Source organism: Nicotiana tomentosiformis, chromosome 4 (genome assembly GCF_000390325.3).
Source record: "Nicotiana tomentosiformis chromosome 4, ASM39032v3, whole genome shotgun sequence".
Classification (NCBI taxonomy): Eukaryota; Viridiplantae; Streptophyta; class Magnoliopsida; order Solanales; family Solanaceae; genus Nicotiana; species Nicotiana tomentosiformis.
In genome coordinates, this window is record NC_090815.1 from 56413332 (window position 1) to 56485420 (window position 72089).

The window sequence follows — 72089 nt, forward strand, 5'->3', positions numbered from 1 at the left end:
AGTATGCATATGATTTTTATCACTGCATTGCATTACAGTTGGCATGCATAATTGTCACGCCCCAAACCTAGGAGCGAGACAAGCACCCGGTGCCTCACCTAACCTGGCATACCAAATTGCGACTAAGGGACTCGGAATATATAATGTCATACTTTGGCCATGGGGCCACCTTGCAAGACAATTTGCGAAGCAAAATATAAAACTGAATGGAAACTAGCGCTAACTAAACATTAATATAAAGCTAGGCCGACAAGGCCGTCATAGCTACTACAGCTGACAAACCATCAAATATACATACCAGGCCTACAAACCCAACATACTGCACTAACCAACAGGATATGTCTACAAGCCTCTACTGATAGATATATTGTGATCGGAACAGGGCCCCGACCTACCCATATTATATATATAAATACATACATAAGATGCACACAAAAACTTAGACCCGATAACTCCGAAGGATGTGGAGCTTACCGATCAGGCTAAACTCTGGAAACACCTACTAAGGAGGTCTACTCGTCTGTCTATCTGAACCTGCATGCATGAAATGCAGCGTCCCCGGAAAAGGGACGTCAGTACGAAATAATGTACCGAGTATATAAGGCGATAACATAACTGAAAGTTGAAACTGAACTGATAATACAATAACTGAAAATAATTGGGAGTCAAAGATGATCTGGAGATATACTTACCTGTTGATACTGACTCAACTCCTTCAATATAGTAAGTAAAATAATTGTACGGCCTTATAAGGCTCGGTATATATAACTGCTCTGCCGTAGTAGGCTCGCTCATAGGCGCTCGGCCATACTAGGCTATGTATCTCGACCATGCTGGGCTCGCTCATAGGCGCTCGCCACAGTAGGCTCGGTATATAACTTTCCATCTGATCAGAGGTTGCCCAATAGGGGCCTGCCCATCGATTATAGCTCGATGGTAATGAAAATACTGTAATACTGTATATATAGGCTTGCTGCTCTCTTGACTGGAAGAAGACAATACTAAATTGAATATAGAATCTCGATAAGGAATAATATTGTAACTTATGAGACTAGAATAGTGTGAATAAATTCATGAATATGAACTTCTCTTTTTGTCTCATTACTAACACATGTAGCTACGAGATCATGCCAAAATGAAGGAAGGCTTAGCCTTAACATACCTTATCACAATCTTTCCAATCACCAAGTTGAACTCACCTCTTCGCACCTTAATCTACAAGAATGATAATAATACTATCGTTAAGTTACGAAAGTTACAACTATCGCACAACGAACGACAAACTTATTTTGTATTAAAACGGGCAGCATCTCCCCTATAATCCTTACTTCCTCCAAATTCAAGATAACACCAACAATACAAGAACAGAACAATGACAACATATATACATCATTTTCCAGCCCTATTTACACCATCAAATACTACAAAACAGCCCAACACACCCCAATCTCTTCATACACAAAACGACCACCGTAGTAGTGTCAAACGACCCGAAAATGTTATGATGAACGACCAGCCAACCACCCTACATTTATATGGTGTTTCTAAACTCCCTTCCTCCTCCAAAACTCCACAAAATAGTAGTAAAACATGCAGCCCAACAGCAACACAAAACAGTCCACAAAACAGTCCGCTACAAGTGAATAACTCGAACTCACGGCTTCCGATCACCGTCCCGTGAGTTCTTACAAGTATAGAACGACTTACCATGAATTTACAGAAGAAAAATTGGATGAAAGAGAGCAGTAAACTCACCTTATTTGTTGGATAACTCAGCTCTTATCTTGGTTCTTCAAACTCTAGGTTTTACCTCCAATTAGAACTTGAAAGGGAGAGAAAATCAATTAGGGTTTGTGGGAAATTTTTGGGAGGATTCTTTGCAGAGCTTATGTCTGGTTATTATGCTCTATTTTAAGTCTAATATATGAAGAAAATAGGCCTTTAAAAGGCCTCTTTGGACGACCCGAAATGGCCCATTTTTGGGCTTTCATTTAAGCAAGTAGGTGACACACCTACTTGTCACCTAGCAGCTTGCGCAGTATCGCAAACATGCCCATATCTCTCTACTCCGATGTCGTATTGACAAACGGTTTAATGCGTTGGAAAATAGACTCATAGATCTTTAATTTGATGTGTGGAACACCCCATAAATCTAAGTATATTGGGAGAAAATTGCAGTTACATTTGACCCAAAGTTTCAGTAAAACTTATGAGTGTAACTTGTGATGACTTTCATCGACTTTTGTTCCACAACTCGCTTGACATTAAAACATAACACACGGATGTCATACGACTAATATAAATCATAACATAATCTCCTTATCATGTTAATCACCCTAGTCTCACCCCAAAGGTACATGTTATAACATTCCCAACTTGTCGACTTTCGACGAAACATTGTTTTATTCAATTGCTTTAGCTTCTGAACTGTCCAACCCTCTTTGTACTTGTTGTTCATGATCTTCAATATTTGTAACCTCATAGGTAACATGATTAACTTACTTTATATACTTTTAAATATTATCTCATTTTTGGTCCTACATTAGTTTGCTTACGACGCATTTTTATGTACAAAAATATAGGGTGTAACAATAATTAATATGTAGATATAGAGATGTATCATTCCTCATTTTAGTCACACTTGGCATAATTTATCCATTTTGAGCTTAAACTGTTGACTTGAAAGCACATCTACATTCCTGTACTGTTAAATTTTGTATTTGAACTGTACCTATTGAGCTCGTCAATGCTTTTAGCCCACGCATAGGTATATTGTGTTATGAAATCCTATGAACGGTCTATGAAACGCATAGGTATAATGTGTTATGAAATCTTGTGAACGGTATGTGAAACGCATAGGTATATTGTGTTATGAAATCCAGTGAACGGTCTATGAAACTGTTACACCCTATATTTTCGTACGTAAAAATGCGTCGTAAGCAAACTAATGTAGGACCAAAAATGAGATAATATTTAAAAGTATATAAAGTAAGTTAATCATGTTACCTCTGAGGTTACAAATATTGAAGATCATGAACAACAAGTACAAAGAGGGTTGGACAGTTCAGAAGCTAAAGCAATTAAATAAAACAATGTTTCGTCGAAAGTCGACAAGTTGGGAATGTTATAACATGTACCTTTGGGGTGAGACTAGGGTGATTAACATGATAAGGAGATTATGTTATGATTTATATTAGTCGTATGACATCCGTGTGTTATGTTTTGAAGTCAAGCGAGTTGTGGAACAAAAGTCGATGAAAGTCATCACAAGTTACATTCATAAGTTTTATTGAAACTTTGGGTCAAATGTAACTGCAATTTTCTCCCAATATACTTAGAGTTATGGGGTGTTCCACCCATAAAATTAAAGATCTATGAGTCTATTTTCCAATGCATTAAACCGTTTGTCAATACGACATCGGAGTAGAGAGATATGGGCATTTTTGCGATACTGCACAAGCTGCTAGGTGACAAGTAGGTGTGTCACCTACTTGCTTAAATGAAAGCCCAAAAATGGGCCATTTCGGGTCGTCCAAAGAGGCCTTTTAAAGGCCTATTTTCTTCATATATTAGACTTAAAATAGAGCATAATAACCAGACATAAGCTCTGCAAAGAATCCTCCTAAATATTTCCCACAAACCCTAATTGATTTTCTCTCCCTTTCAAGTTCTAATTGGAGGTAAAACCTAGAGTTTGAAGAACCAAGATAGGAGCTGAGTTATCCAACAAATAAGGTGAGTTTACTGATCTCTTTCATCCATTTTTTCTGCTGTAAATTCATGGTAAGTCGTTCTATACTTGTAAGAACTCACGGGACGGTGATCGGAAGCCGTGAGTTCGAGTTATTTACTTGTAGCAGACTGTTTTGTGGACTGTTTTGTGTTGCTGTTGGGCTACATGTTTTACTACTGTTTTGTGGAGTTTAGGAGGAGGAAGTGGGTGTAGAAACACCATATAAATGTAGGGTGGTTGGCTGGTCGTTCGTCATAACATTTCCGGGTTGTTTGACACTACTACGGTTGTCGTTTTGTGTATGAAGAGATTGGGGTGTGTTGGGCTGTTTTGTAGTATTTGATGGTGTATATAGGGCTGAAAAATGGTGTATATATGTTGTTATTGTTCTGTTCTTGTATTGTTGGTATTATCTTGAATTTGGAGGAAGTAAGGATTATAGGGGAGATGCTGCCCGTTTTAATACAAAATAAGTTTGTCGTTCGTTGTGCGATAGTTGTACCTTTCGTAACTTAACGATAGTATTATTATCATTCTTGTAGATTAAGGTGCGAAGAGGTGAGTTCAACTTGGTGATTGGAAAGATTGTGATAAGGTATGTTAAGGCTAAGCCCTTCCTTCATTTTGGCATGATCTCGTAGCTACATGTGTTAATAATGAGACATAAAGAGAAGTTCGTATTCATGAATTTATTCACATTATTCTAGTCTCATAAGTTACAATATTATTCCTTATCGAGACTTCATATTCAGTTTAGTTTTGTCTTTATTCAGTCAAGAGAGCAGAGGGTCTATATATATATACAGTATTACACTATTTTCACCACCATCGAGCTATAATCGGTGGGCAGGCCCCTATTGGGCAACCTCTGATCAGATGGTAAGTTATATATACCGAGCCTACTGTGGCCGAGCGCCTATGAGCGAGCCCAGGATGGCCGAGGTACAGAGCCTAGTATGGCCGAGTGCCTATGAGCGAGCCTACTACGGCCGAGCAGTTACACGTACCGAGCCTTATAGGGCCGGACATTTATTTTACTTACTATATTGAAGGGGTTTAGTCAGTATCAGCATGTAAGTATATCTCCAGACCATCTTTGACTCCCAGTTAATTTCAGTTATCATATTATCAGTTCAGTTTTAGATTTCAGTTATTTTATTGCCTTACATACTCGGTACATTATTTTGTACTGACGTCCCTTTTCTGGGGGCGCTGCATTTCATGCGTGCAGGTTCAGACAGACGGGATAGACCTCCTCAGTAGGTGTTTCCCGAGTTCAGCCTGATCGGTAAGCTCCACGTCTTTCGGAGTTGCCAGGTCTAGAGTTTTGTGTACATCTTATGTATATCTGTATATATGTTATGGGTAGGTCGGGGCCCTGTTCCGATCACAATATATCTATCAGCAGAGGCTTGTAGACATATCCTGTTGGTTAGTGCAGTATGTTGGGTTTGTAGGCCTGGTATGTATATTTGATGGTTTGTCAGCTGTAGTAGCTATGACGGCCTTGTCAGCCTAGCTTTATATTGATGTTTAGTTAGCGCTAGTTTCTATTCAGTTTTATATTTTGCTTCACAAATTGTCTTGCAAGGTGGCCCCATGGCCAAAGTATGACATTATATGTTTAGAGTCCCTTAGTCGCAATTTGGTACGCTAGGTTAGGTGAGGCACCGGGTGCTGGTCTCGCTCCTAGGTTCGGGGCGTGACAAACTTGGTATCAGAGCAGTTCTGTCCTAGGGAGTCTACAAGCCGTGTCTAGTAGGGTCTTGTTTATAGATGTGTTGTGCACCACATTATATAAGCAGGGAACTACAGGGCATTTAGGAGTTGGTTACCCTTCTTTGAAATCTAAATCGTGCTATAGAACTGAGTTATAGGAAATTTGAATTAAACTTATGTGTTGGTGTTTGCATGCACAGATGACGGTGACTAGGAAGACTACGGCTAGCCAGAGGAGAGATACAGCAGTAGGTGAGGGGACCAGCAGGGTACCCCCAGTAGATGGGGCCCAGTCTGAGGCTCAAGGTGAGACCCCTACTCAGCCATTACCGGCTCCTCCACCAACTACGGAGATTCCTAGGGAAACCGCACATCCAGTTCCCCCTCCACTTCCATCAGATCAGGACTTGAGGAGTGCGGTGCATTTGTTGACACAGTTGGTAGCTACCCAGCAACAAGCTAGGGCATCAGCTAGTGCAGGAACTTCTGAGGGGTCTGGGAGTTCAAGGGTCCGAGAGTTTATTGCTTTGAGTCCCCCAGGGTTCACGGGGATAGATCAGAGGGAGGACCCACAGGATTTCATAGATCAACTTCACAGGATCTTTCGTGTTATACATGCCACGGAGAAAGAGGCACTTGAGCTAGCAGCTTTTCGACTCCGAGATATAGCCATCCTTTGGTACGAGGGATGGGAGAGGTCCAGGGGACGTGATGCACCTCCAGCTATTTGGGAGAATTTTTCAGATGCCTTCCTTGACCAGTACCTACCTCGGGAGATCCGACAGGCTCGAGTCGATCAGTTTCTAGCCCTCAAGCAGGGTAATATGAGTGTTCGAGAGTATAGTCTCCGTTTTGACTCATTAGCCATAAATGCACCATCCATAGTTGCTACTATGCGGGACAGGATTCACAGGTTTATAGCAGGGTTAGCCCCAGAGTTAACCGAGACATGTGCCACCGCTGCATTGCAGGATAGTATGGATATCTCCCGGATTCAGGCATTCGCCCAGAATATAGAAAGGGGTAGGCGTCGGCAGCAAGGTACAGAGAGGGCTGAGTAAGGGCAACGTAAGAGGATGAGATTTCCCAGGTCTCAGGAGCAATCTCAAGGTAGTTATAGGACCCAGTACTTCGGACGGCCACCTAGGCCTCCGCCACCTCAGTTACAGGGTTACAGGTATGACCGCTATACTCAGTCAGGACCAGGTGAGAGCTCACGGGCGTCGGGTTTGCAGTGACAGCGAGGTTCTGCGCAGACATGGTCATTTCCTCCACGGTGTGACATCTGTGGTAGAGGACACTTGGGCCAATGCCGAGCAGGTTCTGATGCTTGTTATACATGTGGGCGTCCGGGGCATATGATGCGAGATTGCCCAAATAGAGATTCTGGGGGAATGGCACAACCAGCGAGTTCAGCAACAGGATCATCTATGTCCGTGCATCCTTCAGGGCGCGAGTCTCAGTCTTCGGCTCGTAGAGGTCGAGGCAGAGGTAGAGGTTCCAGTTCAGGTGGTAATCAGAACCGAATCTATGCTTTAGCGGGTCGACAGGACCAGGAGTCTTCACCAGACGTTGTGACAGGTATATTAACCATTTTCTCTCATGATGCTTATGCTTTGATAGACCCAGGATCTACTTTATCGTATATTACCCCATTTGTCGCGAGGAAGTTTGGTATAGTGCCTGAAATACTAAGTGATCCTTTTGCGGTATCTATACCGGTCGGAGAATCGATTATTGCTAGACGGGTTTACCGAGGTTGTACGGTGACAAATTGTAGTCGTCAGACCTCAGCTGACCTAGTTGAGCTAGAGATGATGGATTTTGATGCTATCATGGGCATGGACTGGTTGGCAGCTTGCTATGCCACAGTTGATTGCTGAGCAAAGGCAGTCAGATTTCATTTTTCGGGTGAGCCAGTCCTTGAATGGGTAGGTAATATAGCAAAACCTAGAGGTAGGTTTATTTCCTATCTGAAGGCGAGGAAAATGATTGCAAAAGGGTGCATTTATCATATTGTGCGAGTTAGAGATGCAGATGCTGAGATACCTACACTTCAGTCTATTCCCGTAGTCAAAGAGTATGCAGATGTGTTTCCAGATGAGCTTTCAGGTATTCCTCCAGAGCGAGAGATTGATTTTAGCATCGATTTGCTTCCAGGAACTCAACCAATATCCGTCCCTCCGTATAGAATGGCACCTGCCGAATTGAAGGAGTTGAAGAAGCAGTTAAAAGATTTGCTGGAGAAAGGTTACATCAGGCCCAGTACCTCACCTTGGGGTGCACCGGTACTATTTGTGCGGAAGAAAGACGGCTCGCTGAGGATGTGTATCGATTATAGGCAGCTGAACAAGGTAACTATTAAGAATAAGTATCCACTTCCAAGGATCGATGACTTGTTTGATCAGTTGCAGGGGCTAGATGCTTTTCAAAGATAGATTTGAGGTCGGGGTACCACCAGGTCAGAGTTCGGGAAAAAGATATTCCAAAGACAGCCTTCAGGACCCGATATGGCCACTTCAAGTTCCTTGTCATGTCCTTCGGGTTGACTAATACACCCGCCATATTTATGGACTTGATGAATAGCCTATTCCGGCCATTTTTAGATCTGTTCGTGATAGTATTTATTGATGATATTCTGGTTTATTCCCGTTCAGAGGATAAGCATGCGGACCACCTGCGAGCGGTACTCCAAACCCTCCGTGATCGTAAGTTGTATGCTAAGTTTTCTAAATGTGAGTTCTGGTTGAAGTCTGTAGCATTCTTGGGGCATATTGTATCAGATGAAGGTATAAAGGTGGACACTCAGAAGATTGAGGCCGTGAAATCTTGGCCTAGACCTACCACTCCGACAGAGGTTCGTAGCTTTCTAGGCTTAGCAGGATACTATCGGAGGTTCGTAGAGGGTTTTTCTTCCCTTTCGGCACCATTGACGAAGTTGACACAGAAAGAAACTAAGTTTCAATGGACAGAGGCTTGTGAGCGGAGTTTCCAAGAGCTTAAGAACAGGTTGACCTCAGCTCCAGTTCTAACACTTCCAGAGGGTCTAGAGGGTTATGCCGTGTATTGTGATGCATCAGGTGTCGGGTTAGGATGTGTCCTGATGCAACATGGGAAGGTAATTGCGTATGCTTCAAGGCAGTTGAGGAAGCACGAGAGGAATTATCTGACCCACGACCTCGAGTTAGCTGCGGTTGTCCATGCACTTAAGATATGGCGGCATTATTTATATGGTGTTCATGTTGATGTATTTACTGATCATAAAAGCCTACAATATATCTTCAAGCAGAAAGAGTTGAATTTGCGACAGAGGCGATGGCTTGAGTTATTGAAAGATTACGATGTTAACATTCTCTACCATCCAGGGAAAGCTAATGTTGTAGCAGATGCCTTAAGTCGCCGATCTATGGGTAGCTTAGCACATGTAGAGCCCGAGAAAAGACAATTAGCTAGAGAGATTCATCAATTGGCTTCGTTGGGGGTTCGGTTAGTAGATTCTGAGGATGGTGGAGTTGTACTCCAAAACACTGCAAAATCATCCCTCATAGCTGAAGTCAAGGAAAGGCAGTACGAGGACCCAGAGTTGGTCGAGTTGAGAGAGCGAGTTCCGCAGCAGAAGAAGCCATTGTTAGAGCTCAAGGGAGATGGGGTTCTCAGATACAGGGGTCGTTTGTGTGTTCCAGATGTAGCAGGGCTACGAGACAAGATTATGTCAGAGGCACATTATTCATGGTATTCCATCCATCCTGGATCGACGAAGATGTATCATGACATTAAGGATATGTACTGGTGGAATGATATGAAGAAGAACATTGCTGAGTTTGTCGCCCAATGTACTAGTTGCCAGCAAGTGAAGGTAGAGCACCAGAAGCACGGAGGGCTAATGCAGACTATAGAGATCCCGACATGAAAATGGGAGGCAATAAACATGGACTTTATCACGGGTTTACCTCGTTCTAATCGTAAGTTTGATTCCATATGGGTGATAGTCGATAGGCTCACAAAATCAGCTCACTTCCTACCGGTCATATCTACATATACAGCAGAAGATTATGCAAAGTTATATATTAAGGAGATAGTACGGCTACACGGAGTACCGGTTTCTGTTATATCTGACCGTGGGGCTCAGTTTACAGCACATTTTTGGAGGTCATTTCAGAGAGGTCTAGGGACTCAGGTGAATCTCAGCACAGCTTTTCATCCACAGACTGATGGACAAGCCGAGCGCACAATTCAGACGCTCGAGGATATGTTACGAGTATGTGTGTTGGATTTTAAAAGAAGTTGGGATGAACATCTACCTCTTATCGAGTTTGCATATAATAACAGTTACCACTCCAGTATCCAGATGGCTCCGTACGAGGCTTTGTATGGGCGTAAGTGCAGATCTCCTATAGGGTGGTTTGATGTTGGAGAATCTGGGTTACATGGGCCAGACCTGGTTCAGCAGGCCATAGAGAAAGTAAAGCTTATCCGGGAGCGACTGTTGACAGCTCAGAGTCGTCAGAAGTCATATTCTGACGTGCGGCAACGAGACTTAGAGTTCAGGATTAATGACTGGGTATTCTTAAAGGTATCACCTATGAAGGGCGTGATGAGGTTTGGCAAGAAAGGCAAGCTTAGCCCACGGTATATTGGGCCTTATAGGATCATTCGGAGAGTGGGCCAAGTAGCTTATGAGTTAGAGTTGCCCTCAGAATTGGAGTCTGTCCATCCGGTTTTTCACGTATCTATGCTACGGAAGTGCATTGGCGATCCTACCCGAGTGGTGCCCACGGATGATGTACAGATTACAGAGGACTTGTCATACGAGGAAATTCCAGTTGCCATCCTAGACCGACAAATCCGCAATCTACGAAATAAGGAGGTAGCTTCCGTAAAGGTTTTATGGAGGAGCAAGAATGTAGAAGAGATGACGTGGGAATCGGAGGAAGAAATGAAGTCTAAATACCCCCACCTATTTCAAACTGAAGATATGGTTCGAGATGGGACGCTACAACATAGCTCTATGTAGGCTAGCAGGTCATCAGGTAAGCTTTTATTTTTCACTTTCAATATTTATGATTTACGGTCGGTGAGGCAAATTGCTGCTATTTATAAAGATTGGCCATGTGTAGCATGCATAGTATGTTTTCTGGCTGCGTGCAGGTTGGTTTTAACCTAGTGTACGAAGGATACTCTGGCAAAATTTTCCAGAGTCTCTAAGAGTAAACATTCGAGGACGAATGTTCCCAAGGGGGAGTGATGTTACACCCTATATTTTCGTACGTAAAAATGCGTCGTAAGCAAACTAATGTAGGACCAAAAATGAGATAATATTTAAAAGTATATAAAGTAAGTTAATCATGTTACCTCTGAGGTTACAAATATTGAAGATCATGAACAACAAGTATAAAGAGGGTTGGACAGTTCAGAAGCTAAAGCAATTAAATAAAACAATGTTTCATCGAAAGTCGACAAGTTGGGAATGTTATAACATGTACCTTTGGGGTGAGACTAGGGTGATTAACATGATAAGGAGATTATGTTATGATTTATATTAGTTGTATGACATCCGTGTGTTATGTTTTGCAGTCAAGCGAGTTGTGGAACAAAAGTCGATGAAAGTCATCACAAGTTACATTCATAAGTTTTACTGAAACTTTAGGTCATATGTAACTGCAATTTTCTCCCAATATACTTAGAGTTATGGGGTGTTCCACCCAAAAAATTAAAGATCTATGAGTCTATTTTCCAACGCATTAAACCGTTTGTCAATACGACATCGGAGTAGAGATATATGGGCATTTTTGCGATACTGCACAAGCTGCTAGGTGACAAGTAGGTGTGTCACCTACTTGCTTAAATGAAAGCCCAAAAATGGGCCATTTCGGGTCGTCCAAAGAGGCCTTTTAAAGGCCTATTTTCTTCATATATTAGACTTAAAATAGATCATAATAACCAGATATAAACTCTGCAAAGAATCCTCCCAAATATTTCCCACAAACCCTAATTAATTTTCTCTCCCTTTCAAGTTCTAATTGGAGGTAAAACCTAGAGTTTGAAGAACCAAGATAGGAGCTGAGTTATCCAACAAATAAGGTGAGTTTACTGATCTCTTTCATCCATTTTTTCTCCTGTAAATTCATGGTAAGTTGTTCTATACTTGTAAGAACTCGGGACGGTGATCGGAAGCCGTGAGTTCGAGTTATTCACTTGTAGCAGACTGTTTTGTAGACTGTTTTGTGTTGCTGTTGGGCTGCATGTTTTACTACTATTTTGTGGAGTTTTGGAGGAGGAAGGGGGTGTAGAAACACCATATAAATATAGGGTGGTTGGCTGGTCGTTCCATTTGACACTACTACGGTGGTCGTTTTGTGTACGAAGAGATTGGGGTGTGTTGGGCTGTTTTGTAGTATTTGATGGTGTATATAGGGCTGGAAAATGATGTATATATGTTGTTATTGTTCTGTTCTTGTATTGTTGGTGTTATCTTGAATTTGGAGGAAGTAAGGATTATAGGGGAGATGCTGCCCGTTTTAATACAAAATAAGTTTGTCGTTCGTTGTGCGATAGTTGTACCTTTCGTAACTTAACGATAGTATTATTATCGTTCTTGTAGATTAAGGTGCAAAGAGGTGAGTTCAACTTGGTGATTGGAAAGATTGTGATAAGGTATGTTAAGGCTAAGCCCTTCCTTCATTTTGGCATGATCTCGTAGCTACATGTGTTAATAATGAGACATAAAGAGAAGTTCGTATTCATGAATTTATTCACATTATTCTAGTCTCATAAGTTACAATATTATTCCTTATCGAGACTTCATATTCAGTTTAGTTTTGTCTTTATTCAGTCAAGAGAGCAGAGGGTCTATATATATATACAGTATTACACTATTTTCACCACCATCGAGCTATAATCGGTGGGCAGGCCCCTATTGGGCAACCTCTGATCAGATGGTAAGTTATATATACCGAGCCTACTGTGGCCGAGCGCCTATGAGCGAGCCCAGGATGGCCGAGGTACAAAGCCCAGTATGGCCGAGCGCCTATGAGCGAGCCTACTACGGCCAAGCAGTTACACGTACCGAGCCTTATAGGGCCGGACATTTATTTTACTTACTATATTGAAGGGGTTTAGTCACTATCAGTAGGTAAGTATATCTCCAGACCATCTTTGACTCCCAGTTAATTTCAGTTATCATATTATCAGTTCAGTTTTAGATTTTAGTTATTTTATTGCCTTACATACTCGGTACATTATTTCATACTGACGTCCCTTTTCTGGGGGTGCTGCATTTCATGCGTGCAGGTTCAGACAGACAGACAGACGGGTAGACCTCCTCAGTAGGTGTTTCCCGATTTCAGCCTGATCGGTAAGCTCTACGTCTTTCGGAGTTGCCAGGTCTAGAATTTTGTGTACATCTTATGTATATCTGTGTATATGTTATGGGTAGGTCGGGGCCCTGTTCCGATCACAATATATCTAATAGTAGAGGCTTGTAGACATATCCTATTGGTTAGTGCAGTATGTTGGGTTTGTAGGCCTGGTATGTATATTTGATGGTTTGTCAACTATAGTAGCTATGACGGCCTTGTCGGCCTAGCTTTATATTGATGTTTAGTTAGCGCTAGTTTCCATTCAGTTTTATATTTTGCTTCGCAAATTGTCTTGCAAGGTGGCCCCATAGCCAAAGTATGACATTATATGTTCAGAGTCCCTTAATCGCAATTTGGTATGCCAGGTTAGGTGAGGCACCGGGTGCTGGTCTCGCTCCTAGGTTCGGGGCGTGACAGAAACGCATAAGTATATTGTGTTATGAAATCCTATGAACGGTCTATGAAACGCATAGGTATATTGTGTTATGAAATCCTGTGGACGGTCTATGAAAGGCATAGGTATATTGTGTTATGAAATCCTGTGGATGGTCTATGAAACGCATAGGTACATTATGTTATGAAATCTTGTGAACGGTCTGTGAAACGCATAGGTATATTGTGTTATGAAATCCTGTGGATGGTCTATGAAACGCATAGGTATATTGTGTTATGAAATCCTATGGACGGCCTATGAAACGCATAGGTATATTGTGTTATGAAATCCTGTGGATTGTCTATGAAACGCATAGGTATATTGTGTTATAAAATCCTGTGGACGGTCTATGAAACGCATAAGTACATTATGTTATGAAATCTTGTGAACGGTCTGTGAAACGCATAGGTATATTGTGTTATGAAATCCTGTGGATGGTCTATGAAACGCATAGGTATATTGTGTTATGAAATCCTATGGACGGCCTATGAAATGCATAGGTATATTGTGTTATGAAATCCTGTGGACTGTCTATGAAACGCATAGGTATATTGTGTTATGAAATCCTATGGACGGTCTATGAAACATATAAGTATATTGTGTTATGAAATCCTGTGGACGGTCTATAAAACGCATAGGTATATTGTGTTATGAAATCCTGTGGACGGTCTATGAAACGCATAGGTATATTGTGTTATGAAATCTTGTGGACGGTTTATGAAACGCATAGGTGCATGGTGTGTGATAAGTATAGGTGTACGGTATGAGTAAACACTATGGACGGTCTATGAAACACATAAGTGTATAATATGATATGTGAAAACTAAGGATGGTCTAATGAGACATATTATTAATGCAGACAATAGGTGCCACTTTCGTGTCCTTGTTTGTACAGGTTGTTTTAATTACATTATATTATGTGTTTCGCGTATAGATCATATGAGTATTCTATTTTGAAAGAGGATTTCTAGCTATACATACTAGTGATATTCGACAGTACTAACATCCCTTTTGCCGGGGGCGCTGCATCTTTAATGGATGCAAGTGGTTCTATAGCAGGTGGCATTGATCAGTGATAACAGTCGCTCTTTTCAGCCGATTGGGTAAGCCCCAGGTCATTTCGGGGTCATGTATCTTTTATTTCTCATGTACTTTGTGGTTGAGGTATAGCCGAGGTTTTGTTGCCGGCATTTCCTTATTACTCTTCAGTTGTACTTAGAGGCTTTGTAGACAGGTTGTGGGTGGTATTCGATGTTGGGAATTAGATTAGAACTGTTGGTATTTGGCAACATATTTTTCATTAAATCTATAAACTCGTACTATTTTGGAAATATTGAATGATGCTGTTAATGGGAATGAAATGGAAGCGGTGAATGAAATCTCTTCAGTATTTGATTAACCGAGTACATCTCATTCACGGATGAATTTGGGTAGAATCTAACAAGCTTGTTCAGTCGGGTTCACTCGGTTGAGTGCCGGTCGCGCTCCTCGGTTTTGGGGCGTGACATATTGTATTGGGTTGAGGTATTTTTTGTATCAGTATTTATGAGATTTTACTCTTAAGCTTATTTTGTTATGTTTTCAAACTTAAAGATGTGTGGTTTATTATGATTGTCGGCTTGCCTAGTTTTGCGATAGGCACCATCACGACATATGAGATTTGGTTCGTGATAAGTTGAGTATTCATCCAGTGTTTCATGTTTCCATGCTCCGGAAGTATGTCGATGATCCGTCTCATATTTTGGACTTCAGCACGATTCAGTTGGATGGTGATTTGACTTATGATGTGGAGCTGGTGGCCATTTTAGATCGGAAGGTTCGAAAGTTGAGGTCAAAGAACATAGCTTTAGTGAAGGTGCAATGGAGGGGTCAGCCAGTCAAGAAGGATACTTGGGAGACCGAGCGGGAGATGCGGAGCAGATATCCATGCCTATTTGACTCTAGGTATGATTCTCGACCCGTTCGAGGATGAACATTTGTTTAAGAGGAGAGGATGTAACGACCCGGTCGGTCATTTTGAGTGTTGTAGTCCTGTTGCCCCATTTACTGCTTATTTTGTGCTAAATTGTTGTTATGTTACTTGTCGGGGTGGTTGGTTCGGTTCCGGGGATATTTCGGAATGAATTAGGATACTTAGTCCCAAGGTTGAAAGCTTAAGTTGAAAGAGTTGACCAGATGTTGAACTTATGTGTAAATGACTCCGGAATGGAGTTTTGATAGTTCTGATAACTCCATAGGGTGATTTTGGACTTAGGAGTATGTTCGGATATTGGTTTGGAGATCCGTAGGTGATTTTGGCTTGAAATAGCGAAAGTTGGAAAAAATGGAAGTTTCGAGAGTTGAGAAGTTTGGCCGAGAGTTGACTTTGTGATTAACGAGCTCGGATTTTGGTTTTGGAAGATGGAATAGTTCCGTTGTGTTATTTATGACTTGTGTGAAAAAATTAAGGTCAATCGGAGTTGGTTTGGTATATTTCAGCATTAGTTTTGAAAGATAGAAGTTCATAAGTTCATTAGGCTTGAATCGATGTGCGAATCATAGTTTTATTGTTGTTTGATGTGATTTGATGCTTCAAGCGAGTTCTTATGATGTTTTAGGACTTATTGGTATGTTTGGTTGAGGTCCCGGGGGCCTCGGGTGTGATTCAGACCATGTTCGGCGCATTTCGGAACTTGAAGACTGCTGATATTTGCTGGTGTTGGTTTCCTTATATGCGATCGCGAGTGGAGGATCGCGATCGCGAAGAGTATTTTGGGCAGCTGGGGATTTTTTTCTATGTGATCGCGAGATGAGGTCTGCGATCGCGGAGCTTTGGCTTTCAGTGCATCGCGAACACGTGATGGGGGTCGCGTCCGCGAAGAATTAAAGGAGGATACTGGGTTCACACGAATTATTCTTCGCGATCGCGTGAAGAGGTTCACGATCACGTAGGTCTGGGAGTCTTGGAGTCGCGTTCACGTGGGTTTATTCGCATTCGAGGAGAGTAATTTTTGGCAGCTTAAGGATTTGTGCTTCGCGATCGCGAAGAAGGGCATCCAGGCAGACTCTTAAATATCAAAAATGAGGGTTTGAGTTATATTTCATAATTTTATTTTGGGAGCTCGAATTGAGGCGATTCTTGGAGGGATTTTCAAGGAAGTGATTGGAGTAAGTGATTCTAACTCGGATTTGGTTAAATTACATGAATCTATCATTGTTTTCATTATTTAATTGGTGTTTTGGGTTGAAAAAATTGGGAAAAATTGTAGAAACTTCGTAGGCTTAAATTTGAGGATTTGAAGGTCGAGTTATGATTGGAATTGAGTAATTTTGGGTTGGACTCGTGGTTGAATGGGTGTTTGTCTTTTGTTGACTTTTGCTTAAGAACTTAGCTTTATCATATGAAATTGATTCATATAGCTTGTGTTGATTGTATCGAGTTGTTTGTGGCTATATTCGAGTCATTCAGAGGTCGATTCGCAAGGCAAGGGCTTGTTGGAATAGAGATTTGCACGGTTTGAGGTAAGTAACACTTCTAAACTTGGTTCTAAAGGTATGAATCCCTGAATTACGTGTTATGTGGTTGGTGTTGAGGTGACGCACATGCTAGGTGACGGGCGTGTGGGCGTGCACCGTACGAATTGTGACTCAATCAATTTCGTGGAACTGTGTAGTCAAATAATCTTGTTATTATCCATATATTCTCCATGTGTTAGAGAAATTGAGCTGTGATTCATGTTAGAAATCATGCTTAGGCTATATGTTGGTACTGTTGGGACCCACAAAGGTCGTGTTGTTGCTGAATTACTTGTTTAATTTGAAAATTTTATACTCAGTCACATCTATAATTCGCATATCATATCACAATCTCTATTGCCACTATTACCTCGCCGAGATTAGTTATGATACTTGCTGATTACATGGGGTCGGTTGTACTCATACTACACTTTTGCACCTTGTGTTCAGATCTTGGAGATGATGTTGCTGTGAATGGGGGGAGCTGGCATTTAAGATGTACCTACTTTTCGGATATAGATACAACTTGTTCTTGTTAGTTTTAGATTCGTATTCTGTTTATGTATGTTCCAAACAGATGTATTTATTTACATACCAACTTTGCAAATCTAAGTCTTAGTGGCTCATGACTTATACCACCAATCATTGGGTTATTGTATAGAATTCAGGTAATTCACTCATTGATTACTTGTTATTTTCATTAGGATTTTGGGTCATGACATAAGTGATCCGAAACACATCTAAAACACACTTGAGTCCCCCCCCGAGACCCCGTCAAATCATGGCAACAAGTCCCAATACCTTATCCAAACTTTTTCAAGGGCTCGAAACACCATAAATAATATCAAAACCAAGAATCGCCAATCAAGATCAATCTCTTAAGTTCATAAACTTCCAACTTTAAACCAAGCGTCCGTTCAAGCCTAACTAATCCGGAATGAACCCAAACTTTGCATATTAGTTCTAAATAAAAAACGGACCTATTTCAATTTCCGGAATAACTAACTAAATCTGATAGCCTCAAAGTCAAATCCCGGTCAAACTTATGAACTCTTCAAATCCTACAAATTACCAACTTTCGGGAAATAACGCCAAAATATCCTAGGAACCTCCAAATTCAATTTTGAATATATTCCAAGTCCAAAATCACCATACGGACCTATTAGAACCATCAAAATATCAATCCGAGTCCGTCTACTCAAAAGTCAAACCTAGGTCAACTCTTACAATTTAGGCTTCCCAAAATGAGACTAAGTGTCTCAATTCACTCTCAAGCATTCCCGAAGCCAAACTAACCAACCACGTAAGTCACAAAATAATAAACACACATACAAAAATCATCAAATAGAAAAATGGGGCTCAAATACACAAAACTACTGGTCGGGTCGTTACAGCCCATCCAATAAATTTCAAAAATAATTTGTACATAATTTATGTCCTGCCCGTCAAAACTTGTGAACAAGGCAATTTTGCAAACCCGACAAAACTTGTGAATATTTAAAAGATAGGTCGATTAAAATAGAGTTTTGGACTAAAATCTCCTTATAGTTTCACCATAACTTTCACTATATCCTTATAATATCCCACTTAACATGAAACATCCTTTAAATTTCCCAAAGTTAATCAAAAATATCCCTCAGTTAAATTTTCATCCACCTCTAACAAAATCTTTATTTCTCACATGACCTCTTCTTCTGACTTTCCTATTTTTCCACAAAATCTTCTCTCCATTTTTTCTATGAAGAATTCTTTTGAAGCTTGAGAAAAAAGTATATTTGTACTACGTGTTATTGGGTAACGCTTATTTCTTTGCCCCATTTCCTGGACATTATATGAAAAATTGCTCATAATTTGTATGCAAATCTACAAGACAAGCTTGACACAGATGAGGCAGTGAACAATTCAAAGAGAGTTTCTTTTGTTATTTCAAATATAATTTTGCGGGCAGTCATTCTTGTTGGAATATTTGTTGTTTTTCCCCCTTATTTTTGTGTTTTCTATCAAAGAATTTAAATAAAAAAAAATACATGATCCTTTTACAATCAAGAATATCATATGAAACATGTCTCTATCCAAAATAGTCAAATTACACGTAAAAAATATAAGAAATAAATTATCCTACATAAGCTACAAGACCCAATCTACAATTCTAAAAATAAGTCCTAGACAAGTATTCAAGATTCAAACTTGAATATAAAAAAAACAAATATGAGGAGTAGCTGAATAACTAAAATCAAAGAGAAAGAAAATGCAGGTAAGAGAGATTGGGGAATAGGGTTTGCAGATACTTTGTTTTTGCCTGAAATTCTCATAATTTTATTGCAGGAGTTTAGGAAAGCTAGAAAGACATTGAAATATGCCGCTTTCACATTAAAATTAAAGAGACTTGAACCATTCTTCATGCTGGGGGAACAAAAACATCATATTACAACCCAAATAGAAAAAAACATTGAAATCAATTTGAAGATTTACATTCTGCAAAAGTAGTAAGAAAAAGGAATTACAGTTTTGATTAATTAGTTATGAAAAATCTGAGAGAGAGGAAAATAGGAAAAAGAAACACATTACATAACAAGAACTTAAAATTGAACTCCGGTGAGTAATAGATGGAAAACGAAATAGACGGAAAGACATACAATATCTTTTGAAAAGTGAAGGAGCTGGCGCTGGAACTGAAGACGTTTCTGTAAGAGAAAAGGATAAAAGGTTATGTGAGAAATAAAAATTCTATTAGAAGTGGATGAAAAATTTAAGGGATATTTCTTATTAAGTGAAATATTACAAGAATACAGTAAAAGTTATATGAAAATATAAGGATGATTTTGGTCAAAACTTGTGAACAAAGTTTTCCATTCTTCGAGACGTGTAATACCAAGGCTATATCTGTAAAAGTCTTAAACGGGACAAAATTTAAATTTCGGCTTTAAATGATCCAATTTTTGCAGGGATATTTGCATCTATACTCAGTTTTGGAGTCACCATTGAAGTTATACCCACCTTGCACAAAAATTTACAAGTCTACCCGCTTTAGGATCTACTTCAATGCACTTATGGCTAATTAAGGTTTGAAGTGTAACAAATGTTTTCATGCACTTCAGGTCAAATAGGTTGGAAGTGAAAAAATTGCATTTAAGATGCACTTAAGGCCAAATAAGTCTGAAGTGCAACCAATATTTTCATGCACTTAAGGCCAATTAGGTCTAAAGTGCAAATTAACCAGAAATAGAAACTTGTTCTTCGAATTTTAACAATCCAACACACGATTCAATACCTAGATGGCTAGATCTACTATAAATTAGCTCAAATTTGAAACATAACCTCCACATATCATAAAGAACAAACCCCAATCATTAATTTATCAAAACAACGATAAATCTAACAAACCCATTTTGCAATTAAGAAGAAAAAGAAATCCTAAGCAGTAGTAAAGAAAGGAGCGCCACATCAGCTCACTACTATAAAATACCATAAATCACCTTAAAATCTGCTCACAAATATCATGTACATCCACCGTCACTTTTGTTTTCACAGTGACGACGACGACGACGACGACGACGAAGAAGAAGAAGAAGAAGAAGAAGAAGAAGAAGAAGAAGAAGAAAGAAGAAGAAGAAGAAGAAGAAGAAGAAAGAAGAAGAAGAAGAAGAAGAAGAAGAAGAAGAGGAGGAGGAGGAGCAGGAAGAAGAGAAGGAGAGAAGGAGTAGAAGGAAACGACCTGAAGTTATCTGTACTTTGGATACTATTTAAGCTTTTCTAGAAAAATGGGTATAAGTTAAATGGAGGACGACCAAATAGAGCGCCCCATAAATTTATTACATTTTTACAAATCACACCCATGCTAGAGAAGCATAAAGCCCACATCAAAGTCCATTATAGAAAATTGATCCTTTGCCACTATAGTTAAAGTTTTGAACTCGTCGTCTTTCGTCTCCAGAATTTGGACTTTGGATTTGGGCCCCCAAATCCCTTTCTCCCCTGCCAATCTTTTCCGTCGCTGAAACCTCATTCCCCCACTTTGCACAAAAAATTACAAGTCTACCCTATTTAGGATCAACTTCGGACTTATCATCTGAAGTTGATGATTTTTTTTTTGCCTGAAGTGCAATGCAATTAAGGCCAATTAAGGTATGAAGTAAAACAAATATTTTTATGCACTTAAGACTAAATAGGTATGAAGTGAAAAAGTTACATTTAGGATGCACTTAAGGCCAAATAGGTTTGAAGTGCAACCAATATGTTTTTGCACTTAAGGCAAAATAAGTCTAAAGTACAAATTAACTAGAAACAAAAACGTGTTCTTCGAATTTCAATAATCCAACAGACGATTTAATACCTAGATCTACTCCAGATTAGCTTAAATTTGAAACATAACCTCCAAATATCATAAAGAACAAATCACAATCATCAATTTGTCAAAACAACAACAAATCTAATAAACCCATTTTGCAATTAAGAAGAAGAAGAAGAAACCCTAAGGAGTAGTAAAGAACGGAGCGCCACATCAGCTCACTACTATAAAATACCATAAACCACCTTAAAATCTGCTTACAAACATCATTTACATCCACTGTCACTTTTGTTTTCACAGCGACGACGACGACGACGGAGAAGAAGAAGAAGGAGGAGGAGGAGGAGAAGGAGAAAGAGGAGAAAGAAACGACTTGTAGTTGTCTGTACTTTGGATACCAATTAAACTTTTTTTTAAAAGTGGGTACAAGTTAAACGAGTACGACCGCGTCCCGTGAAATTTTTAGATTTTTGCAAATCACACCCATGCTAGAGAAGCATAAAGCCTACATCAAAGCCCATTATAGAAAATTGATCCTTTGCTATGCACTGTAGTTAAAATTTTGAACTCGTCGTCTTTCGTCTCAGAATTTGGACTTTGGATTTGGGCCCCCAAATCCTTTCTCCCCTGCCAATCTTCTCCGTCGCCGAAACCTCCTTCCCCCGCTCCCCCCCCCCCCCTTTCCCTTTAAGCACAAAGCGCATGAATTTACTTCGCTGTAATCTGTACTTTTGTCCATCCTGAAGCTTCCCCGTTAACCTTATCATCATCATCCTGTACCATTTACTTATAACTAATGTATACACTTCTATGTCAAGCCAATATTTCAACATATATTGGCGCCTTTGAGCTCAGAAGCAGCGATGCTATGCTGTCGCTTCTGAGGAATCCACATTGATATGTATAGAACTCTTGGTAAGCATCGACTCATATACCGTGCCCGCATGTCAAATTATGTGAAGACCGGGCTAGTGAACCAAGCACTCCAGGTGTTCGACGAAATGACTCAGTCAGACTGTAGAGTTTTCAGCATTGATTACAACAGAATAATTGGCGTTTTGATTCGTAACTCGCGTTTTGATTTAGCAGAATGCTACTATCATGAAATGAAGCCTATGGGGTTTTCCTTGAATTCATTGACATATTCAAGATTCATTTGTGGTTTGTGTAAAGTTAAGAACTTTGATCTTATTCATAGGCTTCTTAATGACATGGATATGGTTGGTACAGTCCCTGATTTTTGGGCTTATAATACGTATTTGAATCTTTTGTGCAGTGAACATTTGGTTGATATTGCTTTGGAGTTGTTTAGAGTAATGGGAGCGAAAGGGAAAGAGCCTGATGTTGTGAGTTATACCATTCTTATTAGTGGGCTGTGTAGGATTGGACGCTTCGATAATGCTGTTGAAATGTGGCATACAATGATTAGGAAAGGATTAATTCCAGACAATAAGGCTTGTAAAGCTCTTGTTTTCGGCTTGTGTGGGAGTGGTAAGGTTGATTTGGCTTATGAGCTGACTTTGGGTATTCTAAGGGGTCAAGTCAAATTCAACACGGAAATATACAATGTGCTGATACATGGGTTTTGTGGAGCTGGTAGGATTGACAAAGCACAAGCAATTAAAACGTTCATGAGGAGAAACAGGTGTGAACCAGATTTAGTTACTTATAATGTGTTCTTGAATTATTGTTGTAAGGAGCTTATGCTGGAAGAGGCGGAGAAGTTGATAGAGAAGATGGAAGGAAATGGGTTGGAACCTGATTGTTACAGCTATAACCAGCTTCTTAAAGGTTTCTGCAAAGCCAATAGATTGGATAAGGCATATAAGCTAATGACCCACAAGATGGAGGCCAATGGCTTGGTAGATGTTGTATCTTATAATACTATTATTAGAGCGCTCTGCAAGACAGACTGTAGTAAGAGGGCATACAATCTCTTCGAGGAGATGGAGCAAAAAGGAATTGTTCCTGATGTTGTAACTTTTACAATTCTTATAGAAGCTTCTCTAAAAGAAGGTAATTCCAGTGTAGCCAAGGCACTTTTTGATCAGATGATCAGCATGGGCCTTTTTCCAGATCGTGTACTCTACACTTCTATTATTGATAACCTATGCAAGACAGGTAAAATAGGGATGGCTCAGAGCATTTTCCATGATATGGTGGAACAGGGTGTTGGGGCTGATGTTATCTCGTATAATGCACTAATCAACGGATTTTGCAAGGCTTTTAGAGTAAATGAAGCTTTGCGTCTTTATGAAGATATGCAAGCTAGAGCTTTGGATCCAGATGAAATCACCTTCAAATTGATTATTGGAGGCCTCGTACAGGAGAAGAACTTCTCAGTGGCTTGTGCAATTTGGGATCAAATGATGGAGAAGGGTTTTACACTTGACAGAGATTTATCGCAGACTCTAATTAATGCAATCAACTCATAGGTTGCACCGTATAGGAATGGTTTGTATCTCCGAACACCCATCTGGTTATGTCTTTTTGCATGTTTCGGATAGAACACCTATGTGTTGACATCTTTCTTATATGTTTCTGACATTTATTTGCATATTGGGGAGTGCTTATTTGTCAAATATGAGTATTTGTATAATTAATTCTGTATCATCAACATTCTAAATTAAATAGTTGAGATTGCAAAATGTGTCCTGGAAAATAAAAATATTCTGCATCTGCTCCAAACAAACATAATCCGAGGAACTAATGATTGCCTTTTAAATTATTTTGATTTAAAGATGGTTTACTTGGAAGTTGGAATTTCAGGTTGACTTGCTCTGAATCCTTCCCATGGGAAAATTTCTATTGGATTTGCAGCTCTCGGAACTCAGTAGACCTTCTGTTCTTCTCAAGGAAATGCCTAAGTCACCCAAGGTTTGCGTGCTTCTTCTCCGGAAACTTTTTATTGACTAGCAACATTTATCCACTGATATGGATTTGAAAATTAATGATTAAAATCATAAGACAAAAAAGGAAAAATACCATTTTCGTTCTCTCTCCGTCCATCCATCATCCATCTCTCTCTCTCTCTCTCTCTCTCTCTCTCTCTCTCTCTCTTTCTCTCTCTCTCTCCCCCCCCCTCTTAGACGCACACACATTCCGTTTGGTTGCAGTTAGTTTGAGTATTGAAAATATTTTGTATTAATTGTGCATCAGCAAGAAACTAAAAGTGGAACCTGGAGTTTCACTCTGTTAAAAATGTTGTTGACACGGACCTTGCTCTTTTCGCCTCACAGCTCAAATGAAAAGAAAGCCATGAAATGAGAATATGTTAATATTTTTAATCCCCAGTTGTGTGCGTGTGGGGAAACAGTTGCAATTTGTAAAGAAGTGATGCTTATGAAACAGTAGGTCAAACTATCATTAGGTAATGATCTTAGGACTTAGGAGTTCCAATTCTGACAGTAGAATGATAGAGGCAGTATTTATCAAAAATTGGTTAAAGTTTAGTATAAGTGTATCACTCCAGATTTTAGTCAGAGCCTCTACTGCAGAGGAAAGTTGATTACTGAAGGCACTTTAAGTTGTTTCCTTATTTGTTTTTTTGATCAGTAAATTAGAGGTTTCCTGATGTGAATTGCTTCCCTTGAGCCGATGGTCTATCGGAAACAGCCTCTCTACCTCGCGAGGGAGGGGTAAGGTCTACATACGCATTACCCTCCCCAGACCCCACATTGTGGGAATATACTGGGTATATTGTTGCTGTTTTTGTTGTAAATTAGAGGTTTCATTGATAGTGCATCCAGTTGATGCAAAAATTACATCAGTGAGCAAAACATTGGTCAGCTTCTTTACACTGAATCTCCTATATGCATTCTAAGGAGCTAACAAAGTCGCAAAAACTCATTAAAACTATTTAGAGAATGAAGATTACTCCAACAAAAAAGTTCAAGATGCATCTAGTATTAAGCTGATGGAAAGGGGTTAATACTCCTTCAAAACGTCTATTTCTTATTAATCCATATGCAGCAAAAAATGCATGCTACTATCTGCCAAAGTTCCCAAATTGATTTGTTTACTTTCCAGTTTCCCCAGACCCCACATTGTGATATATTGTTGCTGTTTTTGTTGTAAATTAGAGGTTTCATTGATAGTGCATCCAGTTGATGCAAAAATTACATCAGTGAGCAAAAAATTGGTCAGCTTCTTTACACTGAATCTCCTATATGCATTCTAAGGAGCTAACAAAGTCGCAAAAACTCATTAAAACTATTTAGAGAATGAAGATTACTCCAACATAAAAGTTCAAGATGCATCTAGTATTAAGCTGATGGAAAGGGGTTAAGACTCCTTCAAAACGTCTATTTCTTATTAATCCCTATGCAGCAAAAAATGCATGCTACAATCTGCCAAAGTTCCCTAATTGATTTGTTTACTTTCTAGTTTCCACTCTCCTCAGCACCTGTATGCATCTCTAACACCGTAAGGCATCACGGTGTTGTCAAAGACTCATTTAAAGCACGCTTAAGCCTTGAAGCTCAGAGAAGCTCAGGGTAGGCACTTCGCTTCACTTAGGTTGCATTTCAATGTAGGCAAGGCACTACAATGTGTGTCTCATTGCCCATAATTTCTATCTTGAAGAAGTGGTACTAAACAATAAATGTGATTTGCAAAAAGATACATTAATTGTTAAGGAAATCATTGCGGATGAATTTTTTCTCTACTACGCATATATTTTTATTTTTTTCTTTTTGAGCCTTTTTTAACTAAAACCCACACTTTGATTGCGCTTTGTGCTTAAAAGCCCCAATAGACCTGGACCGCTTCTTAACACTTTTTGCCTTTGACAACACTGCCATTGCCAAGTGCACCCCAAGAAGGCTGTAGAACATGCTCCATGTCGCTTGCTGTGTGGCACTGTAAAAAAAGATGGCAAATATCCTCAGAGTGTTGGAGACACTTGTAGCATGCTGGTTAGATAGAATCCTCTATTAGCTAGGATTTCATGTAAGGCAACCTCCTGTTAGTGTCACCCAGCTAAAACAGCCTAATTTAGTTGGAATCTTGACTGTGCTCATCCACTCATGCTACTGTAAGGCAATGCAGAGAAGGAAATACCTGGAACCTATCTTTCAGAAGAAACTTCCACGACGAGAGGTTGGGGAGTTAGTGAACCTTTATATTAAACTCGAAGGGTGGCAATGGATCCACTTGCAAAGGATAAACTTATATGGAATCTCAGTGGTAATGGCATGTTTTCCGTGAGTCATGCTACCTTAAGTTAGTGAACAGCAGCATTATAATAGACAAATGGCTCCCAGTGTTTGCTTCATTTAATTGCTTATCCAAGTGTCATGATTTTATTGATCATTATGTGAATATATAGTTGCTAAAATGTATAACAAAACGAAGAAACATCATTATCAATTGACTGTATTGTCTCCGTATTGCTAACATATGTTTTTAGCACAATTATCGCTAAGGAACTACATATAATCTTGCCATTAGAACCTTTAGTATAAGTGTATTCACTTGATCGTTTAATTATGATAATGGCACACAAATCTTCTGCTGATGCCTTAAATCTAGGAACATAAATGGATATGTCTATAGCACCTCAAATGAAAACCATGTGGTGCAACAATTTTGTGGCTTGTACATGCCTCTCTATAGGTTTTTAACCCATATTTTCCCAATCAAGTACGTATCTTGCGGATGATACAGGCCTCGTGTGAGATTGAGCTTGGTGTTATAGGGATTACACCCTTTTTTTGTTATTTGGTTCTGCAGTGATGTTGAAAATGTCTTAAAGTGTGATGGTTGTCATGCTAGTTTTGTTGCTGTATTTGAACTCATCTAAAGCAGTCAATAGTCATATGTTTGTCAATATTCTACTTAGGATGCACTCTGATACATTTTTGGTTTTGATATCGCCAGAATCCAAAGTCTGATCTTCATCTTCTTTGTTAATTCTTGTTATGCGACTTTCAATGGTGTGAATATCCCTCTTTTTGGCTTTTTTCTGAATTAGGTCTCCTTAATGTAATTGGCCACCAATTTTTGTTGAAGGAGGTTGAATTTTCATATACAGGTCACAATGGTAAACAAACTGGCCAAGCTTCTTGGAAAAAAGAGGAAAGTATATAATGGATTCTTTTCACCATGCTAGCAGGAAATACTATTCAAGAGCTTGTGGAGAAGGTAAGCCTGTTATTTGCTTTCAGTTTTTAACTTTTCAGTCCTGAGAAAATATAGCTCTGTTACAGGAAAGTGTGGGTAGGACAATTGTTTAAGACCCGGCGTGTCATCAACTGACATTGGTAGTTTCTAATTGAAAAAGGAGAAGGTAAATCAGGGTAAATTTCACTAGTTCTTCTCTTTAACAGGACTTCAGTATCTCAAATTAATGAAGGAATGAAGATAAAAAATCAACGTGAGTCCCTTTTATTGACTTGAAGTGGTGAATCCTATTAAATAGAGGAATGAGCTTTTGAACTTACGTCATAAAAAATGTTAACTAGAAAACAATTCTTACCGTGAAATTATACCGATTGACTTAGTAGCTCACATGCAGGCTGTTACTTCACTACTGAACAACAACAACTACGCCTCAATCATGACTAAGTTGGCATCAACTATGTGAATCTTCGCTATTGAGATCTTTTAAAACCTTTCTTTGTTGAATTCAGTAAAAAAGTCAAACTATTTTCTCATTGGTTTCGTAAATTTCCATCTATAATTCAAAACTGAAGTCCTTATCTTCCCTTTTAAAGCTTCCATTTCCATATTCTATTTAACATCTGATTACCCTTACTCTTCTTAGTAGTCTTGCTTCTCTCATATTCAAACTAGTAAAGATAACCATGATCATTTAGCTGCGATCCTTCAAAAAAGGGTTGCTTGGTTAAATTGATTGTTAAGTGGAAATAAAAGTTTTTTTGATCGGGTAAAGGTAGATTTCATTTGCCTCCCGACATAGGTTCAAGTGCCAAGACTAAGGAACTAGAATCATAGGTTCGAGCCTTGTGCTGTGCGAACTAAGTCTGGTATTTAAGTGAAGGAGGGTAGAAGCGCGGGCCCATTACCCTCGAGTTTCAAAGGCTGCAGCTGATCCTAAGGGTTGGCCCAGATGGATTTCTTGGTCATATAAAAAGAAAGTAAAGGTAGATTTCATTCGTTCAGAGTCCAGAAGATGCACAATAATTACTGTTAGTTTACAGATATGTACATAATGTAGTCTTGTCCCACATTGGAATAGGAGTAATATGTCCTTAGTATATCTATAAATAAGGACCTCTTGTATTGTATTGAGTATCTTATATCAATAATATATTTTCTCCCGTGCTTTCTAACATGGTATCAGAGCAATCGTGAGAGATTTATCGCTGTGCATAAATTCCAGCGACCCCGAGAAGAGAAATTAGTCAACTGGAAGTCTTTTTTCCAGCAAACACAGGTCTGTTGCAGTAAAAAAAAAAGTTATTTTTCGTCAGTGTTGTGCAAAAACCAACACCACCACGAAGTAGATCGGCCTCCGGCGACCAACCCATAAAAATATCTCCGTCAGAAGACCCTCCACGCGCTCCCACGCGCCGCCGAAAGAAATTTTTCCGGCGAAGTTCCGACGTCACGCGCCGGCGCGTGGGGCCCTTTCCGGTCATTTTTTTGAAAAGTTTCTTTGGGACAAATTGTTCGCAAGGGAATTCCGAGCCTACCCATCCAGGTTATACACCAAATTCCGACCACTTTTATATTTTTTCGGCGTGAACAATGTTTTTTTCTTGTAGCTACAGTAAGATTCCGACGACTACAATATTTCCTTACTCTGTTTCAGTGGATTACAATTGATTCTTTCTTTTACTTGGTAATAATTTGCAACGATGTCTTTGGGATTTGATGTTTTTGAGTCTAGAAACATGAGTTCTGGAAGCTCTAGTGTTATGATTACCTCGGAACCTTTAATGGGGAGTTCAAACTACTTAGCTTGGGTTTCATCTGTCGAGTTGTGGTATAAAGGTCAAGGTGTTCATGATCATCTAATCAAACAGTCTAGCGAAGGAGATGAAAATGCGATAGCACTTTGGGCAAAGATCGATGCTAAGTTATATAGCATCTTGTGGCGATCTATTGATTCCAAGTTGATGCCCTTGTTTCGTCCATTCTAGACATGTTATTTGGTTTGGGCAAAGGCTCGTACCTTATACACTAATGACATATCTCGCTTCTATGATGTGATATCGCGGATGACAAACTTAAAGAAGCAAGAATTAGATGTCATACTTGGGTCAAGTACACGCAGTCACAGAGGAATTTGAGAAGTTGATGCCAGTTTCTGCTAGTGTTGAAAAACAACAAGAGCAGCGACAGAAGATGTTTCTAGTTCTTACCCTCGCTGGACTTCCTAATGATCTTGATTCAGTACACGACCAGATTTTGGCTAGTCCGACTGTCCCCACAGTTGATGAATTATTCTTTCGATTACTCCGCCTTGCTGCAGCATCAAGTCACCCAGTGATCTCATCACAGATACTTGATTCCTCTGTTCTCGTATCCCAGACAGTGGATGTTCGGGCGTCTCAAACTATGGAGAATAGACGAGGAGGAGGTCGTTTTGGAAGATCTAGACCCAAATGTTCTTATTGTCACAAACTTGGACACACTCGTGAAATGTGCTATTCCTTACATGGTCGTCCACCCAAAAATGCTTACATTGCTCAGATCAAGACTACAGGTAACCAGGGATTTTCTTTATCTAAAGAAGAATATAATGAGCTCCTTCAGTATCGAGCAAGTAAGCAGACATCTCCACAAGTAGCCTCGGTTGCTCAGACTGATGCTTCTGTTGTTGGTAATTTTTTTGCTTGTGTTTTCCAGTCTAGTACTCTTGGACCATGGACTCGGGCGCTTCTGATCACATCTCTGGTAATATATACTTTTGTCGAATATTGTATATTCACAGTCTCTTCCCACTGTTACTTTAGCCAATGGATGTCAAACTAAGGCAAAAGGAGTTGGACAAGCTAATCCCTTGTCTTCTATCACCCTAGATTCCGTTCTTTATGTCCCTGGCTGTCCTTTTAGTCTTGCATCTGTTAGTCGTTTGACTCGTGCCCTCCATTGTGGTATATATTTTATTGACGATTCTTTTATTATGCAGGACCGCAGTACGGGACAGACAATTGGTACATGACGTGAATCAGAAGGCCTTTACTACCTTAACTCACTCAGTCCTTCCACAACATGTCTAGTTACAGATCCTCCAGACCTAATCCACAGACGATTAGGACATCCGAGTTTATCCAAACTTCAGAAGATGGTGCCTAGTTTATCTAGTTTGTCTACATTAGATTGTGAGTCGTGTCAGCTTGGGAAACATACCCGAGCCTCCTTTCCGCGTAGTGTTGAGAGTCATGCAGAGTCTGTTTTCTCCTTAGTTCATTCTGATATATGGGGTCCTAGTAGAGTCAGTTCAACCTTGAGATTTCGTGATTTTATTAGTTTTATTGATGATTATTCAAGATGTATTCGGCTTTTCTTAATGAAAGATCGCTCTGAGTTATTTGCTATATTCCAGAGTTTCTGTGCCGAAATCAAAAACCCATTTGGTGTTTCTATTCGCATTTTTCGTAGTGATAATGCCTTAGACTATTTATCTTCTCAGTTTCAGCAATTTATGACTTCTCAAGGAATTATTCATCATACATCTTGTCCTTATACCCCTCAGCAAAATGGGGTTGCAAAGAGAAAGAATAGACACCTTATTGAGACTGCTCGCACACTTCTAATTGAATCTCGTGTTCCGTTGCGTTTTTGAGGAGATGCAGTTCTCACAACTTGTTATTTGATTAATCAGATGCCTTCATCTCCCATCAAGGATTAGATTCCGCATTCAGTATTGTTTCCCCAGTCACCGTTATACTCTCTTCCACCTCGTATTTTTGGGAGCATGTGTTTTGTTCATAACTTAATCCCTGGGAAAGATAAGTTAGCTCCTCGTGCTCTCAAGTGTGTCTTCCTTGGTTATTCTCGTGTTCAGAAGGGATATCGTTGTTATTCCCCTGATCTTCGTAGGTACCTTATGTCAGTTGACGTTACATTTTTTGAGTCTAAACCTTTCTTTACCTCTGCTGACCATCATGATATACCTTTGAGGAGTTTACTATAGCTCCTCCTCCACCTTCGACCACAGAAGTTTCACCCACACCAACCGTTAAGGAGTCTAGTGTTGTTCCTCCTAGATCCCCAGCCACAGGAACACCACTCTTGACTTACATCGTCGTCCGCGCCCTGCATCAGGCCCAACTAGTTCTCGTCCTGCACCTGACCCTGCTGCTACTGCGGACTTGTGTCTTCCCAGTACACCGATTGCACTTCGGAAAGGTATACGGACCACACTTAATCCTAATCCCCATTATGTCGGTTTAAGTTATCATCGTCTGTCATCTCCCTATTATGCTTTTATATCTTCTTTGTCCTCAGTTTCCATCCCTAAGTCTACAGGTGAAGCATTGTCTCATCCAGGATGACGACAGGCTATGAGTGACGAGATGCCTGCTTTACATACAAGTGGTACTTGGGAGCTTGTTCCTCTTCCTCCAGGTAAATCTACTGTTGGTTGTCGTTGGGTTTATGTAGTCAAAGTTGGTCCCGATGGCCAGGTTGATCAACTTAAGGCTCGTCTTGATGCCAAAGGATATACTCAGATATTTGGGCTCGATTACAGTGATACCTTCTCTCCGGTGGCTAAAGTAGCATCAGTCCGCCTTTTTCTATCCATGGCTGCGGTTCGTCATTGACCTCTCTATCAGCTGGACATTAAGAATGCCTTTCTTCAAGGTGATCTTGAGGATGAGGTTTATATGGAGCAACCACCTGGTTTTGTTGCTCAGAGGAAGTCTCATGACTTTGTATGTCGCTTGCGTCGGTCACTTTATGGTCTAAAACAGTCTCCTCAAGCCTGGTTTAGTAAGTTCAGCATGGTTATCCAGGAGTTTGGCATGACTCGTAGTGAAGCTGATCTCTCTGTGTTTTATTGGCACTCTGCTTCAAGTCTCTGTATTTATCTGGTAGTCTATGTTGATGATATTGTTGTTACTGGCAATGATCAGGATGGTATTACCAATCTGAAGCAGCATCTCTTCCAACACTTCCAAACTAATATAGGCAAATTGAAGTACTTTCTAGGTATTGAGGTTACTCAGTCTAGCTCAGGTATTGTTATTTCTCAAAGAAAATATACTTTAGAGATTCTTGAGGAGACATGGATGATAGGTTGCAGACCTGTTGACACTCTGATGGATCCGAATTCTAAACTTCTGCCAGGACAGGGGGAGCGATCCTGCAAGCTATAGACTGGTAAATTAAATTATCTCACAGTGACTAGACCCGACATTTCTTATCCTGTGAGTGTTGTAAGTCAGTTTATGAATTCTCCCTGTGATAGTCATTGGGATGCAGTTGTCCGCATTATTCGGTATATAAAATTGGCTCCAGGAAAAGGGTTACTGCTTGAGGATCGAGGTCATGAGCAGATCGTTGGATACTCAGATACTGATTGGGCAGGATCACCTTCTGATAGATGTTCTACGTATGGATATTGTGTTTTAGTAGGAGGAAATTTGGTATCTTGGAAGAGCAAGAAACAGAATGTAGTTTCTCGGTCTAGTGCAGATGCAGAATATCGAGCAATGGCTATGGCAACATGTGAGCTAGTCTGGACCAAACAATTGCTCAAGGAGTTGAAATTTGGTGAAATCAGTCGGATGTAACTTGTGTGCGATAATCAAGCTGCCCTTCATATTGCATCAAATCCGGTGTTCCATGAGAGAACTAAACACATTGAGATTGATTGTCACTTCGTCAGAGAAAAGATACTTTCAGGAGAGATTGCTACAACATGTGAGCTAGTCTGGACCAAACAATTGCTCAAGGAGTCGAAATTTGGTAAAATCAGTCGGATGGAACTTGTGTGCGATAATCAAGTTGCCCTTCATATTGCATCAAATCCGGTGTTCCATGAGAGAACTAAACACATTGAGATTGATTGTCACTTCGTCAGAGAAAAGATACTTTCAGGAGAGATTGCTACAAAGTTTGTAAGGTCGAATGATCAACTTGCAGATATTTTCACCAAGTCCCTCACTGGTCCTCGCATTGGTTATATATGTAACAAGCTCGGTACATATGATTTGTATGCACCGGCTTGAGGGGGAGTGTTAGTTTATAAATATGTACATAATGTAGTCTTGTGCCACATTAGAATAGGAATAATATGTCCTTGTAGAGTATAACTATAAATAAGGACCTCTTGTATTGTATTGAGTATTTAATATCAATAATATATTTTCTCCCGTGCTTTCTCACACAAAAGAAGTCAACTTCTAGACAATGTCAGATGACCCTAGCAAAAATTTGAAGGAGCTTACAAAATCCAAAAAAGTCAATACTATTTCATTACGAGGTTTACTCCATGAAAAGATGCATCAAAACTCTAGCCTTCAGAATAGGAGTTGGAGTTAAAGTTCCATCAAAACAATTGATTTCTTTCTTTCCAAATGCACCATATGATCACTGCAGGAACCATCTTCCACAAGTTGATGATGGATGTTAAGTGAAATAAAGTTTCTAGCGACATCTAATATTGGGAACTTCTTTTTAGAGCATAGTTGATTAAAAAAGGAAAATAAACAAGTTTAATCCCAAGACTAGTATGTGGTTTATTACGTTCTTAAAACCAACCTTAGCAACATATCAAAAGGTTTACCCAAGATGACCCTGTTCAATCTACAGACTCATTGTGTGGATTGAAGCTCCGACGCTAGATAGATATGTCCGGCAAGATGAAGAAGAAGCCGGACCCTCTAGACTTTGCATAGGTTCAGAGGAGAGGTCTGAGATAACAGAGCAGACGGGAAAGGTGGAAGCTTTAAAGCGCAATTCAAATTTTGAATTAAGTGGTTATGTCTCATGTGCGGCACGTGGGGAGTTTTCAAATAGGGTGGGGCTGGACAAAGGAAAGACTTCTTTATTGGGCCTATCTAAACAGCCCAAAAATTTCTATATGAAAGGAATTGACTCAGAGGGCCTAACCCGTAGCAGCTCCACATTTTTTTGACCCTCTTTTAGTCGATATTGATGCTAATATTCTCTCGAAAGAAAATTTCTCTCAAGACAATTCACTCTCCTCGACGGTAATAGAGGAACAGAGAGCAGAGCTTATTCCCAGCCTTAGACCTCTACAATTCTCAGGAAACCCACATATAGGAAAGGAAGCAATTTTTATCTTACAACACGAGGATGATGCAATTTTTCTATCAGATTGTTGAATTCAATAAATCATGGCTTGGGGAAGTGCAAAGCTTGCATGATGAAGAGGACGATGCAATGATAATGGTGAATGGAAACGAAATTATCCCTCTCTTTCAGGAGGGCGATTCTGAGCAGCAGATTACTTCGTCTGTTGATGAAGCAATCTCTCTGGAAAATCAAATGGAGATGAATGAAATGGATACGTCATTATGGGTTCATAAAGATGTGATGAAGATGAGCAAAACTTATGGGGTAGATTTTCACGGCTGTGAGAAGGAAGCTCTAGCTTTGTTTCTAAAGATGGACAGGAGTCGACAAATAAAGAGAATTAAGACACTAATTTGTAAGACTCCGAGACCAAAAGGGATACAGGAGGTTAAAAACTTGATTTGCTATGGTAATCCGGGGCAGTTGGGACCGGGACTAGGGGGAAGGCTGTTAGCAACGTTTCAACATGAAGCTAAACCTGATTTCATGGAATGTTAGGGGATAGAATGACATGGCTAAAAGAATGATAGTGAAGTCCTTATCAAAAAAAAAAAAAAGAATGATAGTGAAGTCTATGGTGCAGGAATGGAAAGCAGATATAAGGAATTAAAGCTGGAAAGGGGACCGGAAAGTATTGTTAAACAATTATGGGCAAATAGATGAGGTACAATATGGCTGTTTAGAATCATGTGGTAGAAGCGGGGGAATTATAATGATGTGGGACAGCAGAGTCTGTAGAGGGAAAGTGATTAATTCAGGGAGCTACACAGTCACATGTAAATTTACATCAGTCGTGCAAAACTTCTCCTGGCACCTTATATGTGCCTATGCCCCAAATGATCTAGTGGTAAGACAACATTTTTGGTGGGAGATTGCAGCTTCTAGAGGGATTTGTGCAGGACCGTGGTAGTTTGTGGAGACTTCAACACCACAAGGTATATATGGGAGAGAAGGAATTGTAACAGATTAACACGAGCCATGCTTGAATTTTCAGAGTTTATTAATGATCTATAACTCATTGATCCTCATCTCAATGGGGGATAGTTCACTTGGACCTAAGGAGATAATCTGGAAGTCTCTTCAAGGTTGAACAGATTTTTGTTCTCTACAGAATGGGACGGAGAGTTCAGGAATATAAATCAATCAGTTCTTCCAAAAGTAATCTCTGAACATACTCCCATATCTCTATAATGTGGGGACTGGGAAAACTCTAGGTCATACTTCTAGTTCGAGAATTGATGGATAGGAACTGAGGGGTTTTGTGACAAGGTGAAAGAGTAGTGGTCTATTTTTGAAGTACAGGGTAGGCCAGATTATAATCTTGCATGCAAGTTGAAGATGCTGAAAGGAAAACGGAAGGAATGGAGCAAGCCAAACAATAGGAATTTGGGGATAAAGAAGACTGAAATTTTGAATAATTTGACTGAATTGGATGCTATCCAGAAACAGAGATTGCTGAACGAGGAGTTATTATTAAAGGCAGGCCTAACCATGGAGTTTGAGCAGATTGTAAAAAATGAGGAAATTGCTTGGAGGCAGAGATCAAGAGTTCAATGGCTCAAACAGGGGGACAAAAATATGAAGTTCTTCCAAAGGATTTGCTAATGCTCACAGGAGAAATAATAAAATTGGCAAGCTGAATATCGATGGAACAACAGTGGAGGGTCCAGTAATGATCAAAAGGGAAATCCTGGACTTTTACCAGAGGTTATATAGTGAAGCTGAGGAATGGAGATCTGAATTTACTTTCAGGGATTGTGCTAAACTTAGTGAAGAGGAGAAGCTTTGGCTACAGAGATCTTTTGATGAGCAAGAAGTTCTGGAAGGTGTTAAAGCATGTGCATCAGACAAAGCTCCGAGGCCAGGTGGGTAAACAATGGGCTTCTTTCACACCTGTTGGGATATTGTTAAGGAGGATATTTTGGAAACATTGAAGAATTTCTATTCTCATGAATATTTTGGGAAGAGTTTTAATGCAACCTATGTTGCTTTAACTCCTAAAATGATTGGGTCCATGGAATTGAGAGACTTCAGACCAATAACCTTGATTGGTAGTGTTTATAAAATCATATCCAAAGTTCTGATAGAGGATATAGAAGGTGATACACAAATTGGTTGATCAACAACAAATGACTTTCACTAAAGGAAGACAAATAATGGATGCATCCTTGATAGCTAATGAAAGTGTGGACTCTAGAATAAAAGGGAAGCTGCCAATGATATTGTATAAGCTGGACATTGGAAAAGCTTACGACCATGTTAATTGGAGATTTCTATTCAAGGTGCTAAGAGATATGGGGTTTGGAAACAAATGGATTAGATGTATTTTCTTTTGTATAAGCAATGTCAGATTTTCTGTTTTGATCAATGGCTCTCAGGAAGGTTTCTTTCCATCTCATAGGGGATTGAGACAGGGAGAGCCACTATCTCCTTTTCTATTTATCATTGCAATGGAAGGTCTTAACAACATGATTAAAGTGGCAAATCAGAATGGATGGCTTAGGGGTTTCAAGGTGCTTAATAATGCAACAAGTACCATGGAGGTTACACATTCATTAATTTTCTGTGATGCCAAAGTGGAGACATCTCAGATTAATCCTCACTATTTTTGAGGTTGTCTCAGGCCTTCATGTGAATTGGATAAAAAGTTTGTTGTTTCCAGTAAATGAAGTCCTACACATTCACTCTCTGGCAGGTACTTTAGGATGTGAAGTGAGTTGATGCCTTTGGGATCAAGGAACAAGTCACAAGAGATGTGGAATGGGGTGCTTGAAAGATGTGAGAAAAAATTGGCTACATGGAAAAGTCAATATTTATCATTGTGTGTGTGGGGGGGGGGGGGGGGGTGATTTTGGCAAACAGCGTGCTTGATTCTCTTCCCACTTACATGATGTCCTTATTCCCACTACCAGCTAACATTGAAAAGAGAATCAATGCTCTAAGAAGGAACTTTATATGGCGTGGCAACAGAGAAAAGAAAGGTTGGTTAAGTGGAAAACTTTCACCATCAGCAAGAAAGAAGGGGCGCTTGGGCATAAGAAATCTCAGGTATCATAATAGGAGCTTACTCATGAAATGGCTTTGGAGATTCAGCTGGGAGGAACAGGCTTTATGGAGAAGGGTTGTCAATGAAAAATATGGGAATGAGGGACACTGGTGCTCCAAAGTAGCTACCCTATGGTGTTAGTGTATGGAGATCTATTAGAACTTTATGGCCTTACCTAATTATTAATGTATGAATTAAGGTGGGAAATGGGGTGAAGACCTCCTTCTGGAATGACAACTGGATTGGGCATAACCTTTTAAAGAGGTTTTCCCTGATGTTTACAACCTGGTTCATCAACAAAATGTAACAGTTGCTGAAATCTAGAGTCTATAGGGCTGGAATTTAAGCTTCACAAGGTTTATCAATGACGGAGAGATTAATAGGCTTGCAAAATTTTACAAGACTTTGGAGCAATTTCATGGTATAACAGATCAAGAAGACAGATTGGTATGGCTAAAGCACTGCAAAGGAACTTTCACAGTGAAATCTGCATACACAACTTTGAACCATAGTGGTCACCAGGCTAGATTGTGGCATTGGAAACACATCTGGAAGGTGAAAATACCATACAGAGTGACATGTTTTGTTTGGCTGGTTCTGAAGAATGCTTGTCTAACACAAGAGATCTGAAGAGAAGGGGAATGCAGCTTCATTCTAGATGCTACTTATGTTGACGGGAAGCTGAGAGTAATATCCATTTTTTCTTTTTTTGCATTGTCGGATCATAGATCAACTTTGGCAAATCTTTTTGAATATAAAAGGGTTGAAATGGATCATGCCTAAATCAACTGGAGAGCTCCTGGCTTGCTGGAATAATTGTGAAGGAGTGGTCAGACAAGAAATGGTGGAGTGGCTGTTCCAGCTTGTGTTTGGTGGACCATCTGGAAAGAAAGAAACTCAAGATGTTTTGAAGATATAGGCAACAATATCCGGAAGATTAAGATGAATTGCTTGCTTCTATTTCACTTTTGGTGTAAGGAGGAGTTGATAGAAGAAGTAGAATCACTGTTAAACATCATAGAATCCCTGTAAGATGAACTAGATAACTTTTTGTGCTCTTTGTGAATTTTAAATATGGCTCTTGCACTGCCTTTGTGCTAATGGAATATAGTTTGTTATCTTTCTCAAAAAAGACGACCCTGTTCAATCGTGTTTGCACTTTTTGTTAAAGAACAAGGTTAGCCGGACTTGTTATGGCCTTTTGGATGGAAGATCTAAAGTCATACAGTACAATAGCTTCACTTCCTTTTTGGCCCAACTTGTTTCACCAGCTTTCTAACCATAATAAACTTAACACACATGCCGTTACTGCTAGTTTTGTTAAGTACTATCATTAGGTGGCGTATCCTCATCGTTTGAACTTTTGGTCAGTGTAGCATTGCTCTTACAATATTTGCCATGTAGTTCTTTGTTGTTGTTGCAATCAAAACTAGTGTCTTTCTCTTGATTGATCAGTGTCTGGTCGGATGTCCTAACAATCAGCACACTCAAGAATTTTGAATAGGACCCAACATCCTACCAGCCACTGCTCAATAAGTAGAAATGCTCTACCTTTTGCTTTCTTTAAAAACACACATGGCAAATACTGTAAGAGCAGTGCTACAATGACCAAAAGTTCAAATGATGTGGCTATGCCACCTAATTAAAAGTGGCTGACCAGAAGTATCAAAAGCAGAGCTACTGTTATGATCAATCCTTTCCCAACTTATCATTTTGGGATTGCATGGATTTAGGTAGAAATAAAATGCAGCAGGTTGCAACATTTTTAATTAGTGGATTGCATGATACTTGGTTAAATTGGACAAAGAATATAGTAAATTGTCTTCATTGAGGTGTTGATATTGCACACTCACAGTCTGTGGACAAACATAGAAACGTTAAGGCTAGCTCTAGCCACAAGATTAAGTCTAATTGTGTAGCTTTATTTTGCTTTTGGTGTAGATTGGAGCATGTAAATGAAGCTGAAATAGTTCTTGAGGTGCTAGAATCATTACAGGATTAATTTTTGGGCCTCTGCAAAGTTTTAAGGGAAAACCAATGGTGTGTCTAACTCTCATTTATCAAGGCTAATTGGAGAGTTCCGTCTGTTAAAAGTTGTTGAAAGCTGGAGGCTCTTAACAGAATGACTTATTTTCTATTGTGAACATTTGTACTGTAATATGTTACTCAACATACTTAAGTGCTGAGATGTAGCTTACAGTGTTTGTCTCCATTATCTAAGATAAAGATAAAGCTTCTTGGCCTGATAATAGCTGTTGAGTCCTCTGAGACTATTTCATTCCATTCACCATTTTATTGCAGAGCTTGTTGACAATCTTGTTGTCCACCTTCTACGAATTTTGTTGGAGTCAAATGTGCCATCATGAAAGAGCAAGAATTTATGCATTTCCTTGGACCAAGGGATTAGTTGTGCTTTGATATATTGAATGGAAACTGATCTCTGCACTCCAGTTTTTTATATTCCACACATAAAACCAAAGTACTTATTATGTCCTTCAATTTCAAAAATTTGAAGGAGAGAATGATGGGAATATTAATCAGTCCCACTTATGATCTGCACATCCTGTCACTTCCAATCTCTGTCATTGTCCTTTACAGCCCCCCCAAAAAGTTTGTACACTCCTCTTTAAATGAATATACCCTTCATTGTTGACTCAACTGCAGCACCCCATTACTCGAAGATGGTCATGCATGGTTGTTCCTAACAATTATAACATCAAGCTTGCCACCATTTTGCTCGTTTGGTACTTCATGCTCGGATCAATGACATCAAAACAATCTTTTTAACAAATTATAAATTAAAAGCTAAGCAGACTTCCTGAGTTTGTAGTGGTAAAATCAAGAGCTGATAACGTACTCAAACATAGGAGAGTATTTTGTTTATCCAATTTTTTATTTTATGTTTTAAAATATTAATAGAGTAAATAAACTTTCTGATTGGTTATTTAAGAATGTTTGTTTTACACTTCGGAGATGGCGTAACAGAGAAGATGGCAGCTGGTAAGTGCAAGAATGGAGGAAGCAATGTGGTCTGAAAAGGGTTTTCTTGATAAAAAATGAAAAAAGGTTTTGAGAGCAGAAAATCTACTTAACTGGGACAATTATCATAGTATATTGTAAGTATGAAGACCCAGGTCAAAGTTAAAAGACTAAAATGGTCATATAAAGCTAAATGACTAGTCTGCCCTTCAATTGAACATTACTCCTTTAATATTGATATACAAAATTGTAAAAATACTTCATAATAAATACGACATTATCAAGAATCATAAAGATAATGGAATTAGCCTCGTCTACTACCTATCATTATTAGACGTTTAACTTATAACATGGATTACAACATGTTAAGTAAATCTAAATTATAGTGCAAGTTAAGAGACACTGCTATAATTATCTCATCATGTTCTTAGGGTTAATATAAGTTATTGTAGATACATATCTACACTCTTAGTACTCACTTCAAAGTATTGGAAAAATCTTATTCAAAGCATCCTATGTATCATACCCAAGTCGAAAACTAAGGATTTGCATGGAATTAAAAAGAAAGTTGGGGACAAAGATAGCAGAAGCAAAAGGCCAGATCAAGAATGATGAGAGAGCATACGTAGAAATGAAAGAAATAATAATATTATCGGTGTCAGGAGTCCAAAATTAGATCTCCCAACCAAAATATCATAATTACACTACTGCCTCAAGCAAAAGAATTCTGAAGGCTTAATAAACCATGTTCCAGGGAAAGAGAGCGCAATTGTTAATTATGCCCAATGGAGATGGTTGCAAAACGATTTCAAGCGTGTCCCTTTAGCTTGTGGGAATGTATCCTTAAGATGGATATCTTATTATAAATATTATGATTCGAGTTTTGAGAATACTAGTGAATTTTATTTGAATACTTTAGTATGCATTTATTTTATTGGTTAAATATGCTCGTTTTAGTTCAACAAATATTAAGCATGTTGTGACGCTCTACAAAAGAGTTCATATTTCATTGTGATCTTTTCTGTCAATTATTGCAAAAATTCCTACTTAAATTAAAATTTTATATGTACTTTTAAATTCATTATTTTGGCATACAATTTCACTATTACTTCTCTCGTTGTCAAGTTAGTTAAATAAGATCAACATTCATCGTTTAAATTTTTTGCATGTTGTTAGTTAAGTTTAGTTGATAACTCAAACATAATTCTTAATATAATTTACGTGAGTTTTAAATTTTATCTACTTATTGATAAAGGGTGCACACACAACGCGCATGCTCAAAAACTAGTGTAACTATAAAGAGTAACAATCAATTCTCCTTATATGGATATGTAACATTACATTCTCTCTCTCTCATTCGGTCTGTTTCTCTCTCTCGCACACGCCCTTAGAAATCTAAACATTGACTGGTTTTTCATTTTCTTGGTGCTTCCCTTCTCAGGTGAGTGTTTTCTGAACTTCGTCAACACAAGCACATGGTGGACGCTATTGTTTGCTAGAAAATTGACAGTAAAGGATACAGGTGGATTTTCCTTTAGTATTCTTCTCGAATAACTGGTTGAATAGGTGGAAATGTTCTTCAAATTCTAGCCGTGCTACTGAAGGAGCGATCGCTGTCCCTCCAGGGCGAGAGAAAAGAAAAGTCAGAGACAGGAAAAACTCTGAAAGTAAAGCAAGCCCATTTCTTTTGCTCATTATACGGATTGAGGCATGAAAGGTGGAAAGCTGGTTTAAGAGATTTACTGCTGATTTTAGTTAGTCTTTTGTTTGTCATATTATTCTGTAGTGAAGAGTAGTAGATTGATTAAGAGAGTTAAGGATGAAATGAGGATGAATGAGAACAGTATTCTTCTTAGTTAAAACCAGCATGTGGCGTGTACATGGGAGGATCTGGAAAGGAACAATTTTGATGACAAAGCTGTTCCTGATCTTTGAGTACCTGCTCTTACCATCCTGTATGAGTGTTGGAGATTTGTGGGCACAAATAGAATTTTGGAATCACTATCTTATGGATTAAGGTTTCTCGGACATCAAAATCATCGACATGCTTCTTTGACGAGGATGTGCTACTGCGTTGCTTTCATTTATTCTGTTACACCCTATATTTTCGTACGTAAAAGTGTATCGTAAGAAAACTAATGTAGGACCAAAAAAATGAGATAATATTTGAAAGTATATAAACTAATTTGATCATGAACAACAAGTACCAAGAGAGTTGGAAGGTTCAAAAGTTAAAGGAATTGAAGAAAATAATATTTCGTCGAAAGTCGACAAGTTGAGAATGTTATAACATGTACTTTTGGGGTGAGACTAGGGTGCTTAACATGATAAGGAGATTATGTTATGATTTATATTAGTCGTATGACAGCCGTGTGTTATGTTTTGAAGTCAAGCGAGTTGTGGAACAAAAGTCAATGAAAGTCATCACAAGTTACGTTCATAAGTTTTACTGAAAATTTTGGTCAAATGTAACTGCGCTTTTCTCCCAATATACTTAGAGTTACGGGGTGTTCCACCCATCAAATTGAAGATCTATGAGTATACTTTCTAATGCATTAAACGGTTTGTCAATACGACATAAGCTCTGAAAATAGGGCATAATAACCCGACATAAGCTCTGCAAAAATCCTCTCAAAAATTTCCCACAAACCTTAATTGATTTTCTCTCCCTTTCAAGTTCTAATTGGAGGTAAAACCTAGAGTTTGAAGAACCAAGATAGGAGCTGAGTTATCTAACAAATAAGGTGAGTTTACTGCTCTCTTTCATCCATTTTTTCTGCTGTAAATTCATGGTAAGTCTTTCTATACTTGTAAAAACTCAGGTGATCGGAAGCCGTGAGATCGAGTTATTCACTTGTAGCGGACTATTTTGTGGACTGTTTTGTATTGCTGTTGGGCTGCGTGTTTTACTGTTTTGTGGGGTTTTGGAGGAGGAAGGCGGTGGAGAAATACCATATAAATATAGGGTGGTGGGCTGGTCGTTCGTCATAACATTTCCGGATCCTTTGACACTACTACGGTGGTCGTTTTGTGTATGAAGAGATTAAGGTGTGTTGGGCTGTTTTGTAGTATTTGATGGTGTATATAAGGCTGAAAAATAATGTATATATGTTGTTATAGTTGTGTTCTTGTATTATTGGCGTTATCTTGAATTTGGAGGAACTAAGGATTATGGGGGAGATGCTACTCGTTTTAATATAAAATAAGCTTGTCGTTCGTTATGCGATAGTTGTACCTTTCGTAACTTAATGATAGTATTATTATCGTTGTTGTAGATTAAGGCGCGAAGAGGTGAGTTCAACTTGGTGATTGAAAAGATTGTGATAAGGTATGTTAAGGCTAAGCTCTTCCTTCATTTTGGCATGATCTCGTAATTACATGTGTTTGATAACGAGGCATAAAGAGAAGTTCATACTCCCGAATTTATATACACTATCCCAGTCTCATAAGTTACAGTATTCTCCCTTATCAGGACTTCATATTCAGTTTAGTTTTGTCTTTATTCAGTCAAGAAAGAAGAGGGTGTATATATATATATATATACAATATTACAGTATTTTCACCACCATCGAGCTATAATCGTTGGGCAGGCCCCTATTGGGCAACCTTTGATCAGATGGTAAGTTATATACCGAGCCTACTGTGGCCGAGCGCCTATGAGCGAGCCCAGAATGGCCGAGAAACATAGCCTAGTATGGCCGAGCCTACTACGGCAGAGCAGTTACACGTTCCGAGCCTTATAGGGCCAGACATTTATTTTACTTACTATATTGAGAGAGTTGAGTCAGTATCAACAAGTAAGTATATCTCCAGATCATCTTTGACTCCCAGTTACTTTCAGTTATCATATTATCTGTTCAATTTCAGCTTTCAGTTATTTTATTGCCTTATATACTCGGTACATTATTTCGTACTAACGTCCCTTTTCTGGGGGCGCTGCATTTCATGTGTGCAGGTTCAGACAGACAGACGGGTAGACCTCCTCAGTAGGTGTTGCCCGAGTTCAGCCTGATCGGTAAGCTCCACGTCCTTCGGAGTTTCCGGGTCTAGAGTTTTGTGTACATCTTATGTAATATGTTATGGGTAGGTCGAGGTCCTGTTCCGATCACAGTACATCCATCAGTAGAGGCTTGTAGACATATCCTGTCAGTTAGTGCAGTATGTTGGGCTTGTATGTATATTTTGTTGGTTTGTCAGCTGTAGTAGTTATGATGGCCTTGTCGGCCCAACGTTATATTGATGTTTAGTCAACGTTAGTTTCCGTTCAGTTTTATATTTTGCTTGGCAAATTGTCTTGCAATGTAACCCCATGGCCAAAGTATGACATTATATGTTCAGAGTCCCTTAGTCGCAAGTTGGTACGCAAGGTTAGGTGAGACACCGGGTGCCGGTCTCGCGGGGCGTGACATATTCAACCATACATGTGACTGAATTGTGGCGTTTGCCTTAACAATTAGAATCCATTCTCATGCGCTGTCGGCAGGCATGAAAAGAGTACTATTATAAGTTTTTGATGTTTGGTGTCCAAGAATAAGTGTGTTCCTGTTGCCCCCCAAAAAAGTATATTTCAATTGAAGTAAAGTTATTCGATATCAAGGTTTCGGTTATACATAGATTGAGAAGTAGGATGTAAAAGTGTCTATGTAGTGACAACTGAGGGTTTATTTCTTGAGCAAATTATACAAAATACGCATTGAACATAAAATACAACATTTACCTACTCAATTAAAAGTAATTACCTGACCTACCCACCCATCCCAATTAATTACCTTTTTACCTTGGCTTAGCTTACTTGTCTTGGCGTGACTTGGCTTAATTTTACTTGATTTGGCTTGGCTTTTATCCGCTGGACAGCTCTCTTGATTTTCCAAGGTACTGCTACCAAGTCGTCCATTATATTAATCTGTAAACAAAATTTTACAGCTTGCATCTCTCATGATGTTCCAACCTCCCACATTACACTGCTTAAATTTGATTTAGTGCTGGCTTGGCGCTTGCCGTTTGACCATAATAGATCTCGTTGGAGCTGAAATTTTGAAGATAATCTATCAATTCATGCCATCTTCCAAACTGATAAAAGAATTTCTTGATCAGTTTATTTGTGGATAATCCTTCTTCACTATACTTTTGCAAACATCTTCCAAACTTTCCATGTGGTATTATTGGAATAACTCAGTAATAAAGTTTTCATAATGCAATTTGAGGAACATTGTAACCACTATTTCATACATATAAGCTTGAAAGGAAGCGAGAAGAGATACTTGTAAGCAGTTGTTCCCATAGCAGCTGTAGCACTTTGAAGACGGTGTGTTTGGCTTACAAAAGAGAGCTGATTTTCCAGAAACTTAGTTGGCCAAGTTGGGTTATAGAAATGTTTTCCAATAAAAAGTTTTATTTTTGAATCAAACAAGATTATTTTTGGGTTTCCTAAATCTTTCCCGAAAATACATTCCTTAAAAACAACAATAGTAAGGAGGCACGAGTGACGCAATTATTTGGGAATGGTTTGGTTTGGCAAAAGGACTAAAATCCTGTTTGGCTAATGAGAAAGATAAGCAAACAAACCATTCTAATAATACCAGGGATTACTGACTACAGTAATTTTGGAGCACACACAAGCGCAGGAGGGCGGATTGGGGAACTTTTTTACCAGCTTTGCTATTTGTTTTCTTTTTCCTTTTTTAGCCGCTCTGTTTCAATTCAAATAACACTCTTTTTTTATTAGTCCGTTAAAAAAAAAAAAATGATACATTTCTACAATTGAAAATAATTTAACTTTAAACTCTTCATTTTATCCATTTTACCCTTAATGAGAAACTTTTATAACCAACCACACAAATGTCATGGCCCCACAATGCTTTTATCCTTAACTTTTAAGACCATAACTTTCAAAAGACCTTTTTTTTTTCTTAAACTTCATGCGAGTCAAACTATCTCATTTAAATTGAAACGGAGGGAGCAGTATCTTCGATGTTCGAACTACTATATTTGTACATTTGTTAGCTTCACCCGCTTTTTTTTAGCAATGCAAAAATACAGCAAGACAACCCGGTACACTAAGCTCCCGCTATGCGCGGGGTCCGGAGAAGGGCCGGACCATAAGAGTCTATTGTGCGCAGCTTTACCCTGCATTTCTTCGAGAGGCTATTTTCACGGCTTGAACCAGTGCAAAATACTGCGGTTTTCACAATAATTTCCGGATATTGCAACTATTTCAGCAGATTTTATCCACCTTATCCAAAATTGGCCAATAACACTTCAAATGTTTTCCTTCTCTGTCATTTTGCTTTCTACATTTGAGAAAATAATTAGGAGATTGTGACCCCAGCAAAGATTGATAGAAAAGCTATATACAGCACCTGGGCAAACATCTTTGTCATTCTCTCTGCCATAATTGACGATAATTATCTTTCTTTCCTTCGCAAACAACCCAAAAACTCGACTTAAACTGCAAGAAAAACTATTGACAGCACTAGGGCAACAAAAAGTACAAAATCCTTCATTTAGACCAAGCCAATCTTTCATTCTCTAGCAACAAATTTGTTTGAAAGCTACGTCTGCTGAAATAGATTTAGTAGGTCATTTGGAAAAACTACAATAGTTCATACTCCTGGAAATAGTTTAAAAATGTAACACTTCTTCAAAGAAATGACAATGGAACTCATCATTGCAATACAGCTATTCTTCCATAGCATCTCCACCTTCAATTACCTCTACCACCTCTCTTAGTGGTGTAATCTTTGTAAGAAGAACTTCTGTAAGCACAACAATTCAACTGACAATATTAGTAAAGCCCAGGCAGAATGCAAAGCATTTGAAAGAAACAAACTTGTACTTTTTAACAAGATATATCTCAGTTGCATTGGAGGTTGACAAGTATGAAAACATTGCAAACAACAATTGCGCCTTAGTCCCAAACAAGTTGGGATCGGCTATGTGATTCTTCACTGACCAAGTATGAGAACACTAACCAGTCCTTTTAGGGAATGAGTAACCCTTCTGTGGATAGGTGCGAGGATTAGGCAACATATGATTCCTCAAGTACTCCGTGTGCCCCTAACAATCACCAGTAGAAGTTTTAAAACGATATGCTAACCAAATATTACATGCTTTATGTATAATAAGCAGAAAATTCTGTCATTGCTTGCTAATGGAGATCAAACCTTTGTTATTATACAGATATCAACGTTGCTTCCACTACCAAGATCATTGAACGCCCCAGACAATATGGCCTCTGCTACTAGCTTTATCCCTTCATCTTTCTGCACCAAAATTCCACAACATTTAATAATTTACAATGTATATATAGAGGCCAAATCCAGTGGACTAAACGTAGCTGCAGGAAATGAGCTTACACTTAACCCTTCCCGGTATTTCGACTCAAAGATTGCCATCGCTGCAAGGGAACCAGAACCCATTGTAGCATATGGCAGAGTATCAGTTGATCCATGTGGATAAATCTGAGAACAGGCAATTGACCAGCAACATTCAGGATTTCTACAATGGGAAAAATAATAATATACTAAAGCGACTCCAACACAAGACCACTCACAGTATGCAGATGTGGTCCTGTGACATCAACCCCACCAAGGACCAAAGCAGCTGAGACGTAGCCCTGGTAGCTGGTTAAGAGTCATAGTTAGGCCTCTGTTTTATCAATTTAATTGCATGCAAAGATGTTATTCTATCACGAAGCAACATTAAAATATAAGCACACCTGAAAAGATGAGTCTTCAAAAGAGTAAGAGCTGTCACAACCCTGGATTCACGACCAGTGTGATACCTATGAAGCTTCAGTTGGGAACTGACCATGTCTATAAAATAGCAGTTGCTACTTAAGGTATGAGAGAGAAATAGAGAGACAAGGATTTGAAACTTGAGAAGAGATGTTATTATTACAAACAGAAATACATGGATATCAAACTCAATTACCAGTCACTGCCTCAGTATCAGCAGCTGTCCCTGCTCCACAGCAATATATGTTAGGGGCCATGTAATGAATCTTCTCACAGTTCTTATCAGCAACAATGGGTCCTTCAGTCGCTCGTGTGTCTGCTCCAAGAATGACACCATCCTGAACACAAAACACTAAGCTGTTAAATAAGAATCACTTCCAAAGTCTGCTGGTACAACATGCAGCAATCGTGGATAATTGTATGAATTGGATACCCCAAAAGGCCATCTTTTCCTGGCAAAAGATTTAAAGAAGTTGATCAAACGTAACTTCATGAGTCTGCTGATCCCCCATGCAGGTTCTTACGAATAATCAATCAGACGAGACATTCATAAAAGCAACATCACCATAAAGGGAAAAAATGACGATGAAGGTATATCAAAAGATACTGTAAAAAGGAGAAAAAGAAAGAAAAACATGTCGGATTGGCAAAGACTTACTGACCAATATCATTCAGCAATGCCGTTAACTATGTATATGGTTCTTAATTTCATATATGGAAGATAGCCCCAAGCCAATAGCTGTTGTATCCCTAAAGGCCGAGGGCGGTGGCTTTCTTGTGGTTGTAATTGCAAAGTCATTCTATTTTGGAATTCTTGTTCCTGCAGCTGAGAAGTCTCAAGCTACACCCTTCTATAACACCTTGCCCCTTAATGATAACATAAGCTCCAGAATTAGCGGATAACCCAGTCCTTTCTTTGCTTGTAGTATGGAATGGAGCTACTTCTGCCGCAAAGTTCAAACTAGACTCAGTGCTTGGCAAGGGGATTTGGTAGGTTTTTGCAATTATGTCTATCATATTAAGAGGGGTTTCATCTCATTTCTTTTTTTAATTAAGTAAAATGGGTTTCGTCTTACTTTTTTAGAGCTACTCGTATAGTGTTCCAATTGGAGAAAAATAATAGTGGAACGAGTTAACAAGGCAAAGTACACAAGCTATAAGTCCCAGACTCCAAATTCCAAACGTTAACGTAGAAACATACTTTATGGTTGATGGCTCTGCTTTTCACAATATGCATGCCATTGCCGGATTGTAATAACGAACCCTGAGTTGTCAAAGATAAAAAGACAAAAGCTCTCCCCACTTTCTTGTTTTCCCCAAATAACAATTTCTTCTTTGTTTTACCTTCTCTGTCACATTATGTCTATATATTGGCCATTGGTAGGCTATGACTCTACCTTCCAAAGAATAGAAAGAAAAAAAATCCTCCAGGCCACCAAATATCTCCTTTCGTATAATACGAGTCTCTTTGCAATTTAGGTTGAAAGATCTATATCCCACCTTACTACATGTAATTAACCGGTTCAGATTTGAAAACTCTACCATTTATGGAAAGGTGATATATAATCTAAACTTTAAAATAAGAGAAAATACCAAATTTGTCCCTGAACTATGCAAAATGGTCTAGATATGTCCTCCGTTAATAGTTGGGGTCAATTGTGCCCTTGCCGTTACGAAAGTCAACATATATGCCCTTATTGACAACCAGAACATTTGTTGGATCTAACTAGCATCTAAAAACTTTATTTAGCACCCAAGGCTGCCATGTGTTCCCCACTTGGCCAACTAGTAATGGTTGCCATATCTAGACCATTTCGCAAAATTTAGGGGCAAATTTGATCCTTTTTTATTTTTTTTCACTCACTGTCCTTCATCTTCCAAAAAATCACTTCATACACCAATCTTCTCAGTTAAAGTTTCTTCTCCGTTGCATAACTAACTCCTCAAACACCTCTTTAAACAAATCCTAATAGAAAAGAAGATGCGGCACCAAACCTCACACTATCTCTTTTTTCAGTCCACCACAATATACCGCAAAAACCTTGGTCCCACAATTTCATTCCACGGCACCACCATAACCTCATTCATCAACCATCAATAGACCTCTGTTGATCCCTCACAAAAAAAAACCTCACTTCAAAACAGCCGAGAGGACACCAACGACCTTCTTCCATTTGCCTCTGTTCTCCCTTTTCCAAAACCCTTTCCAAAAAGACAGCCACAAAGACCCACTGAAAAAAACTCCACCATGGCAAAAAACCATCATTGCGAACTACTATCACCAACGAAAAACTATTTTTTTTGCCATGTTTCCCTGATAGAACCAGATCAGCGAGAAGCCCAACAGCAACAACCATCGACCACTTTTTCACTATCTTCTTCACCTTCCTCCTCCACTCCAAAAGTACTAAACCTTTCTCACCATCATCATTTTCTCACCTAAAAAATGCCACACCAAGTACCACATCTCACCGCCCTTCCCCACCACACGATGTTCAACGAAAAGACAAAAAATCACCATAATCAACACCTTATCATAACCACAGAACTCACCATAGAAATCTTTTCTCGCCAAAAGCAAACTTCGTCAACAAGACACAGAGAGCCATTATAATATCTCATCAAAAATCATCTTTGAATGTGTAAGTTGGAGATGGTTAGAGAAAAGACTCTAGTTAGAAAAATAGGTGTTAGAAATGGAGTGTTTTGAGGAGTTGGTATTGTGATTATGGTATTGTGATGAAGAAGGATTCTTGGCTAGGATGTGAGGTAGTTTTTCAGGAAGATGAAGGACAACGAGCGAAATGAAAAAGGTCAAATTCGCCCCTAATTTTGCAGAATGGTCTAGATATGCCCACCATTAATATTTTGCAATGTACGAAACACGTGGCAGCCCCAGGTGCTAATAAAAGTGCTTAGATGCTGAATAGATACAACTAATGCTACATCTATCAATAAGGGCATGTGTACCATTTTTGTAACGAAAAGGGCATACCTGAATCCAACTATTAATGGAGGGCATATCTAGAGTTCTAGACCATTTCACATAGTTCAAAGGTAAATCCGAACCTTTTCCTTTAAAATAAGCATAAAAGGATTTTAGTAGTTATTGTGATTTGCACAAGCAGCAAGATCTCCAAAATACAGATTTTGAGGAGCATTATGCCTTGCTATCCATAAACGTTGCATTGTATTTTTAACAACTGATATAGGATTTACTGTCTTAGCATAGATATGCTTACATCTGCTGATGTAGGTTAGGAAGATCAAAAATAATTATTTTTAATAAGGAAAAAATAATAAACGGTCAATTCATGGTTTGAAATTTCACTAACAACTTGGTGAGAGTTTGTCAACCACTCCCTCCAAAGGACCCTAAGGACAGGTATGGCCAAGATCTCCATGGTTGATCTATAAAACATAGCATGAAAATTACGAACTCCATATTTCAAAGCAAAAAAAATAAAAGGAAAGACAAGAAGAAAGCTTGGGCCACAAATGCAATATTTTCTTGGTGTACTAAGCAATATTTTCTTCAATCACTCCTCTTCTTTGTGTCCCTCTAAACAAGGCAGTTGGAATCAAATGGAAGAAAATATCTTCCAGCAGTATGTAACATTATGAATCCTTCATTATGAATAGTATACAAAACTCATCTTTCTTTCTTTCTTTCCATTCTTACTCCAAATTTGGTAGAGGATTTTTGATAAAAAGAGACAAGTTTTCGATGGAAAGGTAAAGTTGTTTTGCCCACACAATTTCCTCGTAGAAAAGTCCTATTAACATATGCTGCCAATAGCCAAATGTTAGATACTAGTAGCAGAATATTCAGGCTAAATATATAACCTATGCATGTATATTTTAATAGAGACAAGTTAATATGTATGACTATTTTTACCTTAAGAAACTTCAGAAGCAATGGAGCCACTCTCTCATGTAGTTTGCAAAACAATAAAAATCTTGTCCAAACAAATGAAAGCAAACAACTAGTTAAACAGTCTTTCACCACAACACTCAAATGCCTTTGGCTGAAATGATCCTTTCCCAAGTAAATGATGGGTACTGAAATGCTATCTCCATTTTGAACTTTAGTGCAAAAGATCCAAACCAAATGGCTTTTTTTTGTTCTTCTTAAACTATTTAGCAAAAGGATAAAGCTCCAACATCTAGATGAAAATATAGTACGCAAATGCTAATGCATATGCCTTGTAACAAAAATAAAAGCACTGCTTTTAATTTTAATTCTTGCAGCACGATTGCTCGCACCTAGACTATTCTACCATGAACATCATTCCACCAATATAGGTGTTGGATAGCTCTATCCACCAAAATTTAGACATATGAAGAAAAATAAAGAAAAAAAAACTAATCTTGTTTTACATCTACTAGGATTTGAATCCTGATCTCCCATGGTGTACATTCCATTCTTGCAGTTAATGCACCATTATGGACTTAAGTCTTACTACGAATCTCACTAATGTCTCAAAAATTCTATGTGTTTTGTGTAGTTTCTTCTCATTTGAACGTCTTGAGTTATGTTTTTGTGTGAACAAGCCTAATTTGCATTTATTTTGGAATTAGGTGCAATCGGTATGAGAAGTGATTTTCATCTTGTTAAGTATCAAAAACGCACTCATTGAGGTTCAAGGGCTCGCACTAAGGGCAAAGGAACTAAGGGCTAGATCAAAATAGACAAGGAAAGAGGAAAAGAGACCACATAAAGGGGATCATGACAGTGTAAAAAATAGGCGTGCACAGTGTTGATGACATGGTTAAATAAATACAAGTATATTCTCTTTAATTTAAACTTTTAGATGAGATAGTCACACAGTTCGACATGGTATCAGAGTAAGCAACGGTCTTGGTTCGAGTTCTCACCGCCACCCATTATCAAAAAGAACTTCTGCATGCTTGGCCCATGAAAAAGAACCAGGCCGCACATAAGGGGCATGTTGAAGACATAATTAAATAAATAAAAGTTTGTTCTTTCTAATAGCTTAAAATTCTAGATGAGATGTCACACAGTTCAACACACAGCACAAAGCGTTACAAGGTGAATAACGAGGAATTTATGTTCAATTGCATGACCTACTGTTCGGAAGCACCCTTTAGGGGCAATTCCATCTTTTAAACTATTTTAACAAGGTATAAATAATTAGGGCTTTTTTGGGAGGGAGATTCAGCCTTTTTGGGAGAAAAAACAAGGGTACAAGAGCAAGGTGCGCGACCATAAGAAGATTACTATAGAGTTTCATATTTTCTCCATTGTTCTCGAGTTTAAGATATGTTTTTTTATTTATTATTGTTCGCGAGATTATGTGCAGCTAGGATCTCTTGATCTGTGGTAGAACTTGATATGTCTATTGCTGTGAGAATGCACAGGAGAAAAATCTATTTATTAACAATGATACTATGAGCCCTATTTATACGCAAGTTCAGCGGTGTTACCCAGGAAACGAACGGGGATGTGAGGCTTGATACGTAAGTCATCCCCAGGCGAGAGAGTTTCAAATATCTGGGGTCTATAATCCAGAATGATGGGAAAATTGATGAGGATGTCACACATCGTATCGGGGCAAGGTGGATAAAGTGAAGGCTTGCTTCCGGTGTCTTGTGCGATAAGAATGTACCTTTGAGACTTAAGGGTAAGTTCTATAAGGTAGTGGTTAGACCGATTATGTTTTATGGGGCAGGGTGTTGGCCAGTCAAGAACTCCCATGTCCAGTAGATGAAAGTAGCTGAAATGAGGATGTTGAGATGGATGTGTGGGCATGCTAGGTTAGATAGAATTAGAAATGAAGTTATTCGGGACAAGGTGAGAGTGGCCCATGTGGAGGATAAGATGCGAGAGGCGAGGCTGAGATGGTTCGGGCATGTTAAGAGGAGAAGCACAGATGCCCCAGTTAGGAGGTGTGAGAGGTTGGCCTTGGGGGGTAAGAAGAAGGGTAGAGGTAGAACAAAAAGCCTTGGGGAGAGGTGATCAGGCGGGACATGGCGCAACTTGGACATGATCCTGGATAGTAGGGCGTGAAGGTTGAGGATTATGGTAGAAAGTTAGTAGGTAGTCGTGTTTTTCCCTTTGTCTTCATTAGTTCGATAGTATTAGTGTTATTATGGTTACCTTTTATTCTGAGTTTGCTATTATCGCATATCTTGATATGTTATTACTTAACATCAGTACTTCCTTAGTTTGCTACCAGTGCTCCATTCATATTCTCCATTGCTATCAGACCCTCGGATTTAGTTCTCTCTATATAGTTTCTTGCTATTACTTGCTATCGGTACTTCTTTCATATTCTTTATTGCTATCTTCAATTTAGTTTTATAGATATATTGTCTTGCTATGAATTGCTATTTTTCGCAAAAGTGTAAGACCATGAATCTCTCGTGGAAAGGCCCATTCGCAACAACGCACTCTGGTAGTTCATTCGTTATCATAAATACATGGACCTGGGGCCTTATTATTCAGATTCTCATTCTTCAAACATTATCTCCCATGTAAGCCACAGATTGTCCTTCGTGTCCATTTTATGATTTTTTGGGTGCATTGGCCATCATCTCGATTCAGAATTTTATTTAGATCTTCCTTCGGCTGGCCTTCTTACGCTGATGAATGCCTCTTTTCTCTTCTCTGAAGTCTACAACAAACGAGTGGGAAAGGCACGATTCGAACCTACGTAGAAAAACTTCTAACAGATTTACAGTCCGCTTTTGACCACTCGGCCACATTGAAGCGAATACGATAATAGAATGCAATGAATGGGTTCCCCCAGCAAAGGTATCTCGACGGCTTCCAAAATCAGGTCATCGACCAGTAATACGACTTGTAGAAGACTCCCTACCAATACCTAGCGGACAACGCTTCTTCCATCATCTTTAGCCGAGGGTCTATCGGAAACAGTCTCTCTGCCCTTCCGGGGTAGGAGTAAGGCTGCGTACATCCTACCCTCCCCAGACCTCACTTGTGGGATTACACTGGGATGTTGTTGTTGTTGTTGATACAATGAGCCCTATATATAATACATATTCTACTCCTATTACATATGGGACTAGGACATATTCTACTCCTACAACATATGGGACTAGGATTATTTACACATAATTATCTAATACTCTCCTTCAAGCCGGTGCATACAAATCATATGTACCGAGCTTGTTACATATGTAGCTAATACAAGGACCAGCGAGGGACTTGGTGAAAATATCTACAAACGGATCATTCGACTTCATTACGAGTCATGTCAAACTCCTAGATAACTGTGCTGAACTTACCAAACCAGACTCGAGAAAACTTCTCTAGACCATAAAGTGACCGGCGCAGCCGACGTACAAGACCACTAGACTCCCCCCGAGCAACAAAACCAGGTGGTTGCTGATAAATAGAAGTTGGCCGAAAAGTCGCCAGAGAAATTAAAAAATAGTGAGACTAAGCCGAATTCCACACTACAAAATAGCTTCTAAAACACCACTAGAAAACAGAAACCTTTTTAAAAATTATTGTTCATGCCAGAATATCACTGTTCACGCTAGAAAAAGTGCATTGTTCACGCCAGAAAAAATAAAAGTTGTCATAATTTGATGTAACTTATATGGGTAGGCTTGAAATCACTAGACGAGTAAGTTGTCCTGAAGAAGTTTCGTCAAAAAGTGGCCGAATGGCTCACACGCGCCGGAAAAGTTACTGTAGCTCGTTGGAACCCTAGTTCTGGCGGCGCGTGGAGACGCGTGACTTTCTGCCGAAGCAATTGAATGGGATTTTGTCGCCTGACTTTTTTGAACAAGATAGCAATGTTGGTTTTCATACAACACTTACCGATGAGGAGATAACATAAATCAATCTTGAGTCGTCAACCGGAAAGACGTACGGTGACTGACTTTTCTGTTCCGATAGGACTGGATATTTGGGTTTGGTCGCACAAGAGTTTCGGATCCGATGGTGTTACTGGTATATGCACAGTACCACTGTAGCAGTGATGAACCCTGAGAATAAGACGAAGTTGCCGGAAAATTGCATGGCGACGAGATCTTTCTTCCCGGATGTTGCTGGAATGACGCATGACAATAATTTGCTAACGGAAGCTCTGATACCATGTGAGAATGTACGGGAGAAAAATCTATTTATTAACAATGATACAATGAGCCCTATATATAATACATATTCTACTCCTACTACATATGGGACTAGGATTATTTACGCATAACTATTTAACAATTGCCGTAATGTGATTTTTATATTTATTGCATGAATCATCTATGCAGTTGAGTTACTGATTTAATTGTGTGTTTGATTGTTTCATGTCCTTTAACAGTTGGACCCTATTTATGAATCTTATTTATGAATCTTATGTCACGCCCCAAACCTGGGGAGGCGTGGCCTGCACCTTGTGCCTTACTCGGCCCGAGCGTACCACTTTATAACCGTGAACTCTGGATGGTAACCCTCAACTCAGGCCAACGAGGCCTACCTGCAAGCAGATAATACCAACCAAGACCGACAAGGCCGTACACTGAAATTATCTGAAGATAATATCTAACTCACCTAAAGGGTAAACATACCCAAACATATATACATAACTATGCAGGCCAACAAGGCCGCCATAAACGTCTATAACCAGCAATACCAAAATGAAAATGTACACAGGGCCGGCAAGGCCACAATACTAACATACAAAACATACAGGACACAAGCCTCTAGAGATAACATAACTATATCATGGTAGGGGCAGGGTCCCGACCTACCCATCAAGTCTGTATATATAAAATAAACTCCAACATCCAGACCTGGTAACTACGAGTGAGTGGAGCTTACAAATCAAGCTGATGTCTGGCTCTATCTACTGGAAAGGTCTATCCGGCTGTCTATCAGAATCTTATCACAACCTGTCCAATAACCACGTTGAACTCGTTTCGTCGCACCTTAATCTGGAACTGAGTAGAACCCACGAAGCCTAGGCTCTCTTCATCTGAAATTAGTCCCCCAACGCAGCTACAAAAAGGAGAAAGGGAAACTAGCAAGCAGTTCGGGTTTTTCGGCACTTGAATCCTTTGAAATCACTTAGGGTTTGTGTGAAATTTTTTAGAGTAGTTTGCAGGGGTTTATTCTATGATTTTAGGCTCTAAAGATGAGTTGAATAATGAAAGAAATCAGCGCTTAAAAGGACCCTTATGGCCGACTAAAATAGCCCTTTTTTGGGGACTTATTTGGTCCTTTCATTTAAGCAAGTAGGTGACACCTACTTGTCACCTACGCAATCTGCGCAGTTTCGCGAAAACGCGAATATCTCTCTACTCTGACGTTGCATTGACAAACGATTTAATGCGTTGAAAACTAGACTCATAGAGCTTCAATTTAGTGGGTGGATCACCCCATAACTCGAAGTGTATTAGGAGCTCAGTGACATTAGACCCAAATTTCTATAAAATTATGAACATAACTTGCAATAACTTTTGCCGACTTTTGTTTTACAACTTGTTTGACTTCAAAACTTAACATATAAGATTTAAGTACCTTAAACACGACCTCCTTAGCATATTAAGCACTCCTAGTTTTACCCCAAAAATACGGGTTATAACATCTTTGATTCGTTTAGCCTCCAACCCTCACGATATTTCATTAACACTTGTTTTAACCTATCATTATCTCTGTAAAGATCCTTAAACTCTCCGGCTCATATTGATTCACTTAAGACACATTCTAACATGAAAATACGGGGTGTAACACCTTAGTTGAACATGAGAAAAGGGAATCCATGGTTTCTTTGTGTTAGATAATGTAAGTTCTTAGAACCTAGGTAGTAGGGGCTTGATTTGCAGTAAAATATACATATATTTGCTCTCCTTACGTAGCCAGTCAATTGTGTTAACCTTAATGCATTCTTTCGTCTTTTACCCTTTTGAGCTCAACCTTAATGCATACTTTTTAACTGAAATGGGAAATCTCATATAAATATAGGGAGTTAGTCAATATGAATAGAGAATAGCATACCGAGAGAGTCTTGCTACCATACAATACCCTCAAGGTTAACAGTATAGTGCATAGAACATAACAGAATGAATTGCATTGACAATAGAAGCATCAAGGGAAGCTGTATCTCTACAATCCTTACTATTTGATTATCCGAAAACATGTTTATTGATTGCTTTCTTAGTTCTAAACATTTCCCGGTACCTCTGGTTTTAGACTTTTAGTTCAACCAACAATTCTCCTTTTTATTAGTAGCGATTTAGTCTAAGGGTATCGTTAAACAGAATCCACATTCGCAATCGTGAATGATACTTTGCTTACTGAATATTTCTAGAGCTATCGTGTAGAGAGATAAAGTTCATCAAATTGCAACATTAAGAAACACTAAGCAGTGTAGGTCAGTTAATACCCAAAATAAAAGGACAAAATACTGATATAAATTAGAAATATTTCCAGTCTAAACAGAATTATAATAAAACAAACAACTAGAGGTACCTGAAAAATTAAGCCGACGATGGTAGTACCAGTCTTGAGGAAAGAAGGACCCCGAAGTCCTTTGTTCACAAGCATCTCATTCCTTCTGCACAAATCAAAGCTAAATCCACCATTCATAGGAACATCCGTTGTTGCCTTAGACGCCATTGCTGCTAAAGATAACCTAAAAAAAACACAAAATGTGAGAGACTGAAAAAGCAGTCTTGATTGCTGGGACAATAAAACAAAAGGCAACAGAGTATTAGAGATTGTCACCAAAATTAAAAAAAACCCTCCGATTAAACTTTTTCAGCACCGAGAGAGCTGAGTGATGATATGAAAGAGTCAGGGATGTTGTAAAGAGACCACTAGGATTGGAGAATAAGAAAATAAGCTGGAAGAGGGCCCTAAATTGGGCTGCTGATTTTGTCGAAGCACGGATACCCAATATTAGTAGCACTCTTTAACCTACAGCCAATTTTTCAAATATTATTTAACCCAAATAGCAGCTCACCTAATTTACCCTAAAAATCGAGTAACAATTAAACTTATATTGTAGTTTTAAGGATATGTAATTTAAATCAGTACCAATTAATTAATAATGAATTAAATAGATAAATTGGGCAAAAATAAATCAAACCGGTCCGCAAACAATGCCTCAACCTCGATTTGAGATAGTCTCGAGGTTGGTGAATAAGAACAGTGGAGGATGGAACAAACAGTGATGAACAGTAAGTAAAACAAAGAAAGCAGCGTATGTGTATATTCTTCTAGGTGAATGATGCCCTTACAAATGATTGAAACTCCTCTTTATATATGGTATGTCTCTAATTACAGAAGAAAATCGTATAAACAGCTAGTTAACCGCTTCTGATTTGGTCCGTTTCGAGATTCACGCCATGATCCTCGACCAGTCACGGATATCCGTTCCGAGATTCACGCTGTGATCTTCGACCGGTTACTGATATCTCATCATTCCGTTATTATGCTCCCCTCGAAGCCGATCATACTTGGTCTCGATTGTTGCTGGCCTCGGTCTCAACGTACACTTCGATCTCTAGGCCTGATGTCTCATCTTCGAGCTTGGGTCTGATTTATTACGAGGCTACCCCCGATGCAACTCCCTTGTCTTGATCAAACAGCAAAATCGGGTACCGTATATAGATAGTCCCCTCGTTTCTTGGAGTGTAACGAGAAGAAGCGAACTGAGCCTTTGATTTAGTACCTCGACCAATTATGACGTCAACATCGTGACGTAAACGACAGAAGCGATTGAAGCGTCGTGTCTGCACAGTTCCCAAGGTCATTAATTAACGCCAGTTGATGGTCAGCCACCAGTGCTTTCAAACCGTCAAAGTGACTATTATAAATAGACCACCTGCATAATCCTCTTAAACTTTACTTTCAAACTTCTTATAATCCTCAAAAGCTCTTCTATTCTCTTCAAGTTCATCAACTTTGTCGGTTTCTGTTTGCCAATCTCTAAAAAAAAACAAGTTTCTCCTTCTTCTTCCTTAAACCTCTTATAGCAATGGCAAAAACATCAAAAATTGTTCCTCAAGAAGAGAAAGCCTCCTCATCGCGGTCGGACGGTGACAAAACACCGGTGGAGCCACGTATCGAATAGTGCATCCCCGGGCTATGCGAACTTACTTTCGACTTTAAAGTCGAAAAACCCTCTTCGGTTCCTGGTCGATGCGAGCCCATGTCTAGATACATCTGTTTGATATCCGAAGGCGATCTCGAGCAGGTGAAAAAGGACTGCCACTGGAAGAATAAAGAGGTGGTGATTCCTACCCCCGAGGAGGACATCACCACCCATGTGAAAGGGTTCTTAAGTGTGTACACTTACCCTTTCACACTGGGTCCCGCCGATCCCGTCATAATCGACTTCTGCCGCTAATACCAGGTAACCCTAGGCCAGATCTACCCCTCTTTTTGGCGCATCATCATTTTGCTCAGATTCTTCTTGAGCAAGGTCGAGGGAATGTCTTTTACCCTCGATCATCTTATTAGGCTATACAGCTCCTGTCTTTATCGGGGCAAACTGATAAGGCTTCAGCGTCGGACCACGAAGGTGTTGTTCTTAAGTATAGACGAGGACAAGGATCGAGAATGGATGGACTGGTTTGTCCGAGTCAGGACCTCCGATTTAATCCCTGTCGAGAAGATGCCATTCCTCGAAGAATGGAACATGAAGCGTAAGTAGAAACTCACCGATAATATTTGATTACTTATTATGTTTCCTTTACCCCTTCTCATATATATTCTTCTTTATGGTGCAGCTTCCCCCTGGTTTCCTGGTGCAGTCCCGGACCTTGCAGGTTGGATTCGACAACTGATTTTAACCTCTTCGTATGCTGAGCGCTCATGGCGCGATTTGGCCAAGGGTCGATGGGAGGCAAAAAATCATGGTAAGTTTCGTTGTTCGTGTTTGACGCTTTCCTGTGAAATACTTCTTTTTAACTTAATTTCTTCTCATACAGGTCTTGGAGATAATGTTGTCATGAGGTCGCCTCCCGGGGAAGAGGAGGTCCCAAAGCCGACCAAAGACAAGAAAAGAAGAAGGGGCTCGCCTCCAGATACCCCGAAACCCAGAAAACCAGGGCTCGAAAGTCGAAGACTGATCCCTCCGTTCTGTCTGCCGATGTAGCCCAAACGCTACGAGATGAAGACGAGGAGGGAGAAGATGCTGACTGCCTGCTGGTGGCCCAGAACAGGGAAAGCATCGAAGCTACAAGAACTGGTGAGCAGGTGGCGGTCGAGGAGGTTCAACCGCAGACCGAGATGATCTCGGAGAAAGGTCCGAGCAGAGTCCCCAAGTCATCAGGTGTTGATGATGCCTCATGCCGTGATGAGAAATCGGTGGGTGTGCCCGAAGGGTCTGGTTCTGAGGCCCTTCAAAGAGAAGAGAATGCCCCAAGTGACTTGCTCGGGGCAATTAACATTGATGATTCTTCGCCCGGCCCCACGCTCTCTGAGGGGCAGTTTCGGGATGCTCGGTCCATGGGGACCCCCGATGTGGGGACGGCCCCTGAAGGTGATGATATATTTCACGGAACTCATTTTTGATGAGGCTCAGTGGCTTCTGAACCAAGTGAGTTTTAGCCCATGTTACCATGCTTGTGTTTGTTCTTATTTCTCTAAGTTTGATTTCCTTCCTTTCTGTACATGCTACGATGCTCCATCGAGAAACGTCTTCCAAATACCGAGCTGAGTTGGCCCGATGTGAGGCTGATCTCAAAAAGCTTACGGAGGAGAGAGACGCCCTCAAACTCCTCTATGTGCAAAAAGAAGAGAAGATCATGAGTATTTGAGCCGAGCTGACAAGAGCTCATCAAGATCAGACTGAGCTCATTGAACGGGTAATGTAAATTTTTGGGAGCTCGTTATGTATTAGCTTGATATTGGCGACTAACACTTTGATCCTGCAGGTTCAACAGAAGTCCGAATTGGTTGAGCAGCTTCGTGAGGAGGCCAAGATGAAAGAGGCAGAGACTTTGGGGTGGCAGCAGAACATGGACCGTCTCGCCTCGGAGAAAGATGCGGTTCGGGCCCGACTGTCTTTGGTTGAGCGTCAACTCCAAAGTGTGAAGGAGGAGAACTTGGCCCGAGCCTAGAAGGTTAAAGAGCTCGAGACTCGGTTGGCTGCTGAGCTTGCAAGGGCCACATTCGAAGCAAAGGTGCTCATGGCCTCCTACCGAGCCGACGCTGAAGCCGCTAACACTCGGGCAAAGGAAATTTCTGACGCTGCTGAGGTTAGATTGTCCCGTGTTGCCGAGCATGCTAGGCGTCAGTCTCGAAGAGAGACTCTTGAGAAGGTACATGCTTGTGTCTTCGACCTCACGACTGATATCGAGAGTGCGAAGGTTTTGGAGGACGAGGCCGGAGCTTTACTTTCTGATGATGAAGACTGTGCGAGTGGATCCGAGAGCGGAGGAGACGAAGCTCCCGAAGATGTGGCTCCCGAGGCGGACTAGGCACTTAGGATTTTTTTCTCCTTTTGTTTTTTGTGTAAGACCATGTGTGGTCTTTTTAAATACTTTTGAAAGATTCCTTTTCTTTCCGTTTCGTCTCCGATTTCTGATTTATGATAAATTATGTTTTGCCTTTGCCTTGTGAAAACTTTGTCGTAATCGGGTTGCTGCAACCTCTATAATCGAGTGAGCTATAGCTCGAACTTAGAGTATAACAAACCCTTAGATTTTTTAGTTAAGCGAGGGCGAGTCCCCGAGGTCAACAATATGTTCGGGATTTTGATTTCGGATGGCTTGATCGAAGCCGTAAATGTACTATTTTTATAGCCGAGTTCGAATAAGTTTCGAACTCACAGTAACAAACCCCTTAAGGTTTTATATCAAATAATGATGAATCCTCGAGCTATATTCAAGACAGTTTTATTTGAGCTCGAAATAGTGGAACCTTTAGGTCCGAACTGAGTGAGAACAAAATTTCGAACTCTAAGTGTAATGGCCCTTAGGCTCTTTAGATTGGGCCGATATGGCCTCTAAAAGATGGCTATTTTTTTCCTTTTTCGACTTAGAAGACTTAGTAAAAAAATCTTTATGCCTTAACACGTATTCTTTACCCATTGGATTTTTTGAGGGTTCGATGTCGATTGAAACCCCTTTGCTTTTTGTGCCTTAGCACATTTGTGTTAAGATAATTTGGTATCTCTTAAGGTTTTTCGAGGGCTGATTTCATCGAAGCCCTTTTGATTACTTACCGAGGGTAGCCTTTTTTAACCAGGTTTTCAAAGAATTCGAAGGCCTATTTTTATTACGGGATTCAGACATCTCCGAGCCGCCTTAATTTGGCTGTAGCCTTTGGGTATGCCTCTTGGGCTTATTTCCCAATAACACTTCGAACTTGTTCGAAGTGTTAGTCCCCGAGAGTGATGTCCTTAGCCTATAGATCGAGGGGTACCTCTTTGAGGTCTTATGAATTTGAGTTTAGATTACTCGAATAGGTCGCTGAGTGTATGAGGTATATTTGCACTTGGCCCTTGAGCCATTTCTCACAAAATCATAAGCATGGATCTTGTATACTAGAAAATTTATATATAAAGAATGCTTCTTTGTATAATTCATACATGTGTACATGTTTTTCCATCGGGTCTCGACTAACCTATACGGACACAGTTCATTCGACCGTTTGGCCCGTTACAAAGTTTCTCTATCGAGACCCGAAGTATTTTCCTCGAAAGTGTAACATTCGAGGGTGATGCCCCCCAGTATTCGAGGTTGATTGTGAAGAAGCCTTGGATACTGTTGAATTGTCCTCAGGTAGCACATAATTGTTGCATCGTTAAAAACCTCACCGGAAAAACCCACTTGGGACAAAAACCAATCTAAGGGAAAAAGAGTGCAACACGTGCTTTAAAACCTAAGGTTTTGATGTCTTCGATCGAACACCTACAGTGGGTTAGTGTCGAATATATAAATGAAAAAAGAAAAGAAAAAAGGAATAAAGTCATACCTTAGCAATAATACCGTTTGAGAAGCGCTATGTTCTAATTATTTGGCAGTTGTTCGCCGTCCATTGTGCCGAGCTTGTAAGATCCCTTTCCGACGATGTCGAGGGCTTGGTAGGGTCCCTCCCAATTTGGGCCGAGCTTCCCTTCATTAGGATCTCGAGTGTTGATGGTGACTTTCCTCACAACTAAGTCCCTGACTCTGAAATGGCGAAGGTTGGTTCTCATATTGTAGTATCTTTCGGTTCGTTGCTTTTGTGCAGCCATCCAAATGAGTGCGGCTTCTCGTTTTTCATCCATTAATTCGAGGCTAGTATTCATAGCCTCATGATTTGACTTTTCTGTTGTATGTCGAAACATGGTACTGGGTTCCCCGACTTCGACTAGAATCAAGGCTTCGGAGCCATATACTAAGGAGAACGGGGTTTCCCCAGTACTAGACTTTGATATTGATTGATATGCCCAGAGGACTTCGGGTAGAATTTCTCTCCATTTCCCCTTAGCGTCGTTCAACCTTTTCTTTAGGTTTTGAATGATAGTCTTGTTCGTCGATTCGGCCTGTCCATTCCCACTAGGGTGATACGGCACTGATAATATCCTTTTTATTTGTGGTCTTCGAGGAATTTTGTCACTTTGCTACCGATACATTATTTTCCATTGTCACACACTATTTCAGCGGGTATCCCAAATCGACACATGACGTGATCCCAAATGAAGTCTATAACCTCTTTCTCTCTTACTTTCTCGAACGCTTGTGCTTCAACCCATTTAGAGAAATAATCAATCATAAATAAAATGAACTTAGCTTTACTTGGGGCCGATGGCAGAGGGCCGACGATATCCATTCCACATTTCATGAATGGCCATGGGGATAGGACTGAATGAAGTTGTTCTCCGGGCAGATGGATCATCGGTGCAAACTTTTGACATTTATCACATTTTCGAACAAACTCCTAAGTTTCTTTTTCCATGCTATCCCAGTAGTATCCTGCTCTAATGATTTTATAAATTAATGATTCGATGCCGGAGTGGTTCCCACAAGTGCCTTCATGGACTTCTCGTAAAATATAATCTGTGTCTCCTGGTCCTAAGCATACTGCCAATGATGCATCGAATGTCCTTCTATATAATGTTCCATCTTCAGTCAATGTGAATCGAGCAGCTTTGGTTCGTAGGGCCCTCGACTCTTTAGGGTCCGATGGGAGCTTTCCGTTCTTCAAGTATTCAATATATTTATTTCTCCAGTCCCAGGTTAAGCTTGTAGAGTTTATCTCGGCATGACCTTCCTCGATCACGGATCTCGAGAGTTGAACGACAGTCCCCGAGCTGATCTCATCTTCCTCGACCGATGACCCCAATTTGCAAGTGCATCGACCTCACTGTTTTGCTCTCGAGGTATATGCTCCAAAGTCCATTCCTTGAAATGGTGCAAAGTTACCTACAGTTTATCCAAATACCTTTGCATTCTATCCTCTCGAACTTTGAAGGTTTTGTTTACTTGGTTCACCACTAGTAAAGAGTCACACTTGGCTTCAATGACTTCTGCTCCTAAGCTTTTAGCTAGCTCGAGACCTGCAATCATGGCCTCGTACTCGGCATCATTGTTAGTCAACCTAGAAGTTTTGATAGATTGCCTAATAGTGCTACCCATGGGCGGCTTCAAAACGATGCCTAGCCCGGAGCCCTTCACGTTCGAAGCACTGTCTGTGAAGAGGGTCCATACCCCCGATGATGTACCCGATTTTAACAAGAGTTCCTTTTCAACTTCGTGTACGAGGATTGGCGTGAAATCAGCCACGAAGTCCGCTAAAATTTGAGACTTGATGGCCGTCCGGGGTTGATATTCGATATCGTACCCACTGAGTTCGACGGCCCATTTGGCCAATCGGCCCGATAGTTCGGGCTTGTGCAAAATATTACGAAGTGGGTAAGTGGTTAATATGCATATGGGGTGACATTAGAAGTATGGTCTTAACTTTCTAGAGGCGCTTATCAGTGCAAGTGCTAATTTCTCCAAGTGCGGATATCTAGTTTCTGCTTCTCCTAAGGTCCGACTTGCATAATAAACGGAAAATTGCGTACCTTGCTCTTCTCGAACTAGGACACCACTTACCGCGATTTCTGATACTACCAAGTACAAGTAAAGTTTCTCATCTGCCTTTGGAGTGTGAAGCAGTGGTGGGCTCGATAGGTATCACTTCAATTCCTCTAATGCCTGTTGGCATTCCGGGGTCCAGGCGAACTCGTTCTTTTTTTTTTAGTAGAGAGAAAAATCTGTGGCTTCAATCTGACGACCTTGAAATGAATCGGCCTAAAGCAGCTATCCGTCCAGTTAGCCTCTGCACGACTTATACACTGTCCACGACGGTGATGTCTTCGATGGCCTTGATTTTATCGGGGTTGATCTCGATCCCCCGATTTGATACCATGAAGCCAAGGAACTTGCCCGAACCGACCCCGAAAGCACATTTCTCGGGGTTGAGCTTCATGTTGTATTTCCTTAAAATCTCAAACGTTTCCTGCAAATGAGCCAAATGGTCCTCTACGCGCAGGGACTTAACTAGCATGTCGTCAATATAAACTTCCATTGATTTACCTATTTGTTCTTCGAACATTTTATTTACTAGGCGTTGGTAAGTAGCTCCTGCATTTTTTAGCCCGAAGGGCATTATATTATAACAATATGTTCCATACTTGGTGATAAATGAAGTGTTTTCTTGGTCCTCCGGGTTCATTTGGATTTGATTGTACCCGGAATCGGCATCGAGAAAAGTAAGGATCTCGTGGCCGGCTGTGGCATCAATCATGTGATCGATGTTAGGCAGTGAAAAAGAATCTTTGGGGCACGCCTTGTTTAAATCTTTATAATCTACACATATTCTAAGTTTGTTCCCCTTTTTAGGGACTACAACTACATTGGCTAACCATTCGGGGTATTTCACCTCCCGAATGGACCCTATTTTGAGAAGTTTAGTTACTTCGTCCTTTATGAATGCGTGCTTTACCTCGGACTGGGGTCTTTTCTTTTGCTTCACCGGTTTGAACCTAGGGTCCAGGCTTAACCGATGCATCATTATCTCCGGTGGGTACCATGTCATGTCTAAATGGGGTCAAGCAAAACAATACATGTTATCAATAAGAAATTGAATAAGCTTTTTCCTGAGTTCGGGGGTTAATCCCTTTCCCAGGTATACCTTTCGCTCGGGCAGGTACTCGATCAATATAACCTGTTCTAGCTCTTCAACCGTTGATTTGGTGGCGTCAGAATCTTCGGGAACAATAAAAGTTCGAGGGGTCAGAAAATCCTCCTCATCTTCTTCTATCTTCTGCTTCCCCGATTCGGTCGAGGCTGGTGGCTGTGATTGCTATTTGACTTCCTATTTACCTTTGATGCTTGACCTTTCCGAGGTTGATAGTGTCGATATCGGTGTTACCTCATCGACTGCAAACATTTCCTTTGCAGCATGCTACTCCTCATATACTATTTTTACACCGTCCGACGTCGGGAATTTCAACATTTGATGGAGAGTCGAAGGGACTGCCCTCATATTGTGGATCCAAGGCCTTCCAAGCAGGGAATTGTACCTCATGTAGCCCTCGATTACGCAGAACTTGGTATCTTGAATGGTTCCAGCCACGTTCACCGGTAGAATAATCTCCCCTTTAGTTGTTTCACTGGCTATATTGAAGCCGTTTAAGACTTGAGCTGCAGGCACGATTTGATTTTGTAGGCCGAGCTGCTCCACGACCCTCGATCGGATGATATTTGCCGAGCTACCTAGATCCACTAAAACACTCTTAACTTAAACTTTATTTAATAAGATAGAAATTACCAGAGCGTTGTTGTGGGGCTGAGAAATGCCTTCTGCTTCTTCGTTGTTGAATGATAAAGTGCCACCGGGAACATAATCTCAGGTTCATTTTTCCCTAGTGATTGATACCTTAGTGCGTTTGAATATGGGTCCCTGTGGAATGTCGACCCCACCGACGATCATATGAATGACATGTTGGTGTTCCTCCTGTTCATTTTTCCTGTTGGCGTCCCTTTCTCTGAAATGATTCTTGGATCGATCACTGAGGAACTCTCGAAGGTGGCCTCATTGAATAGATGGGCTACCTCCTCCCTTAATTGCCTGCAATCCTCGGTCTTGTGACCATGCGTGCCATTATACTTGCACATCAAATTTGGGTTTCTTTGGGAAGGATCGGTTTGTATGGGTTTGGGCCACCTAGTATCTCTGATCCTTCCAATTGCCGATAAAATGCCCGATGCATCGATGCTAAAGTTATATTCTGATAACCAAGGTGCCTCTGTGGGATCGGCATACTTGTCAAAACCACTTTTGCTTATAAGTCCCCAAGAATTCTGTCCTCGATCACTTCTTCGATCGTTCCGGGCGAAATTGCATCCTGAACCATTGTTCATTCGATATGCGGTATATGGTTGATATTGGTCCCTGTTCGACCTTGGCTCCATGTCGACGTCCCTCTGGTTTTTAACTGCTGACCTGCTTGGATATATTGAACCGGAAAGGGCTCCTAGTTGGTCATCCTCGACCCTGATCTTCGACTGATATCGATTGTGCACATCTGCCCAAGTTACAGCTGGATACTTGATCAAATTTTATTTCAACTGACGTGATGCTATCGAACTCCGCTCGTTCAACCCTTGGGTGAAAGCTTGAACAGCCCAATCATATGTGATCGGTGGCAACTCCATGCATTCCATTTGAAATCGGGACATGAACTCCCTCATCATTTTATTATCCCTTTGTCTTACCTTGAAAAGGTCTGATTTCCTCGTTGCGACCTTTATGGCCCCGACGTGTGCCTTTACGAAAAAATCTGCTAACATGGCAAATGAGTTGACGGAATTTGGTGGCAGGTTGTGATACCAAATCATTGCTCCCTTCGAAAGGGTCTCTCCAAATGTTTTTAACAACACAGATTCGATTTCATCATCCTCTAAATCGTTATCCTTAATGGCGCATGTATATGAAGTAACATGCTCGTTGGGATCGGTGGTCCCATTGTATTTGGGTATGTCTGGCATACGAAGTTTCTTTGGAATAGGCTTCGGAGCCGCACTTGGAGGAAACGGCTTTTGTACAAACTTCTTCGAATCCATCCCTCTCAAGATTGGCGGTGCCCCCGGTATCTGGTCAACTCGAGAGTTGTATGTCTCTACTTTTTTATTGTCGGTTTTGATTCTCTTCTCCCCTGATTCAATTCTTTTGGTAAGCTCCTCGAGCATTTTCATTACCGCAGGATTAGTCCCCGATTCGTACCATTCGACCTTTCCGGTACTGGCTCAATACGGCAAGTAATTTCCGGCTCGACCCTATTCGGAGCTCTATGTTGATTTTGTAACTGAGCAATAGCGGCTTGCTGAGCTTGAAGCATCTCGAATATCACTTGGAGACTGACTCCTTCGTCTCCTCTGCCCTGTGTTCCTTGGCAACTAGATCGGCCTTCTCTGCGTACACTCCCATCGAGATCTGCGCCTAGGTCCGCGTTTAGAGCAACGTGCGAACTGACATCGACTGGGTTGGCAACCGATGCTCCCCCGAGATTAGCCTGTGGCACCTCGACTCCTGGAGTGATCACATTTTCGTTTTTATCGTGGAATCCGAGGCCATTGTCACCGTGTGTGGATGCGTTTTGTGAGTTTGACATGTTTTAACCTGAAAGCAAAGATACTCGATAAGAACAAGTGTAAAATAGTGTGTTTTACCAGAATCAGTACTGAACAATCACTAGGCGCCAAACTGTTTACCCTAAAAATCGAGTAACAATTAAACTTATATTGTGGTTTTAAGGATATGTGATTTAAACCAGTACCAATTGATAAATAACGAATTAAATAGATAAATTGGACAAAAATAAATCAAATCGATCCGTAAACAATGCCTCGACCTCGATTCGAGATAGTTTCAAGGTTGGTGAATAAGAACAGTGGAGGATGGAACAAGCAGTGATGAACAGTAAGTAAAACAAAGAAAGCAGCGTATGTGTATATTCTTCTCGGTGAATGATGCCCTTACAAATGATTGAAACTCCTCTTTATATAGTAGAGGAAACCTAATTATGGTATGTCTCTAATTACAAAAGGAAATCATATAAACAACTAGTTAACCGCTTCTGATTTAGTCCGTTCCGAGATTCACGCTATGATCCTCGACCAGTCACGGATATTCGTTCTGAGATTCATGCCGTGATCTTCGACCGGTTACTGATATCTCGTCATTCCGTTATTATGCTCCCCTCGAAGTCGGTCATACTTGGTCTCGATTGTTGCTGGCCTCGGTCTCAACGTACACTTCGATCTCTAGGCTTGATGTTTCATCTTCGAGCTCGGGTCTGATTTATTACGAGGCTACCCCCGATGCAACTCCCTTGTCTAGATCAAATAGCAAAATCGGGTAGGCCCGATTTTGACCGTATACACTCTTAAACTTAAAATAGCCGGCGAATGTATAATATATGTATAATTCATATATAATATATGTATAATTACGTATGATTAATGTATAATTTATATATATACCGGCTAGAAAAAGTAAATATTAAATCTAGCCGGCTATTAACATATACCCAGTTTCTATTAAGTAACTAATATCTGGACAAAATAACCTTAAATAAATGAAACAGGTACCACAGAGAGCATGAGCTGAAACGTGAATGATTTAGAGAGGAAATCGACAACCCAATAATAAATCTATTGTATTTAGATCGCTAACGTTAAATATAAATACAAGCATAAATCATTAATTAGCTTAATATCTCAAAACTCTAAAAAAGACGCTATAAAAGAAAATATTCACCTACTGCAGAATTCGGATAGACGATAATTTAAGAACCAGATATTCTGATTTAAGCAGTTGAATACTTCAACTTTAAGCTAATTGAGTTCCGTCAAGTTATTTTTTACTAATTCTGTGTTCAAAAAGTAATGAAAAGACTTTTAGAGAAATCCATTTGCTAACTGATTATACTTTACTACAGATAACATTTGAAATCAAATTAGACAAGTCATACTTCTTTTTCCATCTAATAACGAGATTTAAAAGGTTAACTAGATTGTGGAAGATCACATACAAAAAATTCAGAATTTTGCAAACCCAATATAATAATCAAGATTTTGGCAGGTAGTCCAAATAACATGAAAGAATTAAATTTATCACTTCAGAGAAGCATACAAGATAAGGAACTTCAATACTGCAAGTTAATTTCAGATTTATAGGTATGAAGTTTCCACTGCTTGGAAGTTAACTTCAGATTTGTGTGTCTTAAGTTTGCACTGCTTGCAAGTCAACTTCAGGTTTATTAGCCTGAAGTTTTTACTGATGCCAGTTAACTTCAGATTTGTGAACTTGAAATTTGCACTACTGCAAGTTAACTTGAGGCCCGTAAGTCTGAAGTTTGCATTGCTTTAAGTTAACTTTTGTACTATTGTAAGTTAACTTCAGATCTGTGCGCCTGAAGTTTGCATTGCTGCAAGTGAATTTCAAACCCATTCATCTGAAGTGCGCTGCTATAAGCCAACTTCAGACCCGTGTGTCTGAAGTTTGTACTACTGCAAGTTAACTTCAGATCTGTGCGCTTGAAGTTTGCATTGCTGCAAGTGAATTTCAAACCCATTCGTCTAAAATTTACACTGCTACAAGTGAAGATTTTGCACTGCTACGTTTGAAGTTATTTTGTACAAAAAACATTATTATAGTTCAAAAATGCATCGCATATGCTATTCAATCTTGGTAAAATAAAAATATGATGCGTATTATTCCAATTAGACCATCTAGTCAGCCTGGGAGTCGAACACGAGACCTTCTTTGATGGAAACCCATTTTACTTTGTTCAACAGCTCAAAGAACATGGTGTAAGAGAGATATGGAGTTCTCTTATAAGTTTTGAGCCTTGTAATAAGTTTGAATTAGGTATTCGGACTTCTTGGTGTAATTGGACGGGGTCCCCAGAGGTTTGGATGTGTTTCAGATGGGTTCTGGACCATTTTGGTGTTTGTTGGCAGGTCTGGTATTGGTGCATCGCACCTGCGGAAGTGGGTGCGCAGGTGCAAAGTCGCACCGACGAGCAGTTGGTTCGCATATGCGAAAGAAGACTATCAGGGGTAGTGGTCGTATATGCGACACTT

The 72089-nt window shown here is 39.8% G+C and overlaps 2 protein-coding genes across 7 annotated transcripts; one reads left to right on the forward strand and one right to left on the reverse strand.

The window, feature by feature from the left end:
- Positions 1-21604: 21604 nt before the first annotated feature.
- On the forward strand, positions 21605-42329 carry LOC104096087 (pentatricopeptide repeat-containing protein At1g13040, mitochondrial). Of its 6 annotated transcripts, none has more exons than XM_033656080.2 (5): positions 21607-23480; positions 23796-23903; positions 27061-27170; positions 27236-27315; positions 39253-39560. In XM_033656080.2, exon 1 carries the CDS (start codon positions 21926-21928, stop codon positions 23459-23461), a length of 1536 nt encoding a protein of 511 aa, XP_033511971.1. In that variant the 5' UTR covers positions 21607-21925; the 3' UTR covers positions 23462-23480; positions 23796-23903; positions 27061-27170; positions 27236-27315; positions 39253-39560. The 6 variants fall into 6 exon arrangements, with proteins under 6 accessions (XP_070055908.1, XP_033511971.1, XP_070055907.1 ...); XM_070199806.1 differs by having other exon boundaries at positions 27236-28181; positions 33340-39345; XM_070199807.1 differs by lacking the exons at positions 27236-27315; positions 39253-39560 and adding an exon at positions 41732-42329 and having other exon boundaries at positions 21605-23469; positions 23784-23903.
- Positions 42330-46766: 4437 nt separating this feature from the next.
- Positions 46767-58759, reverse strand: LOC104096086 (proteasome subunit beta type-7-A-like). The gene is made up of 9 exons (XM_070199808.1): positions 58741-58759; positions 58486-58648; positions 48223-48364; positions 48008-48104; positions 47843-47912; positions 47646-47750; positions 47454-47552; positions 47262-47346; positions 46767-47045 (listed from the first exon to the last, which is right to left on the reverse strand). Exons 2-9 carry the CDS (start codon positions 58630-58632, stop codon positions 46969-46971), a joined length of 822 nt encoding a protein of 273 aa, XP_070055909.1. The 5' UTR covers positions 58633-58648; positions 58741-58759; the 3' UTR covers positions 46767-46968.
- Positions 58760-72089: the final 13330 nt, after the last annotated feature.

What these genes read in the sequence shown, in the direction of transcription:
- LOC104096087 (XM_070199807.1), top strand. Translation starts at nt 21,926, where the DNA reads ATGTATAGAACTCTTGGTAAGCATCGACTCATATACCGTGCCCGCATG.
- LOC104096086 (XM_070199808.1), bottom strand. Translation starts at nt 58,632, where the DNA reads ATGGCGTCTAAGGCAACAACGGATGTTCCTATGAATGGTGGATTTAGC. An exon ending in TCGTCGGCTTAATTTTTCAG is followed by an intron (nt 48,365 to 58,485) that starts GTACCTCTAGTT and finishes TTTTGTGTTCAG; the next exon opens with GATGGTGTCATTCTTGGAGC. An exon ending in CTCATTCCCTAAAAGGACTG is followed by an intron (nt 47,046 to 47,261) that starts GTTAGTGTTCTC and finishes TTGTGCTTACAG; the next exon opens with AAGTTCTTCTTACAAAGATT.